A 72,089-nucleotide genomic window follows, 5' to 3' on the forward strand; every position below is an offset into this window, starting at 1 on the left:
GTTAAGATAATACCAAATCATATGCACGTAAACATTGAAAACTGGCTTAACACAATCAATATCTCTCATTGACGACAGTTTTCAATATGGACAATATAAAGGCAAGTTTATAGCTACACAAATAATTTGGTGAATTTGTTTATTTCTAGTGGAAATATTAAAAACACGAACGAGACCCACCTTGTAAATGGACCACTCCTTTTAGTTATTTGTCCTATTATTTTCTCGACACACCGCTCGTCGCCCTTACGCGCTGCGTCTAATAAATCCTGGCCTTTTCCCATGGCCCATTTAGTCATAATAACCACTCACCAATATAACACAAAGTTCAATCATTTCAATTTTTTACACTAGACTTCACTACTCACTACAACTTCATTGATCGCGCCGCCATATTTAGATTAGACGTGAGTGCGCTCTAGCGGCCGGCGAAGGAATCGATATCAAAACTCAACCTCATGCCTAGTGCCTACTCGACCTACTCTGAAACTTTTTGCAATTTTGTCCGTTTTACTTATGAGCGTTCAGTTATTAATATTCAACCAATCAAATGTTTAATTATAATTATTAGGGCTATATTGTTGACCAAATAAATATTTAAAAAAATAATAACAGCGGATAAAAATTAATAGAGTTCTTGTTGAGAAGTATGTTAAGCGTGCTATCTTTTTTCTCGCTCACGCTCGCTGGTCCATTATATTTGCTCTTTCATCTACTCTGTGGTTCGTTCTTTGCCATACTTATGTTCATTCAATCAGTATCCAGTCAATTCAGTCAATCTTGTTCAGATTGTTATTAATGTGAATCCTAGTTTATTATTTTATTTTTCTCATTTTTATCACAATTTGTAAGTTCATTGTGCTTCGTTTTGCGTGTTATCGTTACAATATAATTATTCTTTCACGGTAATGGCGCAAACTTGATCTATGGGCGCAAATAAAAAATAAATTCCAAAACTGTAACGGTGTTCATTGATTTTTCTACTGTCAAAATGAACAGCTGATAATAGGTAGCGGTATTGTAACAAACTGACAATCAAATAAAATATTCTTTACCGAAAATAGGCGTAAATCATTCAATAAATTATCATAATATTATTGTACTAATTAATAAAATAGTTGTTTTCTAACATGTTTAAATTAAATATATTGCATGTGCTTATGTTATTAATCGTGGCCAGAGAAATCAGCTCCCAAAGTAAGTACACAATATAAACCTCATTTCAATATGTTTTTACAATAAAGTAGACAGATAGATAATTTACTACAATCATATAAGAAATATGATAGGTTATTATCAAAAATAAATTTTCTGTGAGTAAAGAACAAAATAAAATCTATGCTTATAATTTCATTACTTGTCATTATTTTACCTAATTAGACAACAATTTACATTTAACCTTAAAAGTAATTAATACTTTAAAAGTTGAAAAGCATGTAATATTATTAGACTACTGATTATACTGGCTAGGAACTGTAGACACACATTGTTTTATTATTATTTTTTTATGAGGTAATACTAATCATTTTGTTCCAGATATAAGTGTTACATTACCTCTAAACAAAACAATATCATGGGGTAACAAGCAACTTTATGGCGACTTTGCCAATCTCAATGCATCTTCAACGTTACAAGTTGACTTTATGAATATCAACAAAAATGTATCGTACATAATATTTCAAGTACATAGCCACATACATAATGTGACTTTATATAATAACACTTATGTAAAAGGTTCATATGTATCTGGCACTAATGTTGGATTGTACAGCAATGTCAAACCAAAGCCGGAAACATTTTTCATTTACAATCCGAATAAGATAGACTTGAAATTGTACTTGACTGTGCATGGATATGATAATAAAGGTACAAATATTTTCTATCTATAAAATAATGATATTGGTATGACTCGTGTTTCTCTACTTATCAGTAATTATTTTTTTGTTTCACTAATCAAACAACAAATGTACTGCCATATTTTTCTATATTTATGAACATGTCTTTTTTATCATTTCATTTGTACAAACTTTGTCCTGACAATAAGATACACACAAAAAAAGTATTATCTAATTTGGTGCAGTTATTCAGAAATTATGCGCATATGTACATTTCATAATTTAATAATTTTTCATTTCCTACATGGGAAACGATGCCTTTGCCCAGCAGTGGGATATTACAGGCTGAAGCGATACATTTCAGTGACTCATTTTTGTTTGTATACAAGTAATAGACATACTTTATTCAATACTAACCGACCCGTACCCACTTTGTGGGGTGCTAATTATTATTTTTGTGATCCAAATATACTTATATCTATTAAAGTTTTCATCTCACTCGCATTTCTCCGACTGGATTTACATATTCTATTATTTTTCACTAAATTTTTTGTTAATAATAATAAAATATAGCTTATATCCCTCTTGAATAGTGTAGCTTTCTGTTAGTGAAAGAATTTTTATGATCGGATCAGTATTTGCGAAGATTACCCCCTACAAACAAACAAAGCTAGAAACTTTACCTCTTTATAATATTGGTATATATTTAATATCTCAAAACAAAATGTATGTGCAATTTTAATTATCTATGAAAGTTTTATATCAATTACTCATATTTATCTTTTAGTCTGATGGTAATAATAAATAGGGATCTGTGCCAAGTTCAAACAGGTGATAATTTTAAAATATATTTTATTGCAATAGATATTCATACTTGGTAAAAAATATTAACTAGGAATGATAATAATATTATTCTATATTCCACATTACAATAAGAAACTTATCATATACATAAAGAGAAATTAAAAATTTCCTACAATATTAGAAGTGATGAGATCTCTTCCAGACAATCTTATTTTCAGGCTTAGAAACAAAGTCAATGTATAATATGGTATAGTGATGGATAAGACACAATGGACATTAATATAAAGTGTCATCATCAGTTTAGCCTATCGCAGTCCATTGCTGGACATAGGCCTTTACAAGTTCGCGCAAAAAATGGCGTGAACTCAATACTTACATTAAAAAATTATGCTAATAGAAATTATTATTTACAGACCCAATACCAGGTGGTTGCAATATGGAATTTTCCACACCAATATCACCGTATATCAAAACATCTTATAATAAAGATTATGTGTTAGTCGATGCAGCAGCGGCTAGAGATCCATCAGACAAGGATTGTAATTTCTTAGAAAAAGCTGTTGTTTTTTTCTATCAAATGTACTTACCTGAGAGAAACTTTGATGCCGATACTTATTTTGATGGTATAAAAAATATGATGACAATGGATGGTATTGATGATTTTGGAGAATATGTAAGTATAATTAATTTACAAGTATAATTATATTTTAAATAGGAGATTTTTTTTACAACGAGCTCGGCAAACCTGATGTGAAGCCTGCATCACTACAAGCATTGCAAGCGTTTTGCCGACCCTACCCCCAATCCCGCCTTGAGCTCTGGTCACCTTGCTCACCACAGGAACACAATACTGCTTGAAAATAGTATTATTTAGCTGTGATGTTCTGTAGATCTGGGTATTTCCTGTTGTGTCCTACCTCAGTCATGATGCTCTTAAGACTGATAAATGATTTAAAATTTATGATGGGATATTATGTACAATCGAGGAGTGTATGGATAGGTTAGGGTTATTTTTTTTTTTTTTTTTTTATTGTTAAACGAAACTGTCGTTAAACGTTGTACTTCTTAAGTTAGATAGGTTAGGGTTAAATTACACTCCTCGATTGTACATAATTACCTTATGATGTTTTGATTTCTTTGTAAAGGTATCAAACATATTTTGTCGTTTTTTAAAGAAAATCATAAATCCTGATCATGTTTTTGTACCTTTTCTATATATTCTATTTTAGTTACATAATATTATTGGCAATTAACATGACATAGCCTTATGTGATATACCTGTATGGCTTTCAGGTATTTATCCCGCATGGGAGATATATAGATAAAGGATTAAGTTTTACAATTATAAGGTCTTATCTTCTTTGAAGCTGTAAATATTTAAATAGCTTAAGGAATAGATTTGAAGTCAGGGATGTCATTTATATGGAATTCCAACCTATATTGTCAATTTATATTGCTTATGAATATACAATAATAATAATTTTTAATTTAAATATTTGGTTTTAATTAAACTAAATTTCAATGTATTTTTGCCCCCATTATATATTGACGAATTAAATTCTTTATTTTTTACATATACAAAAAAGACATACTGAAAAATACTTTTAGTACCATACTCAATTTCACAATTTAAGTTTGGGGTAAAAGCTCTATTTATATCGATAGTCGTGAATTCAATACATAATAGAAAAGATATAGCTGTTTATGAAAATATTTGCTTTCTAGATATTTGCTCTCTCCACAGCGTCGAAGAGCTCGTAAAGCTAAAGCTCGTAGGCTGTGACGATAATTATTGTTAATTGTTATTAGCTAAAATATTAACTCCATTTTCCACTCCATCCGACGCAGGAGAAAATCCTAGTGAGGGGGCGTTGATAATAAGGCGTTTATTATTACTATTGGAATGTAAAAAAAAAAACATTAAATGAAGTTTACCAACTTTTACGTTGCGTCAGGATAGATCTAGATAATACATAAAACAAATATTTTTAGCTCCCTCAAAACGGTGATCGCATGCGTCGTATGATGAGTGCGTATCCCGGCACCGGCGTAGTATACGTCGCTGTAGCTATTAGTACTGAGAATACTAGCGCCTATTCGGTATACGTACCGACGTACTCTTACGCTTGCTCACCTCTAGTTGAAGGCGGTTGTGAGTTATTAGGTAAGCATAAGTTTTTTACTTTTCATTATTACAACTGTATGTGGAATTTACTCCTTACGCGAGACGCTCGTTGTATGGACGACGCGTTGGTGTAACGGTTACAGCACTGGTTTGTGGCTGTTACGCTGGCGGTTGTGGGTTCGATCCCCGCACATGACAAACATTTGTATTGGACATGCACATGTTTGCCATGATCTGGGTGTTTGTGCACTCCTTGTGGGTCTCCCCCACAAGCCGTGCCTCAGAGAGCACGTAACGTACGCATTTGAACGGTATTAAATCCGCCTGTTTTATTTCTCTAGTCAGTCAAGTGTAGATACAATAGATAATTAGTTGTGTATTGTGTATGTTACCTTTTTTAACAAGAACAATTATTTTCAGATGATGTCCTGTCACAAGTTCTGTGTGCCTCGTTGTTCTTTCTCGGCCTATTTATGTGTTTCTTCGGACATAGATTCTTCAAGACTGAAATGTTTCTAGTTGGTCTAGCGAGCGGAGTGATTATTACGTACATTTTTATTTCACTCGCCGCTGATCTTGATCGACCGGGTAAGTTTATAAATTTGTAACGGCAATTGAAATAAAATTGTACTACAGAATCATCTTAAAAATTAAAAATGAATCGAACTACGTAGTATTTTCATCTGAGACCCAATATTCGGTTTGATTTTGTAATGTTTTCTGTATTAACAAAATAAATATTTTGGCAACTTGATATAAAAAAAGTATGTATATATTTGGAAAAACTTAAAATTTATCGTCAAATCGGAATATAAAAATTCATTACTACGTTTGTTTTAGCATTGTTAGGCGCTTCTGTCTTATCCGGTGTATGTTTCGGAGCTATTTGGTTGCTGTTCTGGTGGTTTTATGGCATACCAGTAATAGCTGTTATGTTGCCTACATTGAACGTCGGCTTCTTATTCTCCGCCATCATTTACTATGGATTGCCAGGTAACGTATATTATAATGTTATACATCTGAGAAGTTGGTTTGTCTGGAAGAAATGACTAAATAACCGTCCATTGTACTTCACAGTCCGTAACTGTCTTAAAATATGTTTAATTTTTTTTTTCCGTTTAAATTAAATGTGTAAAATGTAGTTGTGGTGTACGATAAAAAATAAATAATTATTTTTGAAGTTCTCATAATACCTCATAATATATACTACATTGTTTGTAAGAATGTTGTAAATATGCGTTATCCTTCTGTTATCTGTGTATCTGTTATAATATGAAGTTCTTAGACTATTGATTTTTTTATATAATATTATGATACGGCGTATGTACAAATTATGTAAAATATAAATTAGCAGTTCGAAAATATAATCATATTATTAAAATCCAAAACATTACTTAAAATAATGGAAAGTTATATTTAATAATGTTCATACATCAAAATAGTAATGGTGTTCATTCAACATGTCACTAAACACAGTACATTTTATTTTATCTAGGAATAGATCATTCATTATATTTTCTTTTTCAGGTGGTCTAACAGCCCTACAGTTAGACCTTAACTTTTGGACCCTATTTGTTCTCGTTATGTTAATGACGTCACTGATGCTAGCTTCTATGACGTTTCTCTCGAACATATTGTGCTGTTCAATACTTGGCGCGTACGCAACTATATACCCAATAGATTATTATTTAGGGTCAAGTTTGAAATACATAGTCATAAACACGGTACGAAGGGCCGTTGTACCGCAGTTCAATAAAGCAATACTGTCACCGCCTTACCAATGGAGGGGTGAGATGTTTTTACTGTTTTTATTAAGTTGTAATTGTTTTAAAATGTTTCGAAAGTAACTGATTGGCATGTCAGTTGAAAATAATTGTGTTTGCAGGCAAACGAAGAAAAACCGACTTCAATTATATCAAGTAATACAACGTAGGTAGACGAAAAAATAGTCAAGTAAATACGCATTATCAGAGATTATTCCAAAAGTTGTAATCAAATCGCGATGAAATTTAAATGTGACCACATGATAAACATCGGCTTTCGATTAAATTAAAAATCATCAAAATCGTCACATGATTTTGATGTTTGCGGATTTTCGAGAGTTTCCCCTCAATTTCTCTGAGATCCCATCATCAGATCCTGGTTTCCTTATCATGGTACCAAACTAGGGATATCTCCTTTCTAACAAAAAAAGAATTATCAAAATCGGTTCATAAACGACGGAGTTATCCCCGAACATACATTTAAAAAATATATATACGGTCGAATTGAGTAACCTCCTACTTTTTTTGAAGTCGGTTAAAAAACGAGTGTGCTTTAGAACACACGACTGAACTAAAACTTACGAAACGCAACTCTCTCTATTTCTATCTTCTCTAACTTAAATCTGCCTTTCAACTTCCGTACGCCGATTCCGTGCCCGATCACACTTTTCGTAACGCTCTCATCACGCATTCACCAGCATACTACCCAATTCAAGCGTGCGTAAAGAAGTCTTACTTAAAAAATTGAGGCTTGGATATATTTAAAAAAAATAGAATTATACTTTGTGTCAAATGCAAGCTAATAGGTATATACCTACAAATTAATTTAAAACTGTTCTTAATTAAATAATTTCATTGTTGTTAATTGTATTAAACACATTGCTTAATATGTCATATTAAAAAAAAAAACATTTATCTAAAGCATATTTTTTTTTTACAGATGCACTGATAACGTTACTATGGGTTGCTCTAGCAACTTCCGGTTTCCTATTCCAAAATATCCACAACAGAGGCAGACCGCCTTTCCCCCCACCGCCTAGGAATGTTAGACCCTTACCATCACATTTGTATTATGGTACAGCGGAACCTAGCACACGACGGTATGTATTTTTTTCTTGTGTATTTAATATTAGCAATTGTATAATAGCAGTCAATTTAGTATTAAAAAAAAATTGTTCTGGTACTTTTCTTCAATATTTATTTATTTATTCACAATTTTTGCGCAAAAATACCAAAAATAAATCAATACATTTGAAAGAATAGTAATTATTACTGAGATTAAAGTGAATGTCGCGCTTAAAAACGATTTTCGAAGGTGCGCTTAAAAAACGTGGTGTGTACAAGCCCTTAATCTCACTATAACCTTGAAATAATTACTTTTTAACTGACCTCAAAAAGGAGAAGTCAATAATTCATTTGATCTACTTAATGTATATTCGTTATTTGTTCATCGATTTTAATAATAAATATCATAAAATTCCATATAAAAATAAACCACGCAGGATACATAATTGTGATATTAATAAGCTGATTTTTACTTTAAATATTTGCACTTGGATGTTTTCAAAGCATGAAAATTTCACCATTATTCTTTTTAGACCATTATATAAACACTCATGTCATGTATCACTAAACAATACAAACAAAAGTTTATCTGTAAAATAATAAGACAATAATAAGACTTTTATAATCTTACTAGCGACCCGCCCCGCCTTCGCACGGTTGCCAAAAACTACCAGTATTCCTCTACTATATTATGCGTGTATTATAGATATGAACCTTCCTCTGGAATCACTATTTTACTAAAGAATACCGCATCAAAATCCGTTGCGTAGTTTTAAAGATCTAAGCATACAGATAAGCGACTTCGTTTTATACTATGTAATCTTATATATAAAATTCTCGAGGCACAATGCTAGTTACAATACTCCTCCGAAACGGCTGGACCAATTTTTATGAAATTTTGTGTCCAAATCGGGTAGGTCTGAGAATCGGCCATCATCTATTTTTCATACCCCTAAGTTACAGGCCGAAGACGGGCAGCAGCATTTTCGGTGCGACAAAGCCAGCCCTGCGGTCACAAACCCGCCTGCCCAGCGTGGTTACTATGGGCAACACACATGAGTTCACGCATTTTTGGCACGAACTTGTGGAGGCCTATGTCCAGCAGTGGACTGCAATAGGCTGGAATGATGATGATGATGATGATGATGATGGTGAATTTACAAGGGGGGGGGGGGTACAAGAATCAGCTACAAGGGATTAAGGGGGTTAATAATATATATGGCAAAACAACGTTTGCTGGATCAGCTAGTAAATGTAAATTATGTTAGTGGATAGCTACAATGATAGTTCTGTCTGTGTATATATTTTAGCACGTTTTATAAACATCACAATGGAATAGAACGTGAAAACAAAGTAGCTTAAAAAATTGATGTCCCACTATATGTCCTTTATTTGACTATTTGTCATATAAGTGTTTGCTCGCAAACGAAAAAGAACCAACTTCAATTACATAGACAAGTAAGAAGACGAAAGAATAGTCAAGTCAATGCGCATTATTATATATAACTTGAAAAGTACTTGTAGATCACAATTAAATTTAAATGGGACCACATGACACGCACTAACTTTCGATTAAAAAAAATCAGGTCCACCGAGTCAAAAGTTCTGAGGTAATATACATAAAAAAATACAATCAAATTCAGGACCGCCTCCTTTTTTGGGGGTCGGTTAAAAAGAAACTGTACCACAAATAATGTTGCTACCGAATGTATGTCGTGGTAAAGTTACTTTCCTTTTCACTATTGCGATAGCAACAGAATTTGTATTATACGAGGATAATTCATTTTGCGGTTGTGGGTTTTTTTGTACATACGTACGTCAGAATAATGTGTGAAATCGTTCATAGAACTACCAACTGTACCTTATTTACTGCGCGTACTGAGGCACCATACATAAAAAAATACAATCGAATTGAAACCTTCTTTTTTGGAAGTCGATTAAAAAGTTACGAATATTATATTCTAATGAAATTTATATGGAACTAGCCTGTTGGTGCAGTGCCCATTTTTTCCTGACCCGAGGGTAGTGGATTCGATTCCCGCCCCGAGTCGATGTAATATATGTATTTATATATATTCATCGAAAGAAAAAAACGTGTGCTTTAGACCATACGGCTGAAGTAAGACTTACGAAACGTAACCCTCTCTCTCTTTCTATCTTCACTAACTTATATCTTCTTTTCGTAACACTCATTCACCAGCTTACTTCCCAAATCAAGTGTATGTAAATAAGTTTTACTTAAAAAAATGTAGCTTTACCAGTTAGCTGCTACTCAATACACAAGCATTAAGTAACTTAACATAGAAAAGGAAAGTTAAATATATAAGTATTTATTATTTATCACTCGCAGGTATATCCTTATTATTTATTACGTAACGCACCGACAGTGCTCCTGGGTTTGTAGGCGTCTAGACTACGGTATCCGCTTACTATAACTCGGACCAAACGTTCGTTTACCATCTTTGTACGTTGTAGTGTAAAAAGGGCATTTAGTAAATGTTATTTTTAATATTTTCAGGCTCGCACCATCAGCTGTTGCTGCACCAGCTATTGGAACTGAACGGACACCCCTTTTAGCTTAAGATAAAATAAAAATAATTATGTTTATGGTCTACACTTTTTTTTTATTACTTTTATAAACTACCATACTTTCAAGTAAAGCCCCGTTTGTATATAAGTAAAACCATTAGTCCTGTTCACGATCCCTTAAATTCGATTGTACGAACGTCCGTAAGCAAAAACGAATCGTTTATTCAATATAGAAACCGGTCAAAAGACTATTTGATTTAAAACCTGATTATTATATACCTAAATTTTACATATCTATTTTATATATTTATACATGTATTAAGATAAATATCCACCTTCTTCTCGAACATGGAAGAAGAGGCATATGCCTATCACTTGGATGTTACATGCTCAATCAATAAATCACAAAAATTGATATATTTATGTATAGAAGTACTTGGGGTAAAAATTTGTAACGATGTAATTATATTTCATAGTTATTTCTTAGTACACAAGTCGCGGTGTTTCTGTGACCGCACGTTATAAGATTTTTCTGTTTGAAAATTTTCTAGCGCGACTAAACAATATTATCAGAAACTTATCCTTTTACGTCAACGATCGTAAATAATGAATTTAAAACTGTTTTAAATTTTTACTTTTTGTACGTCTATGCAGAGTTAAGTGTCGTACACACAAATATATAGAGATTATTTTATGACATTCGAATAAAAAAATAGTTAATGAAGAAAATAAATCACACATCAAAAGAAAAATTTCTGTCTGTGCGAAGTCTAAAACGAGCAGCAGAACTGAGCATAGAAACTTCTGTCCGCATTAGAATTTTATTTAACGGAACATTCTGATAATGTGCGAGGAATCTAAAAATATTGTAATATGTTCATGGTAATTGTAAATGTGATTCAAAATAGCCAATTGCAATTTTAAATACAACTTAACTGCTTGAACTATATACCCTAATCTATGTGTTTATTTAACTTATATTAAGCCTTATATAAGTTAAAGCTACCATTAGATTATGCTATATTAAGTAGTTAATGTTTTAATGGTATGTTTGAAAATGACAAGTACGAGATTTAAAGACTGCCTAATGTTAGGCATCTTTAGTCATTACTGATGGATAACAATTTAGATTTTTTTTTAATTATCATACCGGCCCTCTGCCGGAGCCCTAGAGGCCCTCTCGGGCTATCTAATGACATTAAGGCATACGGATTTTTGTATCAATTTCCATTTTAGAGACTTTAAAGGCAGCCAAAAAAATTATATTATGTGTGAGGCCCTCGCTGACAGACGGCCTCATGCCCTTGCCTCATGCATTACAAATATGTATAGAAAATACATATCGCTTTAAGGTATGTGTATGTCAAACTTTAATTACTTAAATAAGTCAATCTACGTATAAATTGTATACCTGAATGTGTGTGATATTGTTTTGCACTTTTTATGTCCGCGGGCGTAGCAAAGGCACGTCACATGTTATATTAAATATATAATGATCAAAATGTTTTGTGTATTGTAAATTTAAAACTGTTTTATATACCAGCCTAGTATTCCTTCATAAGACATAAAGTGGTATCTCAAAAAAATCGATTTAAAAAACAATGTTATGCTATTTTAAAAAAAAGTTTATAATAAGAGTGACTTTTTTAGAAATTTTAATGTTATTTTTTACTAATACGTTCATTGTCTGGAATAATTTTGTTATATAACTTCATATAAAAAAATAGAGAAACTACTTTTTGTATTGTGAAGGTATTATATAAGTATATATTTAATATAAGGATTTAAATGTGTTAAATGTGTATAAAAGCGAATTTACGTGTAGTTTGATATTTAATCATACTTAGTTATGTTACACAAGACTGCTTGATTGTGATTATTTTGTTACTAGTGTTATCTATCAATCTTAAATAAAGTTGTTTGTATCGAACAAAGTTTTAATAATTTATAGCTCTGATGAAATTTATTAGTCATTCGCTAAATACTCTATAGTAATATATTGATTATTTTGACAATTTGTTATGAACACATATATTTAAAAAATTTAAATAAAACAATAACTTGAAAATAACTAATAAAAATATTTGAATATAATATAATAATTGAATATAAGGTGGCCATAGATTAACCAAAAAAGAAAGTAATACAATAAGTACTCTTTAGTGGAAACGAGGATTTATTTGAATTATCTTATTAGAAGAAGCATTATTTAACCGAATACTAAAGAAAAATGGTGTTGGCATTTATCACATACAAAACCCATACAAAACCACACATGTTAAAGTTGAATCGAAAGATTAAAACCATTGAAATCAAACACAGTTGTGCCATCCCGTATAATCAACTGGCGAGGGGACAAACAGACATCTAAACCAATTATAAGCGTTGATAATCTTTACGATTGTTTACTGATTGAAAGGGGCGACTTGTAAGTCTATTTGCGTATTTACTGATGGACTTTGTTGGTATTTTATTATTTTTTATAGTTTAGTTTATTTGGTTAGTATTTTTTAAAATTATGTTGACTACTATAGTAACAAGTATAAGTAGGAGTTATGGTAGGATATTATCTGTTCCGGAATTTATATTTTGACATTTCATTTAAAAATGTTTGGTGTTTGATTTCTCAAAAAAAAAATGTACTTAAAATAGTTTTAGAAACGGCAATGTTATTTTTAATTAAGCCCCACTTTACTTGTCATATAGAGCTGTGACTGAAAGACCATTATTTTATCCTATATTATTTTTGTATTGAATAAGACTTTCCAATGTATTTAAATGTACTTCAACAAAGCGCAGATCAGTATAATGCCTACAACACATTTAATCCCATCTCATTGTCCGACCCCTGCAGTGGGGTACAATTTCCTACCCCTCATAAAGTGCCAACACGCAAAATTAATACGCACCGCCCAAATATAGTTAACTGCATAATTTTCGCTAGTAAACCGTGAATGCCACTTGTCCTGCAGAAAAATTATCCCACGTCGCGTTACGAACATCTGTTTTTTTTTTCTAACATTTATATGTACGAGTTAATTTGATAGGAATAAGTAAAACAAAATATCATTGGTTATGCGATATTTATTAATAAATTTCACTGTAACCTCCTCAATCTATATGCACTTTATAATCGAATAATAATTTATTTTACACTTATGTTCAAACTAGATACATTACACGCCTACACCTTCTGTATTGCATTTAAGGAAAATATATTAGTAGATATTTATACACATATTCAAATATAACATGAGTAATTGTGCTGCATCACTAGTGAATGTATACGTTTTAATTTTTTTGAATTTCGTTTATCGTACAATGCCAAAATATTCCAAACGGTGATAAAAATAAGTCTAACTACCTACATTTTAATCACAGCAACATCTCCTTAATTTTATCGTATAATAAATAAATTAATTCGTTTCGAGGTGTACTAGTGTAGATTGCGACTCAACACATTACAACATCTATTAATGTTACTATTTTACAAATATACAACAAACATACTCGGTTTGTCTGACGATTTCCTCTGCCGAAGGGGTGAAAAACAAATCGCCGTAACGAAGCTTATTGCCACGTTTTTCTCTATAGTATTAATATTTTGCACCCCCATTGCATACATCAAAGAAATAAAGGGTTGTACTCGCAAAGGGTGCGTAACACTCAATTATTACAAACGTTGGCACAAACAATTTACATTTAATTCCTCGTCGAGACGTTGACTCTCAAAAAGAAAACTTTTTCCACTCGACAATAGATGGCGCTCGACTATATTTACAATAAGCTTTCTATTGCCTCAATAACTTAACATATGATCATACACAGTGAAACATGCTGCAAGTTTAAAATTTACACTATATTTATTATGGTAAGCAAAATTATATGTAATGAACGTATACAATTATATCGTACGATAGCAATGCAACATAGCTCAGAGTGTACGACCGTAACTTACCACTACTTTTGAACATCATCAGTTGCTTAGCCGTAAATCATAAATTTATACATAAATAATTAGTTGCACCATTAAAACACTGATAAATCACCGAATATTGCATTAAATGAACACGTAACACATGTCTCGCTTATGACACTGAATTGTTTTCTTGAATATCTCCCGCCAAAACGGCACTGTCATGGCCGGCTGTCATGTTGAGAGCGTTTATAGACAAGTGGGAGTCGGCATAGTTGTGCGCTATTTCACCGCTAGATGGCGACTCCGGTACGTTGGTCGGGTTCTCGGGCATCGAGAGAAGTCGATGCGGGAACCCGAAGAGTTGAGATCACTGAATCCGTCCCCAATAATTCGATGCGAGGTCTGGCCCTTGCGAAGGTATTTGCACTGGAACGCTCACGCCCGCTGATATAACACCTACGAAAGAGGGAGAATGCTATTAGAAACTTATTTAAATTCGTTTTTAATTCGTTCTTTATTGTTATTTATTGTTCATTTAATGCTATCCATATTAACATTATTTTTAATAAATAGTAACTGTTCTTTAAATTGTTATAAGTATTATATTTATTATAAACCTACATGTAGGCATACTCAATATAACATCGATACTAATCATAATTCTGTAATCCAATTTGTATAATTATTTAAATGCATAATTGAATTAAAAAGGTATAGTTTTACAATGACATTCATCATTACATGGTTTATTTCCCTACACATTTGAACATAAGCACATCTCGAGCTTCTAAACTGCCTAGACGTGTATACCTAGCGTTGTATTCATCCACATCATGTGGAATAGCTTTATGACTAGCGGTATATTGCAAGCATACTGTGTCCAGATAACGCGATTGTGTGTAATAAACTGAATGCAATTGGAATCCTATTAGACATATGGCTGGGCCGATACCGATACATGACGTTAATAGGTTTCGTATTAGATTATGTGGCGTATGTATGATGAAATTTGATTGAAGCTTATAATACACATAATGTATGATTATGTTGAGATTATAACGTATTTGGAATTGTATTGCTATAATTAAAATATTTAATGCATTTTGTGTACTTATGCAATATTTTCTTAGGCATTTCCAACAAATTATTTTCATAATATGCTACGATTATGTTTTATATCAATGTTTTCTAAGTATTTATAACAAAAAAAAATGTGGTGTCATGGGACACCAGGTAGGAACGAAGTTCCTTCGGACCGTATAGAAGCAACACAATTTGAAAAAATAAATTGTTGAATTTTATATATATTTTCTAGTTCTTGTTTTTTTTTTATTGATTCGTTTTTATTAAGTACATTAAAGTATTTAGAAAATATAGTATTTTAGAAAATAACAAATACCGTAAAATAAAATAAATCAAACAAAATAATAATAATAATAATTTAAACTATTAAGTGAAATAAAAAACATATAGCTTTATTTATTTTTGTCGACAGTATAAAATTACATAAATAATTAAAAAAAATTTACTAGTAATATTTTAGTTTACAAACGTCATATTATACAGTCGTGTGACTGATATTGCGTCACTTCCGTTATATATTTTTCTTACGGTTTTAGTATCACATTTTTTTTTCAGTTCGGTCGCCCAGCCAAATGCCATGCCTGCCGTAAGGAACTTCGTTCCAATAATGTTATATAATTAATAATAATGGCTCAACGTTAAGAAAATATCATGTCATCAAGTAGCGATGCAAGCGTCTCCGCTTTTCGTGTTATATTATAAACTAAACAAAACCTTTCAAAGCCTTGCTCGGAACATGAACTGATCTATCGCACATTATTTACAATCGTCTGGCTTCGAGCTACATAATTCTATATCGTGCCCCTACCGCGTGCGAGCTCGCGATAACATTTTCCATTCCGTCGCGAAGGGTACCGTTTACATTCATTACACGATATTATCGCCTTTAAACAGCTCCGCCGAGACTCGTTTAGTCAATGGTTTGTGTCTATGACCACCCCCTTGTTTATGACAAACGTTAGATTTCAAATGTTGATTTTATTGCACATATACGATACTCACTTACACAATGTTGTGTATTCAAAAATTATTTACATTGCAATTTTCTCTCCGATATTTCATTATTTCTAAATCTTCCTTTCCAAAATGAAGGAATAAAAATACTCATTAAAATCGCAAAAGGCCAAGACCGAAAAGCTGTAAGTATAATAAATCTGTATTATTTAATACCGCACGAAGCTGGAAATGCACCCGTCGAGAGAGCGTAAAAGAGTAAATGAAACGAAAGCGTGCATTTTGAATTGTGAAAAACTCTTTTGTTCGCGGCTACTGCTGAAAACTCTGCAGTGGAACAATGCGAAACGCCCCAAACAACAATAATTCATACCGCTTTCCGCCACCTACGGCTAAAAATGTCCGCCGCATGATATATAATATCAAGTGGAAAAGTTATAGCTTTTTAAAACAATGGAAACGCCAGCGCCTCGCAGTTTGTTCTTTTGCTGAATACTAATAAATCAACAACGTTTGTTACTTTTGGGTATTTACGCGGCTGGGATTGAAGAAATATAAGACCTTTACGTTTCATTTCGAATGGCAGTATGGCGGATGGCGGAGTTTATGTAAGTGCTTTCGTTCAGTTTTACTATTTGTTAACAAAGGAATTCGATATTCAAAATCAATTTAAAATCCATTTGTAAAGAACAGACAACAGCAAATCCAATCGAGGCTTGAGCTTCTATTTTTTCCACTTTCTCTTTTTATTTTTTGTTTCCCCGTCATGTCGCGGTCTTGTGAGCCAGACGCCCCTTGCTCTTGAGTCAGCGTTTTTTACATTTTATTACGAAGTTGGTAAATATTTTCCGAGGCTTGATTTCGACGATTTTGTAACGTTTTCAGTAAGACTATAGACATTTTATTTCTAATATTAATATTGAATCCGTTTTTACTATACAAAGGTTTGTACTATGATGGCCTTCTTTGATATTTTTACTAGCTGGTGCCAGTAATTTCTGTTGCTTAGGTTATTGTACTAACTACATATTTTATGTGCTGAGGAAAACACTACAAATTAAAAATCTGCTTTGCTTATGTAAGCTTCTTGCCTAAAAAGGTTATTTTAATATACGTCATTATTGATACACATTGCTTATTATTTGCTGTGTTAAAATAACGGTTTCCAATAACTTCAATGCTTTATTTTAAAAGAATATATCGCAATATATAGATAAGGATCAAGTTTCTAAGAATGAAAACTTCCAAGAGTTAATTGAAATTTATTCATTAGTGTTTCCATTATGTTGGCACAATAGTATAATTCTAATATTTTATCTCTGTAAATTTTACACAAGTATGTGTAACAAACAGACGATTTTTTTATATAGAAAACTCTGTCTGAATGTAACAAAATGTATGTACTTATCATTACTAAAATCCTTTTAAAAATACTAACAAACAGAAAATTATGACAATAAATTAAAATGGTGATATACATAAAGTTGACATCTGCAGATGTTTGTTTTTCGTATACGTATACACATTTAAATTTGTTGCAGTACGAGAGAGAATTTTTTTCTGTTCAATAACAACTTTTTTGCTGTCATCAAAGTCATATTATTTAAAAAAGCGACAAATATATTCTTATCTTTAAAATAAATGAAAATATAAATATCGGAATCTTAATACAGTAGAGTGCTATATAAACATTCAATTCATCAAGCATTTCTATACCAAACAGAAGAAAAAACAAAAAGCTTACCAGTACTGGCCGCTCCTTGCGGCTGTGAGTAAGCCGCGTGTTGTTGATGTGCTGCGGGTGCTCTAGAGTAGCCCCCACTACCGAGCACGTCTCCGAACATGTAAGGATAACCACCGTCTCGTTGTTGCAGACACGATGAGGAGAGCCCACCCGACATTGAGCTGTCGGAAATTTCACTGTCAATATTTGGCGGTAAAAATTTAGTGTTGTCTTGGATAGCAGAGATTAAATGTAACCTTAACCTTGTTTTGTGGCACGTGTCTTAAAATACTGTAACTATGCATAAATGGTTAAATTAAAAAAATATATATAAAAAGTGAAACCTTTTTTGTGTAAAATTTTTCATATCATTATATAAGTTACATGGATAACATATTTATTATTATTTCTTAATCATCATCACAGAATCAGAAAAAGTCAATGTGTTCTAGTTAATCAATTCTTAGCAGTGGAACAGTGATTTATAATCATAAGCTTCTCAAGAGCTATTAATATTACTCTAAAAACTCAAATTTATGAAAAAATTTAATATCGTAATGTAAAAGTAAGCCGTATACATCAATGTTTACATCGATGTTTGAATACAAATATTCATTTTTAACATTTAATTTTTCAAGAGAAACTATAAAATCAAGTTACGAAAAGCAATAAAGAGGATGTGATAAATTTATACCGTAGACCGAGCTAAAGAGGAAACTTTTCGTCTCACTAAGTTAATTTGCTTCGACAAAAGCTAAAGCCCGTAGATTCACTATTAAAAATCAATCCAAGTGGAAAGTCGACCTTCGGCGCTCAACTTCGGAGCGTCTCGGTGCAGTGGCGGGAAACGCAAGGAGGCGCGACCTTTGCCGCCCGATTTCTCGCGCTATTTAATTAGTGTCACTTCTAGATAATAGATGGCGTTAGGCCACCTCTATCTAGAGTTCTAGACTATTACGTGTAGTAATTTTTTAAAGCAAAAGAGTTTTCTTGTTTTAAGGTTTGCTAATTTAATGTAAGTCTTTGTTTTTAATGCCCATTCATTACGTAAAATAAACGGAGCAATAGGTGCTTAGAGTTTTAGTTGTCATATTTAATGTTCAATGAATTTGCTTGTCTTTTAAACTTAAAACTTTTTTATTTTATATGAAAACATTAAATTATATTGTTAAGGTTTTTATTAAGGCCAATCAAATTGCCAATTTAAAGATATTACAGCCAACAATTTGCAGATTGAATATTATTACCTACCTATTTTTTTCTAGACTATGACATATACCTACGTCTTAAAAACCCTGCTAAAAACAGTAGGTAAATATAGCATTCTTAATTAAAGGTTTTAAGAAAACGCAATATGAAACAAATTAGTATGCAAACTATTGCTTATAAGAAAGAGCGAAACAATCATATCGGTTATCTTGTGTCTCTCTATCTGAGACTTAAATGATACGATGATTAAATGATTCTTACCTATAAGTGTCACTCATAGTGGCTATGGGTTGCGGTATGGGGCTGTACATGGAGTTGAAGCCTCCATTGAGCGGCAGGCGGGCAGGCGGCGCAGGGGGGGAGGCCGGTGCGTCTCTCCTTTGACTACGTAATTTCTCCTCGCGTCGCCATTTCGCGCGACGGTTCGAAAACCATACCTGATTATGTCACAAATATATTTAGTTTTGTGCTAGTATTACAATTTTATGTTAATATTGTAATATGTATATGAATTTAGTATTGATTAGTTTCTTAAAATATAATAATTATTATTACAAGCCGCACTATTTATGATGTGTGCAGTTGTTAGTAAATAATTTCTCATGAAATCAAAGTTGTCTCTGCAATTAATTGAACCGTAGACAATATTATGACATCGAACTGCGTGAAACGGAACGCTATCCGGAAATAGGGTTCACGTGCGCGTTACTTCCGCCAACATGGCGACGGCAATATGGCGTCCTTTCCCGCTCTTTGCGAAGACGGGAGTCAGGAAAATGTTTATAAGATATATTTTTTATTGTTGCAACAGCATTTTAGCATTTAAAACAAATTATTTCTTTAAAAATATAGTTTTCTGAACGTTATCGGCTCTAGCTAGCTTAATAGTTGTACCTACTACACTAACGTTCAGAAATGAACCTCATATATTCCCAACTAAAAAAACCAAACAACACTTTTTACGTAGGTACAAATAGAATAAGAAAATAAGAAAAAGGCACTGAAAGAGGTCGTGTAGGGTAATATGTCATAATATTATTGCTCTGGCCTCCAAAAGAATCGCCTGAATATTGCCGACTATATTTTATACGAACCCTCGGAAAACGCAAAGGGTCCGGTAAAGCTGAATACACACAATTGAGGAAACTTTCGAGTGCTCACTGGTAATTTTACTTATAACTAAATATATGGTTAGTTTCAGAAATATTAAAATAGTTTTTAAATCTTTGATATATTAAAATAGTTTTTGTTAGTGTAAAACTTGCTGTTTTAAGCTATTTAGGTACTTATGATTAAGTGAGTTCAGTTTGAAAACGAATATCTTTTTATTCATCACTATTAATTAAATACAATAATCTCAGAGTACTAATATATCTATTTACGACGAATGGGCATAAAATTCTATATACTCATTCAATGTCACTACTTCAACGAATCTCTCAAAAATATTCTTATTAATCTTCGTTTCTAAATAATAATTATCATAATAAGCAATACTTAAATAATTCACAGTTAGTGAACGCGCCCGATGTAATAAAATATTATGACATTTCTAGTTTTTTCCCATTCCATAGATATTTTCTCTTGACAGTGGTGACAGCCGTTTCCCGCCTCTCTGTCACTCCCCGTTGGCCTTTTATAAATTGTTAGCCCTCAGTTGGGTCAAAATAATGTTACAGGGGTTCCTCACTAAATGGGATTTACCGTAATTCTGTTATTTTGCCAACAAGTTACCTCGATGAGTTTCTATAACCGCTTTCGTACATTTTTTATACATCATTTATCCAATGACGTTGTTATGAAGGTAATAAGATAAAATATTTTTTAATAAAACAGATGAAAGAATAATAATTATTTGGACTTAACGGATTTTTTTTGCAATTACCTTTTTAATTAATCTCTGTCGTAATAGTTTAGATACAATTATTGTTCGCTTAACGAACGATAATATAGCGAATAAAATTTTTATGTTTTGTCAATTAATATTTATAATGATATTATTAATGTATAAATATCATATTAGCTATTTATATCAGGAATATAATGTTATTTAATTTTTACTTTTATCTTCTTCTTATATAAAAAGTTCTCGTGTCACAATGTTAGTTACTATACTCCTCCGAAAACGGCTAGACCGGTGCTATTTTTATGAAAATTTGTATGCATATCGGGTAGGTATGATAATAGGCCAACATCTATTTATCATAACCCTTAAGTTATAAGGGGGGGATTATGGGGAGTAATGATATATATGACAAAAAAATGTTTGCTGGGTCAGCTAGTAAGTAATATATAAAACAATAGGTAGGCTAGCGAGATATTTTGTAAATGTGAAATACTAGCATAATAGATTCGATCTAGTATCATTTTAGTCAGCATTAATTTTTATAAACAACCTAAACTGCTCTTAAATAAAGTTTATACGAACTTCATACCTACAGATACAAACATAAGAAATATTTTCAGTTTTATACAGAAAGAAAAAAATATATCGCACTTGAACAGGGCTAAATATAAAAATGTTTTGTTTGTTACATATTCTGATATATTCTTTATAGTGATAGGTATAAGGTTAAATATTGCATGTTCGCTTGTAAAAAGGTTTTGTTCGTTGGGTGCCAATTTTTCAAAACATCCCCTCCTACAGGAGTCCCCTCCTTGCTATAGGCCGCGAGATCGATACCCGACCCCTGCTATGATGACTACGGTTTTATGAAAATTATTACGGATTCAAATACATTTTAAAATTATTTTCATGTTCAACTGATATCTGTACTGAAATATGTAAAAATTAGAGAACTTTAAAGTATTCAGCATTGCTTTTATAAATATAACAAAATCATTTATAGGATTGTATTTATTTGAAGGTCATAATTTACAGCACTGTCTTCAATTAGGCCTTTTTAAATTGAAATCTTAATTTAAAATTACAGTTGAATAACGAACTTTTTAAAATTTTACCGTTCTGAACCAGTTGCATTGCATTCTCAATTCAAATGTTATTAAAAAAGAAAAACGTTTAAAAGTAAAACGTTAAACGTTAAAAAACATCGATTAACTAAATTGTTTGATTTAAGGACATAAATTATGTTCCTTGCTTTTTGTGACTAATTTGTGTACTATTTTAAGTACACGAATTATTAATTAAACTGCTCCTGGAGTAGGTATGTGCCTCCCCTATTGTTACATTTATTCAAATCGTAACAGTTTTAGAGTTAAGAAATTACAAATAAAATAGTTCTTATCTTTATGAAAAATATAAAATGCACAAATTTTTAAATTAAAAACAATCGCATTAGTCTAAAACATTCTTTATTTAATGAAGTCTCTGAAACTTTTGATATTTGGTGCCTCTATCGTTCACATTTTCAACACAGCCTTGAACCCGAGGCAACACGTGGTGACGGCCGAATACAAAACGTTTCTTGAAAACTTCACTCATTGATATTAGAAAATTGAACCCTCAGCCACATACTTAGAGTCTAATTTAAAATGAAGCGTAAATCTACCGAATTTCCATTCAGGGTTGGTGCCTTTTAAATTGGATTTTTCGTGTAATCTTGTTTGAACTGTTAGGTAGTTGAGCGAAACGTCTATACGAAATGGTAGGTACTTATACAATTATATTTTATCATTTATAAAGCTTCTATTATTTACTGAGTAATTACACTTTATGTATTACTTTCATTAATTTATAATAGGTACTATGTAATCGTTTAAATGCGAATATCACGTTTATTTTTCATTTTGATAAGTATGTTCCTAAACAATATACAATCTTTTAGATCATTATTAGATTTCACGTATATAAGCATGTATATTTTGCATTAAATATGCTTTTACAATTATTGACATTAAGAACGAAACTACGTACCTATGTCCTAAAAAACGTAACCAAATCTCTCTGAGTATCCCTTCTCGCCCAATAAGTAAGTCTTATTATCCACAAAAATAATCACATTTGAACATTTATCAATAAAATTAAATATTGAACTATAACTCTTCCCTCTCCTAAAAGTAGACCCCCTTTTTAAGAGGGGGGAGAATATAGTACTGGCAACCCTAAAACGTACTTGTTGACCGTACGAGCGCTGCAGTGCTCTCGCGAATGTAAACTAACAGCCGACGATAGGTTAATGTAGAAGCTTAGCCCCGCTGGAAACAATGTCGTCGACATTTCCTTTTACATTTTTTATTTACAAGAAAACCGTTGTCGAAAATACGAAAGAATATTTCCTGTTACAAACATTATACATAATATAATTGTATGATGTATCAAGTAAATGCTTATTATCGTGAAAGATAGTACAAAGAGCTAAATTGTAGGCACGCCTCGATTCTTAAACATTTTCAGCCTTCCTGTGATAATTACATTTATATGTACTTTATTCTTATACTTTTGTTTTCTTTTTTATTAATGTTGTAGAAGATTTGTTTTACATATGATTTCATAATAAGTTTGAGTAAAGAAAGTTCCCAAATTAAAAGTTATTAATCATTGAAAATATTCACTGTTGTCGCTGCGACGTCTCTTAAACTAATTCAATTTAGCGCAGCTAAGTGCTCTTAAAAATTGTTAAAAGGTTGCAGTCAAAATTGCATTAAAACGTTATAAAAGTTGCCAAGTTTCCTGCCCGTGATAAATGGTATTTTAAGCTGTTGGCAACACCGAGTGTGGCGACTCGCTAAGTAAAACGAAATGTCTGCGGCTTAATTGATTCTATTTCTTTTATCACATCGATTTTTATCCATAGTTTAATAAAATAACGCATCAACATTGTGGCTTTATTCCCTAATGTATTTGTATTTTCAATTATACTTTAATACCACCCTCTCTTAATTACATACATGAATGTAAATGTTAAATACATATGGGAAGATAAACACGAAAGATGAAAAATTCAAACAATAAAAACATGTTTAACATATTGCTGCGGTAATATTTGTCGATGCTGTATATTGCCTACCTATATTTGATCGTGGCTTGGTGAGCTTATATAATAACCCTTGTTTTTTTAGTCTGTTTGCTAAAGACGCATCTACATGCGGCCCGCGCCTATGTAAACATTCAGTGTAAACAGGCCCTTATGGACGCATCCATGGTCCGCTTTTAATAAAGCACCCTTGTCATGTTTTTTCATTTTATTTTATTTTAGCTGTGAATTAACAAGCTACCATTTTATTACTTTTAAAAGATTTCTTACGTAACGTACGTTGTGAAAACATTTCAGTATTTCAGTCGGTTCAAAGTAATAAAAATGTTGTTAAAAGTGCCGTTAGTAAAGCACAGATAAATAATTAGGAGCGTGAAAAGCGCGCGTAAACGCACCGTTATACGCATCTTTTTTTCAGTTAGTAAACGAGGCATGGACAATACAGCCACCTTACCGGTGTAAACTGGAGTTTATTTTACCTGGATACGTGCCTCAGGCAATCCAATCTTTTCAGCGAGTCGTTCGCGCGCGAACACGTCCGGGTAGTGCGTGCGCTCGAACTCTGTGGACATCCGTTTTCAAATTAAATTGCGAACTGTGACATTCGAAATTTGAATTCCTGTCTGAAATTTTTTGTTGCTTATATTACTATAGTTTAGGAAATATTTTTTATTATACAAAAATGTAGACTTCTTTTTTAAATAATATAAACGTATGTATAACAGTTTTTAAAACTACATACATGCGGTTAAATTTTACTAACATAGATATATTTTTATTTAGGAGTAAAAGTAAAGCAGTAAAAAATATATTAAGTAGTAAGTATGTTAGGCAAACAAATAGAAAGACACTGAATCCTAATCAAATAACGTAACCAAGTAACAAAAAATATGAATCAACTAATAGCAATAACGAAAGCAATAATACTATAAGAATGGCAATACAAACAAACAAACAAGAAAAACTGAGATTAACACGACACAATAATTGTTAGTGCCACTGGTCGAGAGTTCGGTAAATAGGAGGGACAATATTTATTTATTTACTAATAACTTGTTATTGCAAACAATAAATAAGATGAAAGGGACGCCAAATTGGTTTATGAAGGCTCTGGGGAGCGCTTACGTGTAGCACTCTTACCAGTCAGATTTGAGCTGTATGAATGAAATCTTGAAGCACTTGTAAAAAATTTTTGGATTGCTAGCCGCTAATTAGTTTAACATTTGATAAATAACATTTAAGATGTACTTCTCTTAAATTGTTTTTTTTTTTTTTTTTTTTTTTTTAATAATTCGTGTCTTATTTGACAATTACCAAACGAATTTAAACAGTATAAAGATTTAAGTAATCAATATTTAAAAAAAGGAAAATCTTCAACCTTGTCGTATGTAAATGAAATTTATTACAAATATAAAGATTTCATTCTATTATTTGTTGTAGTTATATAAAGATAATAATATACGTGTAGTTAACTTTTCGCGTCAATATTATCAATGCTGGCTATGTTGTAAATAGCTTATGATTAAAAATACCGCCTATTTTTATACCATTATAACTATTATAAGACAAATAATAAATTGTAGGCAACATTCGCAAAGCAATAATTATTCTAATTACGTTGGAGAATTTTTATGACGACAAAATACTATTACTTAACTATATTGTCATCATTATTATTATTATTTTTTTGTTTATCAAATTCGTATCGTTTATCGCATTTCTGTATAGGTTTCTAAACTACAGCAAAACCATGTACCCTTTAAAGTGACGTTATAAGGTCTCATAAAAAGGTATATTAAAATTTATAAAGTTTAATAACGCAGGTAAGTGGATACCTTTTTCAAGACTATCAATTTGGTCATTTGTGAACGAGGTCCGGTTCCGCTGCAGCTTCCTCTTCAGTCGTAGTCTCATTTGCGAATCTTCATCACCAGACGACGCGTGTTCGCTGTTACCATCTGATCCAGCTTCAGAGTTTAACGTATCTACTGGGACAATAGAATTATATTGTTAAATGGATAGGCATTTATGAAAAGGAGATAAACTGGGAATAATATGAAGTAAAAGATTCATTTGCTTATTATTTCATGAGATAATTTCCATGAGTACCTTAAACAATATTCAAATAATAAGGTAACTATAATAAGCCTTGTAGAAAGCATTTGTCCTGAAATATACAGGTCATATAATAGTAATATATAGGTCTACTACTCCGATAACTAGCTTAACAGAATAAAGAAAAAGATGATTTATGCACATGTATGTTTTTAAATAAAATTTTCTTCTATTGAATATTTTTTAAGATTCAGTAAATAATTTGTTTATTAGTTTTCATAAAACGCAATGTAATAAAAACCGGGGCTTGATATTTTCCTTTCGACAAAAATAGAAAAAAAAAAATTATAAATTTATAGTTCTGCATCACCTCACTTAATAATGGAATTGAGATGATCCAATCTATACAAATAAATAAAACTGGAGTGTCCGTTTGTAATATTAAAATAACTACTTTTTACTAAATGCATATGGATGTATACACGGTACATATACCAAAATAACATTTTTTACCATTTTTGTCTGTCTGTTTGTTTCGGCTAACCTCTGAAACGGCTGGACCGATTTTGACGAGACTTTCACTGGCAGATAGTTGATTTAATAAGGAGTTACTTAGGCTACTTTTATTTGAGATATTTTTGATTATAACTGCAAACTGAACAATAACTTTTTTGTTAAATTCCATCGGGCGAAGTCGCAGACACAGCTAGTATTTAATAAAAATGTCCAATAAAATTTTAGAAAACTCCAATACAAGTTTACTATAGAATATAAATATCAAACAAATTTAAGAACCCACCAAAGTTTGACAGATATAGGTACCTACCTACCTACCTACCTATATTTAGGTATCAAAATTCAGCATCCCTACGACTTTGTATATTATTCTGAATGAATGAATGACTGTATGTTTTGTAGCAAATTCTTTTAAACAACATCGTATCTGTATCGACATAATACACGCATCATTAGGTGCAACATGAAGCCATTTATAAAGCAAGTTTAAAGCGATACTCGACAAATGTTATCAGGGGGCTGCGTGCTCTTCATCATGAACTATCAACACAACACTCGAGCGAAACGATGTCGACGACTATCAAGCGAATGCATCAGCATAATTGCACAATTGAACCCCAGAATTACAGACAAAAACTTCAAAAAACCAGTCACCGTGATCTCCGCTCTCCTACCCTGCATTTAACGATAAAGCTCAGCGTAAACTAAACACGTTCCCTGAGGGCGATGTCAAAATTAAACGTTAGTCGTAATGTTGTCGACATGCCCTCAGCTAATTGATTAATTTGCTTTATGGTCGGACCACTTGAGCCCGGTTCGATTCCCGGGTCGGTAATGGCCGCACGGGTTGATGACTCCACTGAATGGACGGTCTGTTACACAATCTGTCACATTTTTCTGATACGCTGAGATGTGGGCGGGAGCTAATTTTCGTAATGGATTATATTGAAGAATTGCTCGTAAGATGTATCTAATTCAACGAAACGTTTAACATTGTAATCATTGGTTGTATTGTATTAGATTATCGTTATTTATACAAGTACTATTTACTATTTATTACCAACGTTCATCGCTTATAAATAATACACAGCATTATATTAGTTTTATACTAAGTGTATTTTATATTAAAGATAAGGATTTCAAAAATGCTTTGAAGCCAACTTGAATAAAAAAAATGATTTGCAGTTTAGTTTGAAATACCAGAATAACCAAAGACAAGTAAAACGTAATTACGTATAAAGAACACGGCAGATTTGAAATCGTTATCTGAACATTTTAAACGCGTGTTCGCCGTACTTTTGCGTCTCGTGTAGTTAGGATCGCGACATGATTGATGCGAGCCATCTCCCGCGAAACACTTTCCGTTCGGTTGACAATTTTGATTGATCGCGCGGTGTGCGAGCGCCCTTATCGCGTCTAATGAGAGCCGTGTCGAATGTTAACTTATATGTGGATTTTTTGTTTTCCAAAATGTACCAAACATATCGCAAAATTATACACATACATTTAGATATACTTTTATTCGATTCACAATTTTTAAATCAAATTTCTGAGAGTGTTATTATAACAATTTGTGTAGTCTGCATAACACGGGTCGTAATCAACGCGCTTACCGTATAGGTACATACACTTAATTTGAAAGTTGTCAAAGTATAATTAAGGCACAGCTACTTAGGTGAAAATAACTACACTAAAGTACTACTTCACATTGCGTTATAAATTAAGCGGAGCTGTAAATAAGACTTAAAACTTGGGGCATATGTTTCACCGAAGTTTCCAACTAAAATCTCAGGAAAACTGAGCTTGATTAACGGAGACACTGACTTATTTATGACTTAGTGTTTACTGAAAACAGCCCTTTGTGAGGTACAAAGGGTCGTGTTAAAAAATATTTCCGTTTCTCGATCTGAGTTTTTATTTGTCGTTACAGAACGAAACATAAAGGAGGTATTCATTAAAAAAAGCGCTCACAGAGACGGGAGCACTTAACCACAATCTCACCAATAACGACCTACAAATGATCGAAGGAATAACTTCGATACGGACGGGCCGGGAGGCGGAGAGAAATACCTAAGAGAAAATAATAGTAAGGAAATAAGAAAAGAAATAAAAGTAGGGGCGGTGAAAAAAAATTGGAAAAAATAAGTACAAAGGAAAGCGAAGAAAGTCGGGACTCGGGACGCGGAGAGATAAAGCGAATTGAAGTTATCGGGGCGAACGCGAACGTGGCGTAGCGCGTAGGTGGGGGCGATCGCCGCGATACTAGATCGATACTGTCACTCAAGCGGCCGTGGGTGAGGCGCGAGTTAGCGGCGACGAGCGAAGCTCTCCTTTTTCTCCTTTTTCTCATGAAGCAAAAAGATAGCTTCGTGGTTAACGAATTACGGTTTAAAGACATCTCCATTAAGAATAGAAGATCAAGATAGGAGACATATTTGTAATATTATACTTAAATTATGTAATAATTCGATATTTTCTTTGGAATATAATGTAAAATGAACAATACCTTGAGTCTTTGTCGCACAAATCGTCGAGGGACTTGTGTGTAAGACGCTCTTCCTCTAACCCATAAGCTCGAATCGATCTTGATATAGACAACAATTGACAACTATTATTCAGAGCAAAGACCGCAAACTCAATGAAGAGAACATGCTTTCAAATTCACATGTCAAAAATACAATTTCAAATACATCGATAATAAAAGGTAAATTTTCTTGATCTGTATAACATCTTAAAGAAACACAAAGCAGCGTTTTAGCTATATTCCGTTAACCGCCATTCCCCTAAATTAAAAAACAGACCATAAACCACCAACGACAAATAATAACTGTATTATCCAAGTTATCTAGTGGAATTTTATAACATAATACATTCGAATTTTAAGCCGCTAGCGCTTGTGCCTTACACTATGGCTCCAGTCACTGTCGGATTGCTGGACAAGACGCAATCTACCTAATTTGACAATCGCGTTATTAAAATTATTGAACTAGGACATAACAGGTAGGTAGATTACCGAAACCTATTATTATAACATTAGATTTTTTTGTATAAATGAAAATGAATGAATAGCTGCACTAATTCGGATTTAAAAAAAAATATACAAGATTGTTATAAAGAACGATTATTTAAAATTCACATGACAACATCTGTCATTTCAGCAAGTCTTATTCTTAACAAATAGCATTTGAATTTTAAATATCTATACGTCATGTCCAATTTTAATAGTAGGGCCGCCATAACTTATAGCGTGACTTTTATAATCACCGTCAAGAAAACCCAAAGCCAACCAAAAAGAAATAGCACCAAACGATATTTAAATCTAACTATTATATTTTTAGATTATAATTAAATAAATAAACTGTTTAGAAGATAAAATAATATAATTATTAAGTTAATTGCTGGGGCTAATTAAGTTAAATCTTTTAAATACAGTATAATAATAGTGGTTACGATAAAAGCTAAAATAATTTCTTTTTATGTTGGTTTACACGCCTCGACGCCTTCACCCGTTATCGTGATTTTTATCTCAACGAAACTATTAATACGAAAAGGCAAGTAGAGTCACGAGAGTAAATTAGTTTAAAATATTTAATAAACTAAACCATACATAATAATATTATAGAGAGAAAAGACTTGGTGAGTTTCGATTGTTTGTTATATATAAAGAAAAAAACTACGGGACCTATTTTAAAAATTCTTTCATCAACGATCGTTCCGTTACTGTAAAAAAGGGATAGCCAAAAATCGTGTTTCATTCGAACGATACCGCGGGCGGATGGCTAGTAAAGTATATTACATACTATTAAAAAGGAATTTTTTGTTTTTTAATAATAAATTCTGAATCTAATGAAATAAATTTGAAACTAACTTCGTATTATGTTTTAATAGCCTATGTTATCTAGAAATGGCATAGACTATGACATGACATGACATGAGGATGATAAGTGACATAAATTTGTAAAGTATTATAAATATCAGCAACAATGAAACTGTAAAATGAGTATCTCAAATATATCGTTTAACAAATGAAACGTAATTACACCACAGACGTACACCCGGCTCTCCCCACTCGTTACAAGACATCAATTGACACACTCGAGCTCACAATAATAAAAACTAAACCTTATCTACCCCACTACTAAGTAATTTAGATGACCCTGCGGGGGATAGATGTTGATTACAAACAACCAATTATCCAGACCCATCACTTTTCCACCATCACATACAAATGTACCGCGATTGAGATGAGTCTTCGCTCCCGAGGGCTCTAGATAGACCGGTCCATGTTTGGTAATAATGGTTTATTAGGACGGGCGGAAAAGTGGTGGTTCAAACCATTAATTTGCAATAAATTGTAAGTAAAATAGGTTGTCGAATTCGTACACGCGTTTAGTTTTCTCATTTATATATTGTATTCGAATAATTATATTTAGATTGGAAACAATCGGAATTCTAAATTTTAAACAAGGTTTATTATTTGTCAGATCTAAAAAACATGAACGTAAAAGTTTGGGTCTTTAGAAACTACTTATTTGCGTTTTAAAGATAAAATGTTTCATTTTAATTAAAATAAATGCATACATACATACTTTGTAAAATTCATTACTTTTAGTATAAAAATTGTTAAATATAAGAATTATTAGAATGAAATCACGTGGGAGAAGAGTATTCAAAGTTGATAAATAATATCAACGTTCTGAAACTGAATATGATATATAATAATTTATTAAAAATCAAGTAATAATATTAATGAAAGTTTAGTATTTTAAAACCACATAAACTTTAGAAAAATCAAACACACACACTAAGAAAAAAGCTCTGCAAGGCCGTGGACAATGTTCGGAATAGTTTCAGATACAAGCTTGATTCACCGCGCTGTTTCCCAGAGACTTATAAAGGAAAACATAAACAAACAATTCAACAAACCAAAAATAAATATTAGGTAATTAGTGAGTTAAAATTATAGTCTTAGAATATTAAAAGCAGTAGCAAAATTACATTTTTTTAGATTTTAACAGTTTTGACAATTGAGACTGTTATCTCTTCCACTGATCTATTTTTTTACGATTGTTTAATTTCAGATTTTTGAGACAAGTAACTTCTTTACGATGACTTTCTATTGACTAGTACCTACTATAAGAACATTTTTTAGATATACCTACGTTAGTATAGTTGAGATATGTACGTCTGCATTGTATAATACTCGTATATTGGACTAGAGACTAGGCACCTAAAACAAAAACAAACACATACATACTTTAAGAATTTATCAACACGCGTCTGTTTGCTAATTTACCGAAATGGTAATCGAAACCCTGGTCTCGATTTCAAATCGGAACAACCGAAGCGGGAAACCTAAGCTATTAACTTTTTAACGTGTCACTTTGATCATCGAGTGCCTTTGAATTTAACTCAATTGCACTGGAATGGTTCGATTAAAAAGCTATTGTTTCATAGCGGTGCTACAATCGAGAACTCGCGACGTGTAATCGATAGTTATGTTGTAATAGTGTTCAACCACCTGGCGAGGGGTGCCTGAAGTATTCGAATGATTTGTGTTGAAAACAGTTTCATATTGCAATGTGACTATTTGACGTTTTGACTCTTCAATATTGATACTTTTATCTTCATATATACTGATATATAGCTATACTTATATATATACCTATATATATTTTCTTTTTAGCTATAATCATTTCTGAATTTAGTTGTATAAATAAAATTCAATCTTGTTTATGTATTTGTATTAGATTTAATTCTTTAGAACTGGCACTACCGAAATTTTATTCCAGTGACTATAAAGCACGCAAGTTAGTAAGTCACTTAAAAATGTATATTTAAAGATAGCGATGGTAATTATACAAGTCTTCACGCTGAAATAATTACAGAGGTATAGAGACGTGTATCTTTACTTCTGTAATTATTTCCTACTTTACCTAGGAAAGAAGTATTTATATTTATAAGATAATTAAATTTAAAAAGTGTATTTGTGTGGTGTAAGTTTGTCTACGGTTTCGATCTATTTGTTTCTCAATATCACGGTTAATTTGTCTCGTGCAATTGTCCAACCGCTTGTTGGTCCGACCGTCCACGGACTGTTTATATTCTAAACCTGTATGTACAAGCAATTTGTGCAATTATTTGAACTACCCGCAAACAGAGCAAATAAAGGTTTTATATCAATATTATTATGAAAATATATTTGTATTTGACATAAATACCATGTTTTAATAGTTTAATATGATTAAGGTTTTAATGAATAAAATATAGTCAGCTAAAAAGGAATGAAAATTTACATTGTGCGTCAATCACTCGCGCGTTTTTTTTTTGGCGGGAGAGAAAAACATCGGCCATTTTGTTTCGTTTTATTCGCGTATGCTTTGGAACATCGGACGCGCCCGTCGATCCGTGAATCAAACATTGCGTTGAATATTAAAAATTTGTAGGCCATTGCCTATTGAACAAAATGTTTCATTGATCAATCCCGTTTGTTTTTCGACGCCAATGTTACAAATATTTTCATATTTATTAAAAAAACGGCGAAAATGTGTGCGGATAATTTTTCTGTAATTTTTTTAACATCGAATAATAAATAATATTTTTCTAATAACTATTCAAATAAATTGCTTTGGATTTTTTATTTTATTTAAATGAACTGATGATTGTTATTAAATGATTTATTTTTTAAATTTCAGTCCTAAGGAAGTGAACAGGAGTGTTTCTATCAGTAGTGAAGATTGCTTAAGAGCCGAAAATTTGTGTATTTTTTTTTAATTAAATTAGAATTTATTTGCTTAAAAATTAAAAAATATTAGTTCACTTGACAACCATTCATACATTTCGAAATCCAATTACACGATAAAAGTTTAATAACATACATCCATCAAAAACTTTTGTATTTTAATTACAATATTCCATTTTTAAAATACGAGCGCTCGTTCATAATGATATTGCTGAGAAATTTTTTTTCATGTAAATAAACTTGAATTCGTCAGTTTTCTTTGCAAGAGCAATAAGTGTTTCAAGTCACGCCCGGCGGGGAGTGTAGCGTCAAAGTGCAGGCCCGACGTGCCCCGAGTAGCCGGAACTGGTGAACCCTCTGCTCTAAATACTAATCTTGAACACAGATACAATGCGAACTAGACAAAAACCCTTGATTTCGCCCGCGTTAATGTTGGTATGTATCGTAATTTAACGTCAGCCGACAAATAGGCTTTCTAACGGAAGAAGAATATTCACAAATGACCTTGTAACTTCTTAGATGAGTGCAATCAAATAAACAAACAAGCAAACTCTCTCACTCCGTAATATATGAAAACTGAATAAATAATTGTGTTTGCTCGCAAACGAAAAAAATCCGACTTCAATTACATCGACGAGTAATACAACGTAGATCGACGAAAAAATAGTCAAGTAACAACGCATTATCAGAGATTACTCAAAAAGTAGTTATCAGATCTCGATGAAATTTAAATGTGACCACATGATAAACATCGGCTTTCGATTAAATTAAAAATCATTAAAAAATCGGTACACCCAGTAAAAAGTTATTGCGGATTTTCGAGAGTTTCCCTCGATTTCTCTAGGATTCCATCATCAGATCCTGGTTTCCTTATCATGGTATCAAACTAGGGATATCCCCTTTATGACAAAAAAAGAATTATCAAAATCGGTACATCCAGTAGAAAGTTATGCGGTATAATACAACGTAGGTCGACGAAAAAGGCGTTAAGTAAAAACGCATTATTAGATATAGCTCGAAAAGTAGTTGTTAGATCTCAAATAAATTTAAATGGGACCAATTGGCACACACCACCTTTCGATTAAAAGAAAATTTGTCGAAATCGGTCCACACGGTCAAAAGTTCTGATGTAACATACATAAAAAAAAAAAAAAAAAAATACAGTCGAATTGAGAACCTCCTCCTTTTTTGGAAGTCGGTTAAAAAATATGTTTCTATATAAGCCGGCTGATACCTAAATCACAGGCATTAAGTACTTGCCTTAGGAATAGACAACCGTGTGTGTATGGCAAACACCTTTAAATTTATTTATTTAATAATTTCTTTGTAACACTTACTTGCGAATTAGTAAAAATTTTCAAAATACCTTATTGTTCTAATATAATATATACTTATATTGTTTAGTACTAAATTTTGTTACAGCTGTTAACTCTTTGCGTTAAGGGATCTTTCTTTACATTTGTCGCAATGTTTTAAGTCACGTACAGACGGAAGGCGTCAAAGTGCACATAGCGAAACGTGCTCTAATTTGTTACCAAGAATTTATTGTCATGTTACACGGAATTAAAAGAAAAGTTTATATTAAATCTTGTTTAATTTTTTATTAAAATTAATATAAGTAGAACAGATAGCCAACAAACCTGTGATGTACGAGGTCAAAGGACAATGTGTTCAAAATTGGACTTGTAACGCTGAATATTTTAGTTTCTTTAGTTCAAATCAAATCCAATTCCAATCAAATTCGAATAAAAAAACAGCATATAAAAAGAAAAAAGATTTGAGTCGCTTGGCTGATTTAGCTCTAACTATTCTCCTTCATAAAAGCAAGAATAGTCCAGCAGTGGGATATTTAACATTTCATCCATCATTTTGTTTAAATTATTAAGGTTGCCGGGGAGAAAGGAGAGGTTGTCTAAATACTTACAAGTCCGCCCATTGTACTAAAAAATCCGTAGCTATCTTTAAGCTTTACCTATTTAAAATCTATTCATGGTACGTATATATACTAAAGTATTAATTAATAAATTTAACAATATTCTAAACAAAATAATCTGAAACAATTCCTTTGACAACGTAATTATCAGTTAAAACATTGTATTTACGCGAAGGAACATCGATATTGCAGTAAACGATCGGCTTCACGAGGAATTGCACTCCTTGCTGCGAATAGGATTGATTGAGAGAGATTCAATTTACAAATTTACTTTAAACATTCAACCGTTTAATGTTACGAACTGAATGACAGTTTAAAAGTATTCTTATATGTACAACTTTAGTCTACACTTTAAATTTTCTGCAGTTCACGCGATTATGGAACCTACTAAAAGTTTTTTTTTTTACGTTATGTACGTTATGCGTCGCATTCAATAAGGCATTTAGTAGTTTGTAAGAACATATTTGTAATATAGTTTTATGATGTTATGTATCCCTTGTGATTATGACTAAACAAATTATATGAACTGTTTTGTCTCATATTGAGTTAACGTGTAGAATAATTAGTTCTACAATTCTAGTGTCATTTCTAATTGTTCTTAGTTCATCTATTAGAACTTTTTGGTGAGATTTTACTGTTGTACTCCTCACTCTCTTCCTTCAGTTGTGCCATTTTATAATAATAAAAAAAAAAATGATAACGTACTAAAATTGACAGCTTTGAAGAAACATTGCTTGTAGTCATTACCATCAATTTTCTCGAGTATTTAGTTCTCAAATCCGCATGTAATAAAGTAAAACCGAACATCACGCAAGAAACAAAGAGACATCATCTTGCAAGCCACAAAGACGGGCGAAGAAACGTACCACCCACTTTTACCCTCACAAGCCTCACGGTTTAAGGCCTAGGGTTGAGCACTCTTTAAGTGTATATTAAGGCTATATTATTCATAATACATAAAGAGTAAAGATTTATTTCTTTACGTAAACGCCTCGGTTCAGTGGTCACAGCGACTGGTTGAGTCGTAGATTCAATTTCCGCACATGACAAGTGTGTTTATTATCCCTGTAGTAGTATTGCTAATACTTGCGTATGTGTTTCTCGACTTCCAACGTAGGATTTACATTCTACCCTGGGTCATTGAGTGTGAGGCATTTGATTGTTTGTTATCGATAATCGCTAAATGTAGGTACTTAACCGTTTTCAAAAATTCATTTAACAATAAAAATCTACATTACTCAGAGCTAATACAATATATAGCATCAAGCTGTGGCTGGCGGTATAGAAGAATTAAAACATGTGTGTAAATCAATTAATAGATTTAGATCAATATAATTAGAATAGTATACAAATGAATCGAACAAGGGTTATCCTTCATTTTATATAGTAAATCTTAATAAATACGAAAGATTTTATGAAAGGAAAGTAGCAACCCTAACCTAGGTCTCAGACATTCAGACGAGTTGCAAGTCAAAGCGGGAAAAAGGACATCGCAGTGTCGTGACCTCTATTGGGTGCCTGACAATATTACACGCTTTGAGCGCGTGCCCGGGAATCTGTGTGACTCTTTGACGTATCGTAAAATGTAATAAAGTATGTACACTTTATTGGATTTGTATGTAAGTTAATATACGTTGTGTGTGCTTGAGTGACATACAAACAAAAATATCTACTAGATTTATAATATATCATTTAGAACATTAAACATCAAAAGCTTTAGCTTACATCTTTATATGTATCCAAGAATATCCTTTGAAACATTAATATTGTTAAACATTGTAATAAAACTAAAATGTTAAATTATGTATTATAAGTATGAATAAAAACTAAAAGTAAAAGTGAAATGGAAAACTTATTTAACTTACATGTAGTAAAACCAAATCATAGGTAAATTACACTCGTAAATTATAATAAAATTAACAAATCCATTTGTGCCATTAAAAATTAGTCTGAAGATTTCTGTCCCCAATTTTGAACCAGCTTATTGAAGAAGATATTACATAATAAAAAATAAATTACATTATGACTAATAATAAACGAACAAATATCTATAAATATCGACACAGCTACAACCGCGAGGTACGTCTCCCTATAATTCCACCTACCTCTCTTATGCTCCTCAGTCCCTGGTCTGTTCAACTGAGGTGGTAAGGGTGCTGGTATCGTGGGCGCCGCGGGGGCTGTAGGGAGTCCAGGGTACCACCAGCCCGTGGCTGCCTGACCGTTGAACATTCGGAGCTTCTCGTAAACGCTGTCGTTCTGCGCTGATGCGGCTTGCTCCTTCTGCGACGCCAGATTTCTTAGCACACGGTTGATCGATGACACCTAGATGTAGTAAATAGCATTATATTACATTTGTGTTTGCTCGCAAACGAAAAAAAAACTGACTTCAATTACATCGACAAGTAAAACGCCGAAGGCAGTCGGTAAAACCGTCAATTAAATACGTATTGTTAGGAATAGCTCATATATCTCAAAAAAATTGAAATTAACATTACAAGCACCCGAAGAATCATCAAAATCGGTATCATCAAACACAGCAAAAAGTTATAAGGAACAGATATACAAAAAAAAATACAGTCGAATTGAGAAGTCCTACTTATTTGAAATAGGATTTTTTTCAAGTATGTTCTAACATATTTTTTTATGAATGCATTATTATTATTAACATACCTACACATGCGGTCGTCTGTTCTTCAAATAGGCAACTTAATGGTATTATTTTAAGTAAAAGTTGCCAATTGCATGCTAATTGTCAATGTTATAATTCATTATTATTGAAAAATATTTTAAATAACACTTTAAGCTGCTTTTAATCTACTTCGATAAAGGAATTTTAGATTTTTATTTTTGATTAGTAAAGTATTCAATGTCATATTCGAAATAAAGTTCTAAGTAACTGTAGTAAATAAACAGTACTACTTAGAATAAAACTTCTTAGTGTTATAAACCATAACCTGTTGATAATTTTAATTTTGAAGCAACTTTGTATATAAACACATTACACACCTATGTATAAGCATGTATAAGAAATGGGTCACCTATAAATAAATATACATAATTTAAAACTTCCAGTTCATTATGCACCTACTATAGACACCTATACTTACATATGTATTGCTGATATAGTTTTAATATACTACAAAACTTAAATATTCAATAAAGATATAAATATAAACTTTCCAACAACTGAAATGAACAAAAGGAATATCGTACACAAAGTCACACACACATGTTTACTACCTACACACATACACGCGTCCCAATCTCGGGCAAACTAAATAACTATCTAATGGGAAACAAATTGCAAAACGTTCCCGCCCTTTTAACTTCCAAGCACGTGTAATTTAAAATTTAATATGATTACTAAATTCCAATCGGGAGCCTCAAAGGGACACAGATTAGGGCCCTCCCCACTCACCCCTTCAGGGCCTAAAAACCCCAATATCCATCTACTTTCGCCAAAAAAGCACGCATGCGTAAAAACCTAACTCACACAAATATACTCTATGTATGCCCATTTTAACACGTACAATCTTCGCTGTATGTATATAGGCAGCGCCGCGGGGCGTCCCTAGATAATAATATCTATCTGTTTTCTTGTTGCTATTGGCAACGGGGAAAATATATTTTTCTCCGTAACGGCCGGGGATCGGAGGGCGGCTGCAAATTCGCAAATGTGTTCACAGTTTTCGGATATTACGTTCATAATCGATTTTCCTTGGACGTTTTCAGTTACAAGTATCTCTTGAAAGATTTGCTTTTGTGTTCTTCGCTTGAGTATTCTATATAGTATATGTTATATATTCATTGTAGTAACTTAGTAAGAGTATATATAAAACCTTCGTGTATATGAAAGAGTATATTAAGAAAAAACTTTTAAAAAAACTATTTCTTACCATTATGATTTTAAATTTCGAAACGTCAATTTAATCAAAATAGAACATCGTAGCGAAATTATTTTTCTTAAAGGATAATATAAAGCGTTTCGTTATTCCAATTTTATTTTCTTCACCAAAAAAAAGCTTTCATATGTAAAATTTCGCATATATTTTGAATACGAAGCGAACTCAAACTATCGGTGTAACGTGTTGGTTTAATCCCGTGTAGCGCTAATGGAAGGTAATGTACAGGTGCCGTTAAACCTCTATACATTTATGTGCTAAAAGCTTTTATATACAAAAAATAATACGCAACATTTTGTTCGAAATTCGTTTTTTTGTGTTTTTTTTAATGGGTTTAGTTTAACACTAGATGTCTAACGCGGTTACTGTTGTTGTTACGTCACATTTATATCGTAATTAACGAAATTCATTGCAAATATATATTTAAAAAAAAAATTCTAAAACCAACTTTTTTTATATGATTTTTAACTTCTTTGAACACGTTCGTATTAGAATTATTAAAAGTATTATATTTTTTATTGTTTGATTAAAATTAAAGAGTTAATTTATTTAATTGATCAATAAATATTGTTATTATGTTTTTAGATTTTTAACCGACTTCAAAAAAGTGGGAGGTACTTAATTCACTGTATTTTAATATGATTACTAAAATATATGTGTTACGGTGTTATCTCATATCTTTTTAGGTACTGGGATTTTGGTGGTTCTTCTTTATTCGAAAGCTGGTGTTTGCCATGTGCTCCCATTTAATTTTGAGCGAAATCAGACTATCAGGTTTTGAGATATCCCCAACAACGCGTGTTCTTTGCGTGACGCGTGACTAATAGTGCGTTTATGGTTTTCTCATTTTGATACTTATCGATGTGAATTTAAATCGGTTTTTACATTTGAGAACAAACCACATTATTGTGTTATTGACTTTATTTTTATTTTATTTCTCACAAAACTTAGTAATTACGAGTTTTATAAGTCAAAATGTTCTCATTCCAAATGACGCACCTATTTGAAAAAAGAACATTTCTAACTAGAATATTTATCAGACCATAGGACATAATTGTTTTATATAATGACTTATACCGTTTCGGTACTGGGGACGTCGAATTAGTGATCATCGATGTGTGTAAAGGGCCCGCGTGTTTCAGACGTGAAGGGCGGGGGGTGGCTTTAAACAAGATTTCAAAAAATGCCCCGTGTAAGGGGTGCATTATGAATAGGCTTAAAACAAATATGTTACAAATACATTGAGTTTCATTTATAAAAAAGTTATTAAGTCTAGTTGAAACTAAATCTTCATTATGATTTTTTTGCTGTATACTTTTTTATACTTATTTTAAAAAAAGTTGTTGGTTCTTAAATTAATAAAGCTCTTATTTACAATGGTCACATATCTACGTATGTGGATAAAGATAGTCGTACTAAATTAAATTAGACAGATTATGTGATTTGTGGACAATCATAGAATAAAATCATCGTAAAAAATTTCATATTCTAGAAGAAATTATGACAAATTCTGATATATAATAATAAATAAATAAATAGGAAGAAAGAAGAGGAGAAGGGTATAATTGCGAAGTTTCCGAAGGTTTAAACTGTCAATTTCTGTTTTTTTTTTTCCTTTAGAATCCAAGATAACAGACATTGGATGTATCTAGATAGGTTGTCATATTATGGGAGAGTAATAATACCATTGTTTGTCTGCGTAACAGAAAAATACTATCAACGGTTAATATTATTAGACTTTAAATATATGCCTGCGTTAATTTGTCAAAATATTTTAACACTCGAAATGTTGACGCCGCGTTCGCGCAACGGTCACAGCCACCATTTCACAGTTGTACCTGTTGCGCTGGCGGTTGCAGGTCCGATCCCCGTATATGACAAACATTTGTATTGGCCATACAGGTGTTTGGTCTGGGTGCTTGTGCAGTCCTTGTGGGTCTCCCCACCGTGCCTCGGAGAGCACGTTAAGCCGTCGGTCCCGGTTGTTATCATGTACAACTGATAGCGATCGTTACTCATAGTAAGGAATATATCCGCCAACCCGCATTGGAGCAGCTTGGTAGATTAAGCTGTGATCCCTCTCCTACACGGGTAAGAGGCCTATGCCCACTAGTGGGATATTACAGGCTGAAGCGTAGCGTAAATGTTACGTACCTACTAAGGTGGAAATTTGGATACTAAGGTTGTAACTATTATTCAGGATCAAGAACACATTCCATAAAAAATAAGTTCTACAAATCTAGACTATACAACGTGTGATTTGATTCAATAAAAAAATCTAGGTATTCCAAATAAAAGTGAGATCAATGCCCTATTAGACGCTTAAAATCATATGACGTTAGGTATCTTACCAGTGGCATTTCTTAAGCTTTATTTAAAATACTTAAAAAATCATGACGCCATAATCTTACCATATAAGGTCCGGAATATGTTATAACAGGAAAAGAGGTACGATAACTTCCTAGAAATACATAGCTACGTATAGTGTATACCTATATAAATATAGACTAAAAATTTATCGATATAATCTACAATTTTTTATATATATAATTGTGTTTGCTCGCAAACGAAAAAAAACCGACTTCAATTACATCGACAAGTAATACAACGTAGGTAGACAAACAAATAATCAAGTAAATACGCGCTATCAAAGATTACTAAAAAAGTAGTCATCAGATCTAGATCAAATTTAAATGATACTACATGACAATCATTAGCTATCCATTAAAGTAAGAATCATCGAAATCGATAAACCCAGAGAAAAGTTTTGCGGTTTATTACAACGTAAGTCGACGAAAAAATAGTCAACACGCATTATTGAATATAACACTAAAAGTATTTGTCAGATCCCAATTAAATTTAAAAGGGACCAAATGACACGTAACACCTTCCAATTAAAATAAAATTCATCGAAATCGGTCGACCTAGTCAAAAGTTCTGATGTAACATACATAAAAAAATACAATCGAATTGAGAACCTTCTTTTTTGGAAGTCGGTTAAAAAGGACAGAGACTGTGGGTGTGTGTTTATTAATAGTATCGAAAAAGGATCACAACTAAATCGAAAAGGTATCATCGTCATAACACAGATATATATAATTATTTTGTTCTAAGTCAGCGCATCATACTAGGCCGCTTGGTTAGGTGTTGCGCACATTACTCTCGGACCAATTTATTAATTAGTATTCATATATGTTTTTCACAAACGATTATTTGTATCAGCCTTCACAGTTTTACGAAACCTATTTTGATGTTAGGTAATGCTTCTGATTCGATTACTTTTTTTATTTGGCCTATTCAGTCACTTTAATTGTTTTATAATTATGTATTTAATTATAAATGTTGTGTCAACCCTACTCAGACATGTTGAATAAAATACACTGAAAAACAAACAATCAGGAAGTTTCACTGCTTTCATACCATAATGATAATATTAATAAAATATAATGCAGAATAATGAAATAAGAGTCGAGATAAAATCTCAGTGCGAGGGAACGGATCGAGTTTCGCGATGCAACATGACATGCGCGCGCGCAGCGATAGAGCTCACACTGCACGCGACGTATTATAACATAAAACTGTTTCATTATACTTATGAAATACATCGAAGATCCCGCATAAGGTACTAATATCATAGATCCGTTACAGCGTTCAACGAACACTGTAATTACTTAAGTGTCGGAAATATATGGAGTCGTAGATCATCTTAACGCGGCGCGCGGGCGTTCTCGCGTCACTTTGACATTGACAGGTGTCACTAGGGATGCGCGTACGCACGTCGTTGCGTCGGGACACGGTGATAGATCATGCGATAGTACGACTCGTGTAGGTGGTCTCGTGTGACGCGTTAGAACAAAAGCTCGACTATCTAACATAACAGGTTATTATCGATAGCCCTGTTAATTAAATCGATTGTAAAACGAACCACCTAACGGAATATAGGCCTTTTTAATGTATTTTTTTCACACAGATATTAGTATGTTAAGTGATGTGGAAGTTTTATGATATGATTTAATGTTACGTTAAACTTTTTGTTTATTCTTTTTAAAATCCAGATAAATATTAATTTTTTGTTGTATTACATATGGGTATGTGAAGAAATGCGTGTTAGAATGCGGTTAATACGCCTATCAATAGGTAAGGAATGTATCGCAACGACGATCAAAGGAAAGCCCCTTTTACAAAGTTGCACAACGCTTACTCCTGCCGCAGCATCAAGCGATACGTCCGGACAAAAGCCATTACATTCCATCGGAAGGGTCGTCAACCCTCCGGATTAGAATTACTATTACCTATAAGCATTATCTATAAACATTTTAACGTACACGCTTAACCCGCGGAGACCCGGGTTCGATTCCCCGGTGGAAAGCGGTTGGGGTGCGGTCTTTGGGGTTTTTTGCAATTCTCTGAGGACGTCTGAGATTGGTTGAGTCGATATTTAGTTGATTATGGCTTTAGAGTTTCGAATATTTTTGTAATGTTATGTATGTGTACAAATAACTAACGTGTCTATTAAGGGCCTAACTCTTGCACTTCATACTTATTAGAGTAGATAAAGAATGAGTTATATAAAAAAATTCATTATATGGCAAAGTAAATGCTGACTTGGCAGTGATCCCTAACACAAACGCCATGGTAACATAAGTACCTGGGTAGGTACGAACAAAACTCAAAATGAACAACGACAAACATGCATATCATCTCGTTTAAACTTAAACGTTATTTACATTGTATTTAAATACACATTGCATATGTCATTGCGAGCACAATAGCTTATTTATTAGCTATTTTGTCAAACTAATTTAACATTGACGTCGAAATCAATAAGTTTGTTTGTTTCGGTAGAACGCAAATAGGTCATTATTATGTGGTAAACAATAAACATTTGTTATAAATGTACGTTAACGTTTTGTCGGTCGTTCGTGACGTCGTTTGATAGATTTTATTCATTTCATTTCCTAGTTAAATTTAATTTATGAGCGAAAGAATATAGGTCTATAAACCTGCATTTAGTATTGGTACACTTAAGCCTATCGCTGTCCACTGCTGGACATAGGTAGACCTCGTGGCGTGAACTCATGTGTGTTGCCCAAGGTCACCACGCTGTGCAGGCGGGTTGGTGACCGCAGGGCTGACTTTGTCGCAGCGAAGATGCTGCTGCCCGTCTTCGACCCTTGTATTTCAAAGCCAGCATTCGGGTGGTTATCCCGCCATCGGTCGGTTTTTTAAGTTCCAAGGTGGTAGTGGAACTGTGTTATCCCTTAGTCGTCTCTTACGACAGCCACGGGAAGCAGGGGTTGGCTATATTTTTCACTGCCGTTGTCACACAGCTTTTTGCAGCAGAATTGGTAACAACATTGTAAAGTCAAAAACTCAAAACTTGAACTCCGAGTTATCATACCTTTATATAAATCAAATTATAATATAATCCTAATTATATAGTATTATATATTATCATACTTGTACTTATTTTTTTAAATATATATAACATATAAGATCTAATAAGTTAGCATCACTTTTAAAAAATTAGTATTTATCAGTCGGTAGCTAAAAAAAAATCGAAAACACTTCAAAATATCGTGCGTTATTTTAGCTGGCACATAATAAATATGTAAATTAATATATGCGAGATGTCCTCATACCGAAGATCTTAATTAGGATGTAAACGTGGAGATCGAGTAACGAGTGCGTGTCCACGTAATATTGACAGGAAGCCTCTAAAATGCGAACCGGTAGCGTTTGGGCGGTGTCGCCTTACTAGGACCACTCAAACGTGCAGCAGATTAAAATTACTAAATTATATTACTGTTTATCGATCGACTCTTTTATTAGTGTCTTTAACACGTATATGAGTATTTCATATTAATAACTTATGTCTGGAGGTAATTATTCCAAGTACATACACTTCTACTTTTATATCACGACAACTAAGACGTTTGAATGTCAAATTGCACGTAAAGGTTTTGTTTTTTTTTTTTTTTTAATGGGGACGAGGCTAAGGTAAAATTACATTGAAATTGTTTTAGATACTTAATAACATTGTAGTCGAATCGGTTTGAAATGTTTTTTTTTTTTTGCTTTTTATTTTATTAGATATCACTATCTACAATTTCAAAACGTAGATAAGTATAAAGCAAAAGCCGAATCGGATAACTAGTGGACGTGCAAGAAAAAGTGTTAAAATCTACACTAGATAAGAAACATACAATTAAAATAAAATAAGATATCAATAAAAAGGGTATATCTGTATCTAACTCGTTAATTATAAATAGGTAGGTACGACAAAGGTTGATACTTATCATTGTAAAATCACACATAGGAATTATAAAACTGTTACAATTAACATGGATTATATCGTTAACTTCGTCAATTACATATTTCGTTATTTTCTTTACATCAATTTAAAATTCGATTCAAGTTAAAAAATTGTCGTTAACGAAACGGACACGGTTTAATGCGATGCGGTCATCTTTGCGGAAAAGGAGTGTGAAAAATTGTCGAATTTCGAATGCAGCTTCAAGTGAAAAATAAAATGAGTGTATACTTGTGTACGCACGTAAGAAATTATACTTCATTGGCTAGCTAACTTCACGTTGCAAACTTCTTCTTCATTGACTAGCTAACTTCAGGGCGTCAGTGGTTTTGTGTGACGGTGTGCGCGCCTCGTAAAATTTTACTCTAATCATTTTCTCTAACGCGCCAAATGAAGTATAACTTCAAAAAAGTTTCATAACTTTAAATATCCTTCTTAGCATTACAATAAAAAAAAAACATAAAGTTTATTCATAATAATAGTAGTAAGTTGTTACCGCTCGTCAACTGAAATCTCCTACATTATCATACATATCTAAACTTAACTATCCATTCCTATGCAGCATAAGCAGTTGGTAAACCATAGAAGAGGGTAGATGAACTACAGATATGGTGCTCCCATATGAGTGAGGGAGACGACGAACGTCCGCGCACCCATGCGTGAAACGCAGCATTAAAGTGTCGATTCCGAAAAGAAAAGTGCCGTAAGTACGAGAAACATAAAACCGCTTACGTAGTTTTGTATTTCTGTTTCGTGACTTAAAATTTCTTGAATATGTTTGACGATGTATTATAACTTAGGTAGATCCAGATTAAATGTCAGTTTATATTTAGATTGTTTTTTATTAAATTATTAAGGAAGCGTTTAGGTATCATATTGTGTTCGAGATTCATAGACGGGATCATAAAAAAAAAGGTAGTAGACGGCCCTATTAAGCCGTCAGCTTATATTAAGTATGAAGATCTTATGAAGCCATTATTTATTAATACGCAGCGACAGTATCGAGAAATATTTTAAATATTATAGATATAACAACGAACAGAGCGGGCACTTACGCCCCTCTTCCGCGAAGTCGCAATCGATTGTTCCAAGTATTTTTGTCTACTCGCAGCCGGTAAGAAACATCACGCCCATTCGACCGTTATGACTAGACTACGCAACTCGCAATAAACACCCATCCCTCTCTGGCACACGTGTCACCATATCTCCCATCGGCAATGCCCAGTGGGCCGTGTGCGTGCGACAGTCATAAAAATAGCCCCTTCACGAATCTTCTAGGTAAGAGGGATGATGTACGAGCACTGTTCCCTCTCGTTATTGATATATAGGCGGTATGTCGACGAGCTCGTGTTGATTTCTTTATTAATTAGATACCTATTCTATATATAGACGCGTGAAAAAATATTGAAGTAGGCTCGTACAAATAAATGGTGTATGTTTCTTGTATTCTAATAATTAATGACTGCAAAAATAACGATAAAAGCATTGAAATTTTAATTGAAACAAATTGTGTAATTCAAAATTGAGATCGAACCGCGACTCTACTTCAAAGTTTTGAAATAACCGCAGATAAAAAAATCAGCCGTAGCTTTGTCACGGCATGTTTACACTCGTTCACAAAGGGCCGAGTTTTGACATGATTAACAGAAAAATTGGCCCGATCGATGAAAAAAAATAACAATATTCGCTTTTAAGTATGTTTTTTTTTTGCGGCAGATGTCGCTCGCTTACGTCCGCTTCGATTACAGATCGTGTCACTAAAATGACTTTATTCAACTTATGATATTTCACCTTTGGACCGTTAATATTTTTTTAACGTTTTTATTTCAACTCTTTTGTTTATTCTTTGTTATTATTTTTTGGTTGTAAATAATTTTGTAGAATAGTCTATTGTGTGGTCAGCTGTATAATTAATATTAACTGTGCCTGCCTATTCATCATTACCACTATTAACCATCAATCCAATTATTTACCAACCAATTATTTTTATTATAAGACCGAATTGAATTGTCTAGTTACATTAAAAAAAAAAACTTTTGGAGACAATTCCTAGTCTCAAGAAGTAAGAAAGAAAACATAAAATCCATTTTTAAAAATTCGATTAACTCGTGAACATAAACATACGTTAATAAAATACAAAGATTTTACGATCCAGTCAATAACATTCGACGATTTGTATTGATGAAATAGCACAAAGCGGACGAAACGAAAAATTTTTATAAACTGTCGCCCATAGTTCACAGAGAAGTTTATTACTACGACAGTGCTCGAAAAGGACCTCGGACAATAGCAGAGCTGGGTTTGTGAACATATGCTTGAAAACTTGGTAAATTTCGGAATTGGATTAGGTAGCCTTTGTGTCTGACCAGCTTATTTTACGACAATAAGTATGATTTTAATGAAATGTCTGTTTGAATGTGTTTTGACGTGATTCGATTTTGATTTAATGTTTGAATAGATGACGATCGCTTGTGACAATCACATATTTGGATTTTTAACAGTATTTCGAATTGAAGTTAAATGTATTCTTTGTGATACGATTTTTAGCTCTGTTGAAACCTTATTAAAAATGACCTTAGAGGATAATTGATTTCTTTTTGGAACGAAGTTCCTTACAGGCTTGACATATGGCTGGGCGAACGAACTGAAAAAAATGTGATACTAAAACCGTAAGAAAAATATATAACGGAAGTAACGTAATATCAGTCACATGACTGTATAATATGACGTTTGTAAAAGTAAAATATTACTAGTAAACCTTTTTTTTTTTAATTATTTCTGTAATTTTATACTGTCGACAAAATAAATAAAGCCATGTTTTTTTTAATTTCACTTAATAGTTTGAATTATTATTATTATTATGTTTGATTTATTTTATTTTACGGTATTTGTTATTTTCTAAAATACTAAATTTTTTTAATACTTTTATGTACTTAATTAAAAACCAATCAACAAAAAAAAAATTAAGAACTAGAAATACATATAAAATTCAACATTTTTTTTTTCAAATTGTGTTGCTTCTATACTATCCGAAGGAACTTTGTTCCTACCTGGTTATTATTATTATTTTTTAGAACTAGACAGACATCGAAATGTTAACTGTATTAAAATAGTAATATTTTTGTAACAAAGTTCCTTATGGGTTGTACCCTAGGCTTTAAAAAACGTCCGTAACGTTAAAAAAAGCGTAAGAGTTTTATTCATTGTCATGTATAATGGCTATACACTATACAGTGTCTAATATACATACGAGTATACCTAGCCTACGTGATCACTGTTATTATTATTGCAGATTGCTATTATTATTATGTCATTCGATAATTATTAAATATTTTTAACATTAATAATAATAATAATAATTTATTAATAACACGATATTACGGTCTTAAGGAAACTTTAATTCTTAAAATCGAAGTCGTTATTATAGCGTGTTAAATTGCGGTTTGCTCAATTACAAGGTCAGTTAATTTAATTAATAATACATAAGTAGCTACCTATTGGGTTGTCAGTTTAAAAATACGAGTTGGTACAGACAAGTCGATATTAACGTAAGAAATTAAAGAGATTATCATAAATAAAGCAATCAGACTACTTTACCACTTTAGCGATTATACGATAATTTAGCTATTAACTATTAAATTTCTTGTACCTATTACAAAATTGCATCTCACTGGGCTCTTGTCAAAATTCTTGATCATGCGCCGTCCGCATGCGGTAGTCTATCTTTTTTTGTCTTTGGTATCGCAGGGGAACCCATTACAAAGCAATACTGATAGTTAATATATGTGTAATACATATAAATATAATATACATAAATAAATGATATTTGCTAGGTAGCCTGAACCACGATTTTTCAATAAATCATATCATAAAACCTTTAGTAAGATTTTACAATATAAAATTACTTCCAATCTCAGCACTTTTATCGTGAGATAAAATTGCATTCAATTATTATAATTAATCGAATACATTTAAGAATAGCTAAATTTAAAACATTATACAGGTTGGCACAGTGTTGGATGGTGTCGTGGTCTGGGCACCTTTTGGCACCAATTTGTTTCAATATGTGATTCCAACTTACTGGAGGCCGTTGAGTTTGGCTCGCTTACTTATGTTTTCTTATAGTAAAAATATTGTCAATATATTTTTATACAAATCAATCTTGTAGAGTATGGTATTATGGGAAAATAGAAGAAGTATCAAATCATATTTTTATGGTGCTATAAGATAAATGGGGATGCACAGTATCCATGCAACCTTTATCAAGTACCTACCTAACGGTTTTAGTATTGGCGTTAGACTTTTTTAACTTGTAAGACTTTTTTTTATGTCACTAGGTCGGCAAATAAGCGTACGGCTCACCTGATGGTAAGCGATTACCCTAGCTTATAGACACCTGCAACACCAGAAGCATCGCAAGCGCGTTGCCGACCCAATCCCCAATCCCCCCAGGAGCTCTGGTCACCTTACTCACCAACAGGAACACAATACTGCTTGAAAACAGTATTGTTTTGCTGTGATCTTCTGTAAGGTCGAGGTACTACCCCCGTCGGGCTGCTCCATATTTTGAGCAGGAAATTCCTGCTGTGCCCTACCTCAGTTAAGACTGGGTTCTAGTTTATGAAAATGTAGGTAATAGGTAAAAGCCAAAGCCAGCCCTGCGGTCACCAACCCGCCTGCCCAGCGTGGTGACTATAGGCAACACACATGAGTTCACTCCATTTTTGGTGCGAATTTGTGCAGGCCTATGTCCAGCTGTGGAATGTATTGGGCTGAACTGATGATGATGAGGATGATGATGAGGTAATAGGTATACCTAAATCATGAAAGTCGTTTTTGTATTTTAAAAAATGCGAACTCTTTGTTGGTAGAAAATTTATTGTGCGAATAGGCTATAATATAAGATATTAATTTAAAATATGCGAGCCACCTTTTAGATTTTATTTTCCTTGTTATTACTTCGAATGTAATTAATTTAATTTTAAACGTGTGTAAAATAATTTATTTAGATATTTCTTAGTACTTTATACATTTATATTTTAAGTATAATTTTACTTACGCTCGGTATGTTGTCGTTATTGCATACGTTTTCACTCAGCAGACGATCTCTGATTTCCCATGCGAAGATCGAAGGGCACTCTCTCTTGTAGTCCGCGATCTTCTGGACCACGGGCGTCGTCGCGACCCGCGGCTTCGAACCCCCTATCGCACGGGGCTTGATTGACCCCGTCTCGTAATACCTGTGGACAAATATTAAGAGTGATGATGTCGGCTAAACGTCCGAGTATGCCTACCTACTACAGATATACATAACTTGGTTTTTATTTAACTAAACGTTTTTAATTTTTTTTTAGTTTTTTTAACTTCGCTAGAATTAATTTTGTATGTTTAAATTTTGAATATCTTAAATGTGATCGTTGTGTAAATAAATGCAGTTTTACTTATAATTAGAGAGATTAATTATAAAATATTTTTAAAATATTCTAAAATTGTTGATTCTACGTTGTGTTACCTCTTCTTATGAAATAATAAACTATGGACATAGTAGTATAGATAGTAGTATTTAAAAAAATCTTATAGACGCCGTACAAATATTTTTGTATCCGAACACAATAGTACTCGAATACATCTCGATTCTAAAATTTAATAAGTAGTACGTATGTTACGTTTACCATTGAAAACATTAAGCATCCGACCCACTAGAACGGCATTAGCTCACAATTACGAATATAATCTCAAACTATCCCCTTATTTCGAGTACCTATACAAACATGCTTGCCAAACTCTGCCATATAACTAAGTAAGATACACGCGAAAACAAACTTTAATTCCTTGAAATAGGGTATAATGGTTTTTTCACGAAATGCATTCTTATTCTGGTTCAGATATAGGATGTACAGAGAGCATTGTTGCAATCGACATGTGTCGATATTTGCAGTGAAATGTCGATGGGGACGATACGATTGTCGAATTGCCGGATACAACTGATATTTAAGAAATTTCGGCGTTTTATTGAGGGGTAAATATTTATTAATGTCAAGGGTGAAGTGGAAGAAAAACGCAATGTTTTTATTGTTTAATTTCTTGTAACAGCTTCGGTTTCTCTAATTCACCTTCTTTTAAACGTGAATAGATTTTTATTTACTGTTATTATGTTTATTAAAAAAACTTCTTAAAATTACTTGTAATTTTAGGGTTATTGTTCTAAAGGCAAGAAAGACTAAAAACAATAACAAATACTCAAACAATAGTCGGATTAAGCTCGTTGTAGACAATTACTGTGCAAAAAAGAGACAATGTCCAAGAGAAAGAATAAGGAAATACAATGTCATAAGAGACAAAACATAGGTACATCAGTTTTCTAAACAAAATGACCAAAAGTAATAATTAGATTCGGTCACCTAATAATTGTGTAGGGTCGCAGATGAAAAAATATATGTATATAATATCGTAGGTGGGCGAACAAATAATAAATTAAATACACATTATTACGGATAGCAGAAATAGTACTCGTCAGACTTCGATCAAATTTAAATGGATTAGTTCCATATCAAAACCAGCTTTTAACTGAAAAAGAATCATCAAAATCGGTACATCCATTATAAATTATGAAGTAACATACATAAAAAGATACAGTCGATTTGGTAACCTACTTTGGTAAAAAAAAAAAGTTTTTAAATTCGGTTATAATTGAATGTCACCTAAAAACCGTTACATGACTTTGCTTTGTTAAAAAGGAATCAAACCCCGAATAAATAGATGTCATCTGCCGATACATGTTTATTTTGTGGAGGGCCATTCGAATGTTATTATCGCTGAGGGCCGGGAGCAAATCGTAATCGTTTTCGCCTCGGGCGTCTGAATAAACGCGGTGCGTAACGCACTACTCGAAATCTTGGGGTGAGCTAAGTTTTGGTTTTTAAAATGCTTGATAACGCGTTTAGAAATTGGAAATAAGCATACAGGTTAAATCATCTATCGATAAATGTGTTGCAAGTTGTGCGGGCAGTAGCGTCTTCGGTGCGACAAAGCCAGTCCTGCGGTCACCAACTCGCCTGCCCAGCGTGGTGACTATCAACACACATGAGTTCACGCCATTTTCGGCGTGAACTTGTGGAGGCCTATGTCCAGCAGTGGACTGTGACAGGCTGAAATGATGAAATGTGTTGCAAAGCGTAAACCTCGAGAAGGACTGGACCAATTAGGCTAATTTTTTTTTTTAGTTTTCTAATACTTTGTAAAAGGTTCTTTTGGAATAAAAGATAAAGAAAAATTGTAAATTTCGTAACGTATTTACAATTTTTATTATTAGTATTAACTTATTAACTTTACGTTTTTGACAGTTCGCAAGACAGATAGCTTTTGTGGAATCAGCTTTTTTTCTATTACTAAGTAATTCTAATTTATATGCTTAAGTTAGTAAACATTAGTAGGGACAAAAAGCCTAGGCAACGGTTGTATGTTGCGGTTTGAATGTTTTTTTTTAAGAAACTTGTTATTATTTTAATTGACAAATTAAAACTATTGCAGTACTTATATTATTATCATTAATTTTTTTTCTGGAAATTGTTTTTAAAAGCGTTCTTCGTTCTTTTTTTAAATATTTTTTATAATCTATAATTGTATAATAATGTCTACTTACTGCATATTCCGTGATAATCTGAGACAAAAGAGAATATAATCAGTCATGTTACTTAACCGACTTCAAATATGGGAACGAAAGTATTTCTCAAAGCAACAATTTAGCACAATGCCTTGTAACTAATGCTTACTTTAGAGAATTGATTTTTTAAAAAAAAAAAGCATTAGTGTTCAGATTTTTATATCGAAATATGCGATAGAATTGATATTATAAAAGTATAGAAAAATGGTAGTTTTACAATCAAGATATGAACAACATAAGCGTGGCGGGAGGGCTCTTTAATTAGGAGTCCCGCCGCTTGCCCTTTATAAAGCCCTAAGGAACTGAACCCTTTACGTAATTGGCACGATAAGAATTTTAGGGGCATGTGGGAAAAATGCACTTGCAGCCGTACGTCGCATTATTAGAACTGTGTAGACTTTTTTTAAGATTTTTCCATGTCTGTACTTAGTCACCAAGATATTGTTTTATATTATCAAAATCATAGTTTTCGTGTTAAATATGTTTATGGTGCTACTAGTTACTAGTACTTAGCAGTTAAATAAATTTATTCAAAATAAATATTTAAAATTTCATATTTTTGAATACAAAAAACTAGATATTTATTCAAATTATTTCTGAGCCTACAAATTATGTCCGTCAGTGTTAAAATATTATTTGTTATTTGATTTTCATTACATACACATATTTGTTTTTATTTTAAATTTAATTTCAATGTATTTTAGCTTAATATTATTATTCAAATGTATACTTATTCATATGTTTTATTTATTGATTGCACCTACGTTAGAATTCGTGTTGATTTTTTTAATAATAATTTAAATTGTTCGAATGTATTTGTTATTAAATTTTTATAAATAAAAACACACACAACGAACAAACAGAAAATAATAACACGCACCCAGCGGCCAAATAACTTTCGTACAAGATCTCTCGAAGTGCTTATCGCAATGCGAGAGCCAGCAGGGGTGCCAATTACTGACAAATATTATTATTTTCCTTTTTATCGCGTTTATTTAGGGGCGGTCGTGGGACAGCCCTGAAAGGCACACCCTGCATTAAAACTCCTAGTTTCTTTGATTGACGTCTTTTAAACTTCTTTATTGTCCCAAATTGACTTTTGAATTGTTCACGTCGAACTTATAATAGAAACGTAAATGTGATTTGCGTGTGAGTATTTATTAATGAATGTAAATTTAATACTATTTTATACAATATTTAAATAAAAACTTGCGAGAAGTAAGATCGAGCGTGGAATACAATTTCGTAAAAATAATCGAAGCAGTAATCGAATATGAAGTCGCCACATACGGAGCCGGAGGGAACGGGCACTTCGCTCTGGAGTGGCATTTAAAATAAACTCGCATATAGATTTAGTTTTAACGGCAATAGGATTGAGCGTTTCAATAAGCACTCGAGTGGAGGGCCGAAATCCTCCGCGATAACCGATAAAATCGCAATCAAACGATAAGCTCCCTGACGGAATTAGTCGGCGCCCGGCACCCGATGTCGATTCCCACCTCACCCGCGGCGCACTTCATTCAGACAAAAACAATACTCTATGGGAATGCAAACTTTTTGTATTGATTAAGTCGTTCAAATATTTCCTTGATTCCATGGACGCGTATTGTTCGCGCTATTGTCGCGTTCCTTAGGCGGTATTATGGGAACTCCGTCAATTTGCTCGCGTGGCTCGAGGATTCGACCTCATCGTGGACAACCGTCACAATCGATTCTTATGCTATTGTTGTACGACAATGGGTTTTGTGCTAAATAATTCATTTATTCGTGTAATAGTGCTCGATTTAATTGTTGTGAGCGCCCTTTGCTTCAATCAATACAGTTAGACTTATTTCGTAAATTGTTTAGAATTGGATTAAAGCATTAACATATTACGCTTAAAGCGAATTTAATACATTTCTTTATATGTATTGTTGGCGATTATTCATATTGAAATTCTTAGCCTGTTCTTGCTTTACGATTACCTAATACCAATAAAGAAATAATATTTGTACTGAATACTTAAAAATCTGAATATATATTATTCAAATTGATCAAAACGTACCAAATTGTAACAAATTTTCTGCTTAAAAAGATCCCCTAATGCATATATTGAATGTTATAACATATAGTATATTAAGTCTGGAAGTAAGCAGGACTATCTGCTATCATGCTATTGATTCAAAAATACTAACCTGCCGAGTATCTTAGACACGCAGCCGTTGGAGACCTGCAGGATGCGGCTGATGTCGCAGGGCCTCGCGCCCGAGTGGGCAAGCTCCACAATCTTCTGCCTCGTGGAGTCGGGCAACGGCCTGCCATTGACGTAAACACCTCCCAACTGGTTGATCCCACTGTGGCCGGCGGAGGAGCACCCGAATAGGGCCCCACCGCCCATCGCCGCGCTGTGCATCAGCTCATCTAAGACATAGGGGACTTCTGTGATATTTATAAATATGAAGGCCAATTTGTTCATAGTTATCTAATAAAACTTAGATTAGGCAAGTACTTATAATATCAGTATATTTTATGCTGATTATACAAGATTATCTATAAAACAAGGAATATTGGTACATACTGCTAAAGTTTGGGTTTAATAACTGAGTAGTCTAAAATAAAAAAAAATTTAACATAACATAACAATACACTTTATTATACACCAATACAGAAATAATACATATCAGATTGATTTTAACAGAGTAAGGTACAAAGGGCGGCCTTATTGCTGAAAAGCGATCTCTTCCAGGAAACCTAGGGGCAGAGGAGATGGTCTTGTGTCGATGTAGGTGTACAAATTGAGACATAAACGTTTGAATATATTTACTGAAACACATATACATATAGGTATATACATAATTACATACATACACACATACATACGTACATACATACATACATACATACATACATACATACATACATACATACATACATATATACATGCATACATGCATACATACATACATACATACATACATACATACATACATACATACATAAATACATGGACACAAACATACATACATACATATGTATATATAATTTTATTCACGTTGAATATCAAGAAAATGCTTCCTGATAGCCATTTTTAATTAAAGCAATTTTTTTACAAAAAAAAAAAGATTTAAAACCAAATCTGCTCAAGTGGAATTTAGATCGGAAACGACCTCTTTTCAAATAGCCATACATATAATGAAAAATATCATCACTTTTTTAACTGCCTATATTATAAAAGCGTAGACACAATATTCATACAAAAACCTTACAGTGTTAAAAAACTAACCCTTTAGAAAAAAGGAATAATCCGCTTTGCAAAAATAAAATTGAATCTATTCTGAAAGTGAAGTAAAAAAAGGGTTTGCGGTACAAGAATGAAGACCACAAATCATTATCTAATCCTAAGAGATAAGCATGCTCCAGAATCCTTTATTGTAAAACCGAAATTGAACGCTTTGGAGTACTTTTTTTTTTAAATTATAGAAAAAGATGAATTAGCAAAAAAATTTTATATAGTTAAATTTAATTTTGCAATAAAATGAATGAAGCAGATAAAGATGGTATCAAAAATCTTTAAATAAATACTTTTGTCTACATTTTAGTCTTATGGATGTTTTGTGCTTGCAGACATGTCTGTTGATTTCACTCGTGTTAACATGCAGTTAAGAATAATAAATGTTAATGTTATAATACCTAGGTAGGTACGTACTATAAAATGTTATGCAGTACTTTAAATTGATTCTTTAGAAGTATTTCGGAATACTTTCTTATACAACTGGGTCGGCAAACATGCGAGTAAACAGAGTAATCTTTGCCAAATTTATTTTCTTTATAATTTTAGCACAGAAACATAAATTATCTACTTGTATTTCATTCTAAAGTACTGACTAAGGTTGTTAGATTAAAATATTATTAAATTTGAATGTTTACCTGTTTCTCTTTAGTTTTACCGTATATTTTGTGATTTTTTTCAAAGACAAACTTTGTTGATGATTCTCTAACCAAATTGGTATTTCTATTAATTACTTAACCTATTGTTGTACGTTAGTACTTCTACGCAAATGAAGTCGCGTGTCGCAACTAGTTCAATTCAAAATCCCGGTGGTGCTCAAAAAAGTTTCAAAAATACAATTCGCTTTCTACGAACGATTCATGATCACATTTCAAAACTATTCCTCCTAAAGAACTGACTCGTAATAATACGAGTAGCTCGCTAACATATGCGAAAACTATGTACCTAACGGAAAACGCAAAAAGTTGGTCGTTGCAAGATTCATTCCAACAAATAATGTTTACGTTATAACGTAACTATTCAAATACGAACTTACATAATTATGTTCGCTTTATCATTAGTATCCCACTGCTGGGCTTAGGGATGTTATTATATAGAAATTTATTGTTTTTACTGGGTGTTTATTTAAGTATACATTTCTACGTTTTAATCTCATATTTAAAAAGTAAAAGCAGTCTGGGTGTAATATTTGTATTTATATATAATTATATGTATTATTTCCATGTATATTTACAAAAAAGATTTAGCTATATCAGCCGGCTGTTACCTATATAACACAAGCATTAAGCTTACCTTAGAACAGACGACCGTGTGTAAATGTTTTTATTTTTTTATTAATGAATTATATCCTATTCAGCGGTCACGTTAACGATATTATTAATCACAGGCTAATCTAAATTCAAACCATTTTCATACAATTTTTGGGTCAAAGCAAATTAATTTCTCAAGAAAATATATGAGCTAAGTTTAGCTAATCTCTGTTTCTGTACTAAATTGTTTGGTGCAAGATTACATCTGTAAATGATAAAAATGTGTGGATCTAGTGACACTGTATGTCACGCAAGATATTACAATTTTTTTATAAAAATACAGTTTATATATCAATTTTATAAGTGTAACTACGGAGATGTTTGCCGATTCTTCTCTGCAGAATCTGTATTCCGAACCGGTGCTAGAGTCACTTTCAAAAATAATTAAAGTTTTAATTTGTAAGAAGACGATTCGAAGGTGCTTCTGAAGCCGATTTTAATGAAGTTATTTTTGATTTCGAGTTTGATTTTGACTCAGCACCTATCTAATATACTTACAAATAAAATTCATAATAATTGTTTTTATTATATATTGTTATGTTATGCCCACTGCTGAAAATAGGCCTCTTTCTCCATATTTTTAGAAGAAACGGAGCTTAATCCACCACGCTGCACCATTGTGTGTTGGCTGATATATTTCCTACTATGAGTAATTATTCATATCAGGTGTATATGAAAATAACCGAGGCCGTAAGTTTAATGTATTCTCCGACAAGGACAGACACCCAGTCCGGAAAGAAATATTTATACAAATGCAAATATATTCTCCGAGTGCGATTAGAGCCTGCAACCACCACTAAGCAGAGCGATGTCGATCGATATATCAGTCGACAATTACAGATGGTGGGACGGCAGTTGTTTCTCAATTATAACCGCGCTTACCACGCCAGTAGTTCTCAATGGACGCATTAGATCAACCGTTCAGCCCGTCAGATAATTCCTTCCCCCACCCCCTACAAACACGCCTCGCGGTAAAAAATGAACAATTGGATGCAATTTGTGGGTGAATTTAGGGCAAGCCCTTGATTAAGGCCTAAAGGGGATGACGAAAGTTCATTGTTTTGTCCCTTTTTTCTGCGGTTGCTCAAATTTTTAGGCGCGTGATTGGAATGTAGTTGCTTACCAAGTTCTTTCATTTATATGTAGCAAACATATTTTTTATTTTTGGAAAAATGCAATTTTTGTTGCAAGTTCTTCACCCACTTGGGGACGCTTGACTTGGGGAGTAAGTGGGTAAATGCGTGACGAAAGCGTTACGAAAGGTGTGATCGGTTAATCGAACGGAAGTTGAGAGGGTTACGTTTCATAAGTTTTATTTCAGTCGTGTGGTTTAGCACAGTTTTTTTTCTTTAAATATTAGTGGGTTGGCGAATATATTCCCTACTATGAGTAACAATCGCTATCAGGTGAACCTACATGATCTACGATATACTAAGTGAACAACCGGGACCGACGGCTTAACGTGTTCTCCGAGGCACGGTGGGGAGACCCACATATACTGCACAAGCACCCAGACCACGGTGAACATCTGTATGGCCAATACAAATGTTTGTCATGTGCGGGGATTGAACCCGCAACTGCTAGCGCAACAGCCACAAACCAGTGCTGTCACCGTTGCGCCAAACGCGTCAAAAATACTAATCCTCTGCGAAATTTAGATTAACGTTTTCTACTATTCACGTAAATACTACTGATCCGATTGCAATGGAATGTGGTACGTAAACAGCTGGAGATTCAGATTTATTCCAAGGCCCTTTCCTTTTAATATCGACATATTTACATAAGCTACGTGGGTAAAAACGCGAGACGTAGCCAATTTATTATAACCATTCATAGCAATTAGACATCTTGTAGCTTAAATGCCCATAGTGTGAAAACTATAATTTAACAATGGATTCATTCTGACATAATTAATAAAACTTAATCAAGTTTTTGTACTATAAATATAGAAATAATTAACGATGCGTGATATTTTTTTCTGGGCACGCAATCAAAATTAATTATAGTCAAGTTTCGCCAATTAAATGACGTATTTTCGCGCCGAAACTCGTTATTAATAAACACCTCTTAGCTCTCGTCAGGCGTCACCAACCGTTGGCCGTGCACTAACAAGCAAGCGGCTGTTAAAAGAACAATGGACAATCGCGACGGTACGCCTCACGCCCAGTGTGTGGGTGGTGTTCGAAAGAGGAGGCAGCGTTTGTGGTGGTAAGAAATTTAAAAAAATATACTTTACGTTATACTCATTTTTAAATTCATATTTCGCCTAAATTTGTTTTCAAACTCCGTCTTATATTTACTATAAATATCCAAATATCTAAACTGTGACTAAAATTAATAATGTTATTGTAGATAACGGAATACGATTATAAATTTAAATTGAACAAAATTAGTTATTGGTTAATAAACTTTTAATGATAAAAGAAAACACCTTCTAGGAGCCTTCAAGTCTCAATTAAACATTACTTGGTATAAAATCTTTTGTAATTAAAACTCAGGTTCAATATTTTGTCACATTAACGTAATACATTGAGCAATGCATCAAAAGACAAGACTATCTAACATCAAAATAATAATAAATGACTTGCTGAAACTGTGTTTGTAAGTCTCACATTATTAGGTCTACAATCTACAGTTTGATAATTGAAATAAATTTCCAAAAGCTTTTGACCTATTGCTCTCTTCAACACAGGTCGTATATATCGCTTCTATGATAAGTTAAAGAAATTACTAGCCTTAGATATTTTGATTATCTTCAACAGAGGCTTTCCCTTATCACATAGAGGCAAATCTCGCTTCCGCTCGTCGCTTGCACTAACGCCCTGCTGTCGGCGCAAGTGCGCGTGTCGTGAGGGAGCGTTTTAATTTCAGAGGTGCAATTTATTCGAGCGATTTATTTTTAATCCCCGTTTTTATGGCCGCCACTCTATAAATTTATGTGTAGTTGTAGTTATTTTTATAAATTAAGCCCACAATGCTTGATGCGTTTAACGTTATATAAAATTTTATTGTTCTCCCTATTTGTCAGCGAAAATTTTTTAAGCGAACTTTTCGCTTTATTTATCGTATTCGTTGTCGAGGAAGTAACGTTTGACTTGTATCGATGAATTTTAATTATACGCTCTTTTAATTTATTGTTTGTCATTTTTAAATAAATTTTTATTAAATACATTTTATGTACCCATAATATAGTGATATCTTTATTAAACGAAATTACTTTTTTAAATATAAATACTTGTAGAAAGATTTACTTAATCTATTACAACAAATATACTATGCAGGTCCTATATACATAAATTGATCTTTCTCTTTTTTATTTTCAAATATGGATAACTTCTAAATCAATATAATGATATATTTTATATTAGTTTTCTATCAATATATTTTAGGTATTTATTGCCCTTGCAATTTTCTCCTAATAATATCATAACAGAGCATTAAGGCTTCCTTAATCAGTATCAGTATCAGTTCAGCCTATTGCAGTCCACTGCTGGACATAGGCCTCCCCAAGTTCGCGCCAGACTTCCTTAAACTTTATAAACAATACTTTAAGTACTAAAAAATATCTACGAATATAGCATGTATTACTAGATATATTATAGCCGCACAGAAAGTGCAAGAAATACTAAAAGAAAGTTAAAAGTTATTCTACAAATGTAAAAAACAATATAATAAAATATTCGTCTGAGCCATTTCTCTCAATATATTATCCCCTTTCACAACTAATAAGGGTGTCATGTACGTTTAAATACGAAAAGAAACTATTAAAAGGAATTAACATTAATCAAACACTTCATTATGTAATAAATAAGTACATAAGGGACGTCCCTGCACATGACAGGGCACACCTGGTGTCACAGACAGGCAACCCCCACTTAATGCCCTTCTTATTATTATTTTGTATCTGTTTTTGAATTGGCTTAATCTGTGGGGGAAGTTTAATTGTGTGACCGCCATTTTGGATGCGCTAAATCCCGTTTTCGAATTTACAATAATCGGAGTTTAGCTGAGAATGACCGTTACAAAATCAATTTAAGAAAAATTATCTATTTAAAAATTTATTACATCAATTAACTATAAACAAATTTGCAAGTGACTCAAAATATGTAGCAACCCGACTGACGTAATTTTTTAGCTTTATTAAATTATATAAAATACTAGCTGACCCCGCAAATGTTGTTTTGCCGTATATGTTATTATCCCCCTTAATCAGCCCCACCTTATACTTAACTTATGGGGTATGAAAAATAGATGTTGGCCGATTCCCAGACCTACCCGATAAGCACAACATTGTGACACGAGAATTTTTATATAAGAATACGAATTATTTTATTCTATTATTAGAATAGGTCTTAAAATATATTTCGCATCACTAGGTGATTAGGCTGTCCCTATTCAGATTTGATTATTTCTATTTAAACTTCACAATGACATTGACACACATTGACATTTGGCATTTCGCGAGACAGAACAAAGTCTGTTGACTTAGCTCGGTAAGGTAGAAAGCCAAATCAATATATGAATATACGTGTAGCAATAAATTTGGTCCCCTTTTTACGAAAATTTCGCGGACGGAGGAGTATGAAATTTTGCATTCTTATAGTTTAAATAAGGAGTGCAGAATGCTAATTTTTTTTAGCTATGCATAAAAAATACAATATATCAATAAAAAAACATCACACGCACCACTATTTGACACACGCACGCATATATAGGTACTCTTTTATTTAATATTAAAGTCTGTGGTCAAATTGAGAATAAATTATAGTTTATAGATTAATATTGTTTGTCTTTACTGAATGTCAAACATAACCATAATAAATTCATTAAAACCTCAAGAATGTCTTCATAATTTAAATTAATTACCACTAGGCGACCACTTGTTTCGTAAGATTGCCGATATAGGCTGGATGAGGATTGTGGAACTTGGTGAGACCTATGTCCAGCAGTGGACTGCATCAGGCTGAACTGACTGACTGACTGACATATTTCTGTTATTATTAAAAATATTAGTTGTATAGCCCAATAAGTAAACTATCGAACACAAATGAATTTTTAAATTTGGACCAATAGTGTCTAAGACTAGCGTGTTCAAATAAACTATTTAACTTTATAATATCAGAATATTTTAATAAAATAAAAATAAAAAAATCAATTTTTATAAAAAAGACGAGTAACTAAAATATTAACGAAAAGTTCGAATAAAAAAAATTGTCCATTAAAAATTTCATCAAAAAATCCATTCAAAATTTCATGTCATCTGTTAAGCTGTGACATAAAATATGAGGATTCAGCGACCACGCCCCTTCGCAAAAACTAATACAAAAAGTACAAAAACTTTCTATGGACAAGCTACCATATCAATAATGCGCTACTTTAATATTTCTTTAGCATATGATATTTCTTTTGAGTTTGTTTGTTCAGCATTGTCCTTTTAACAACTTAAAAAAAGTATTATGAGTTTTAAGTTCACGTGTATATGTCGATCGATGACTTTAATGACTTGTTATGCTGAACATTGGATTTTTTTTAATTATAATTTTTTTTATATGAGGGTTTTCTATAATCTATACTTTAATTTGTATAATCCATGTATATATTTTTAATTTTCGTCTTGTCTTTATTATTATTAAACAACTTAGTGACACTGTATTTCATGCAAGATATTACCAAATTTGTATAAAAACAAAATGCGGAGTTTTTTGCCAGTTCTTCTCTGCAGAATCTACATTTCAAACCGTTGGTAGATTCATTTTTTAAAATAATTCAATTTCTAATTTTTAAAATAATAATTCGAAGGCTCTTTTGAATTCTATTTGAATAAATATATTTTTGTTTGGATTTTGACTAGTTGACGAAGTGGTCGCAGGAACTGTCTGCTGTGTTAGCGATATCGAGTTCGCTCTCCGCAAAGGACAAATTTGTATTGGCCGTAAAGATGCTTGATGACTTAGTATAGGTGTTGCAGGTTATCTGAATTGCTAAGAATGTGGTGCAATTATAAAATTCAAAGTATAAGAACGTAGTATTGGAATCCATCCATTTTATTATGAAAATATGACTCTATCCACTGGGCTATCTCGATTCCCAGTAATTCAAGTAACATAAGTAGTAGAAATATAAGCTGTATATGCATTGACTGGAATGCCTAGTTTAGTTAGTTTACACGACTATAACCAGATTTCCATAAATTGTTTTTTTTTATTTGAAGGTACTTTACACCTCTTTTTTTATGTAACTAGATCGGCAAACAAGCGTACGGCTCACATGGTTGTAAGCGATTACCGTAGCTTATAGACGTCTACAAAGCAAGAAGCATTGCAAGCGCGTTGCCGAGAACATCCCCAGTTCCCCTCAGGAGCTCTGGCCACCTTACTCACCAACAGGAACACAAATTTAAAAAAAATAAGAAAGGTATTGCTGCTACCTACTGCTTTTTTATATAACTAGGTCAGCAAGCAGGCATACGGCTCACCTGACGGTAAGCGATTACCGTAACTTATAGACGCCTGCAACACCAGAAGCATCGCAAGTGCGTTGTCGACCTTATCCCCAATCTCCCCAGGAGCTCTGGTCACCTTACTCACCAACAAGAACACAACACTGCTTGAAAACAGTGTTATTTAGCTGTGATCTTCTGTAAGGTCGAGGTACTAACCCAGTCGGGCTGCTCCATACTTTAAGCAGGAAATTTCCTGCTGTGCTCTACCTCAGATAAATATGTATATGTTTGGGTGATGACTGTACCAATGCATCTGTAACGTGTTTTCTACTATGCTATAATTATATACAGTTTAATCTAATTCTTACCCGGTACAGTATGGCTTATACCCAAATTAGGATTCATTTGACTATTATCGATTGTACGGAGATAATTTTGTTTGCATCATTCAACGGTTCTTCAAATGTATTTAGCAAAATCTTTATAGATTAAAAAAGTATTCACTGACATTTATGTAATTCACTAATTTTAAAGAGAGATATATTTTAAAAAGAGATATTTACACAAGGTGAATGACGTGACCCTATTTTACGATTAAAAATATTGTTAAAATCTATATTAATTTATTTAAATATTGAAATAATAACGATCTTGCTGTAGACATCTCTGTTAGGTTCTTCAATCGCTGGAAATACAAAAACACTTCTAGTGAACTTAGACAGATATCGAGAGCTTAATCATTAAAATTGCTCAAGGGACGTGACAAAGAAACAACTATTTATCTCCCTCTTACCGACGATTTTCCGCTCTATTTGTCTCTATCTAACACTTAATGTGACAAGAATGTCGCATGCTCCGTTTGGTAGTACGGCGAGCATAATTATATTTTGTTGGCAACATACAAAACGTTTATAGAATAATCTCGGTGAATATATCATTAAATGCTATCTTAAAATAAAATTTATAATAATGTCACGACCTTATATTTTTATGTCCCGTTAAAGTAAGGAATTAATATTGTTTAATTTTACGACAAACTCTACCGCTGTAGACTTTACAAAACATTGTGATTTTTGGGATTATTATTGTAGTATAAGTTAAAAATTTGAGTATTTTGTTTCTTACGTATAGCGCAGTAATGTTTAACATTACTTATTACTTTTTAAAAAAATATTTAATTGTTGTCCAACTTTTATTATATTATTTTTATTCAAATAACTAAATTATCAAATTGAATACTGTCCGGAAGTTGAGACAACATTAACAAACTCTGCAAGTTGTTCAAGACGCCGGCGTAAATAAACTTTAAGGAAAATTTACGTTTTCACAAATCAAAACACTTGGTATTTCCGAACTTTCATCGCGAGAAATGATTTCTACGTTCTAATATCAAATAGAACGTAAGATATCGCTATAACTTGTGTTATATTTTAAGTAAATTTTACGAAAAAACTATTTATTATAATATTATTTATTTATTATTATACAAACCATTATATTGTTGTGTGGTCACGGCAGTAAAGAATATAGCCACCCCTCTCTTCCCGGGGGTGTCGTAAGGGGCGACTAAGAGATAATACAGTTCTTCTACTACCTTGGAACCTGCCTGCCCAGCCTGGTGACTATGAGCAACATACATGAGTTCACGCCAAGTTGTGGAGTCCTATGTCCAGCAGTGGACTGCGATACGCTGAAGTGATGATGATGATGATGACAAAATATTGATATTTATTACTACACTACTAAACACTCATAAAATCTTAACCAAGTTTATCTTTAGACTTGGCAAACAACGACTATGTAAGCATAGGCTGCTTCAAATCAAATTTAATATATTATGTTCCAACTTACATATTTTAAATCTCTAATTTATAATTATTATAAACTACTGTTAGATTCATTGGTTTATAGATAATTTATTAATATTACTATTAATATTATAAATAATTTATTACTTAACTCTTACATGGTCTTAAATATATGTATTCTATTGGTATATTATTTTTATTTGTATGTTTGTATAAATGTATTTTGTATGTATTTACATATGTATGTATATGTTTAATAGGTATTATAGATTGATTTAATTATGTGTTATAAACTTGCGTTGTAGATTGCGCACTATTACCGACATATTTTTCCTATACTACTTTTATTAAAAGTTGCCTAGAGGAGATCGCTATAAGCGATAAGGCCGTCTTTGCATCCACTATTTTTTTGTATCTAATTGTCCTAAAATGTATATTCTTTTTTATGTACCATAAAGTTTTTTAAAATAAATAAAAAATAAATATTAACTGTTACCGTCATTTCTTCTGTGTTGTCTACAAGTATTTGAGTTGCAACGCATTTAAAAGATAGAGATGTGCTATTTACAAGTTTGTATCAATATGATTGTCCTTATATCGAATTTGACCAAAATCAAATTCGGAAATATTTAGTAGTCCAGAAAACATTTCTTATAAATATTTTTCTTCTATTTTACACAAACAATTGATTTGGTAATGGAAGAAGTCGCTATTTAGCGATAAGATCGCCTCTGTACGTCTTGTATTGTATCTCTCTTTATATGTGTCTGTATTTTGATGTACATTAAGAATAAATAAATAAATGAAATAAAATTATTTTTTAAAATATATATATTTTTTAATCTCGTAACCTAATCTAACGATAAAAATATATGTATACATACAGTACAGCGTCTTTAATTGTATCAATATTTTTTTATCTCAAATCAAAGGAATGTTTATAATTAAAAAAGTATTTTACATACTTTTTAAATTTATTTTAAAACAACTAAGACAAGCGTACAAGAAACTCTTTATTGAAGATAATATTCAATACATCTATATTTTAAAAGCGCACATAACTTTTTGTACGAACGTACTGACGTTCAATTAAATATATTTAACAAACGTATTGTCAAACCGATGTTTAATTAGAAGTTTGTCTGTAGGTAATCTGCGAGTGGCCACAATACCAGATGCCAGAGCGCCAAGACTGGCAACAACCGGGAACTTTCCGAGTGACGCGACTTGCCGTCTTGTTAGCGTCTTGTTCACTTGAAAAATTAATTGTATAAAACGAGGATGTTTCTACAGTTCGAATAACAAGTTTATAAAGAAACGTTTGTTGGTGTTTGTGATGTTGACCGATCTTTATTATTAACGCTTTCAACGCGATGTAAGTTTGTGGAATATAAGTGCTATTTAAATTTATTCGAATGAAATTAAGTGAAATATTATGGATATTTTATCTTATCTGAGGTTTATGATCTACTAACTGACTTGGCGAAATTCGTACAACCATTTTTTTTTTTCGTCTATATATCGATTTTCACAACACACACATCAGCCTATCGCAGTCCACTGCTGGACATAGGCCTCCACAAGTTCGCGCCAAAAATACGTACGTCTCAAGACATGCATTTGGAGTCCAAAATGGAAAAATCTCAAACACCTAGACTTCGACAAATATTTACCATGGCCTATAACAGTAGCTCATTCGGTAATCGAACTCTCTCTATCATGTGAGTACTAACATTGGAATTTTATTGTTTTTCTGTAAACAATAAATTCCGAAACTAATTAACAGACTTTAAGAATTCTGATCTATACTCGTATTTAAATATTTGCAACTTATAACAAAATAACAATTATTTCAAACATCTATGGCGTATCGAAAACATTTTCAATTGGAAATCGAGCCCACGTCCATTATACTATACTACGGCTACATTAATGGCAAGTCTAAAAGTATCAGTTATGACGACCTTACAACGTTACAATGCCATCAGATATGGCGCTCCTTTTTTTTATTTTTAGGACCTAAATTCTAGTGTGACCATTACTTTTTATGTCATTTTTATTTTCTTTTCTTTCGTTTATACCTTAACTGTTGGTTTGATCATCATACTGCGTAGCTTTAGTGTAGCCATAGTGCAATAAAACTCTATTATGGTGGTTCTATAGTGTAAAAAGTTTATTGTATGCTATTTACCTTTATGGGGCATCTTCCAGAAAGCCTCGGCCGCCGTGGTGGGTTCCCGCGGCGGCGCCACCAGTCCGCCCACCAGCGTGGTGGCGGCGTGCGCGGGCGCCGGCGCCGCCCGCCCCCAGCCCCCGTGCAGCGCCACCCTGCCTTGCCTACCCCCTCCTCACCCCCTATGTCTAACTACCCTCTATACCTTCACCTAACACACTTCTAATTAACAACTATTAGAACAAGAAGTCTGACTAGCAATGTTTTAATTAAGTTACTTTATTTCGTAATAAGCTAATATATAATTAAGATAGAGTTGTTATTTTATGTGAGTGTTAAGAGGTATCAAGTGTTTCCCCAGTAAGTAATTATGCATTGAAGGAGAACTTCGCGGCGTTGACCTGCAAAGAAAGCATAGTTGTAGATATTTATTGACCTCAAAGCGGCATTAGACAATCGCATCATCAATTACAATCAAGGCTAGCTTACGCTTCTTTGAAATTATAGAAATTTTCTATCCCTTTCGTTCCGAATGTACATTCGGACGCGAGTGATAGAGACGGCCGCTAATTGGTGGATGATGTTGCTGAATCGTGTTAGGAGAGCGCCATCTATTGTTGCATAGTACAAATAGTTGGTGCGTTCGTGAGACGATAATGATCGATGGGCTGTAATGAAGTGAGATCGAGGCAGATAGCCGGCGAGTTGTACCACCCATCATGTTAGCATCCGAACGGTAGTCGGTGCCGTGTCCGTCTGTCAGGAGGCTCGGTGTTTTTTGTTACATACAGGTCATGAGAGCAAGGTGAAGCATGTATTTTTTGTTTGTGTACCGCTATTTGTAACAACTTATACACTTCCACAGCTGCTGTGGTAGCGGATTTTGAGTACGAAATGAAATTCTTTAATCAATGGATCATTCAAATATACACTTCTTTATAACAACAACATAATAAATATATTAGACATAGTTAATGAAAGCTGCTATCAATTTAGAATCAAAGTTCTATTGAAAAGAACAGGAAAAATCCTCATGAGCTATTACTTTAACTAAGTCCTTTTCATATTTCTTTGGATTAAAATGATCCATCTACTGAAGACTTAACATTAACATACAAGCTATGATTGTGTTTCTGTACTTAACTACTTGAAAGTGTTACTATAGTTGTAATTTTTTCAAGAATCCTATTCTTTGCCAATGACCAAGACAATAGACAACAAGATATCTCGAAGTTTATACGTAAAATTTGGTAATTATAACGCAGTAGATGACGAGATGGAGACGCTTAGATTGGTTTTAATTCAAATAAAAATATAAACGTTACTTGGGTTTATAAAAATATATCTAAAGCGAAATATTATTTAAAATATCTGATAAAGAATGACTAAAGCGTCGTGATAGATCAAGTTCCCAACCTTTCACTATGCTTAAGATTTACACATTTCTTTTTTCATTTCAGTTCTTATTTTATTATCAACAAAGTCGTATCGATGTCACGTGCCTGTAGTAAAAAAATACCAAAATACCTTCGAGAAAATACCCTCCCAGCGACATTATAAATCCGATAACATTATAAAAGTCACAGGTACTCAAATATACACGTATTTGATCTTTTCAAGTCCCAATCGAAGTGCTTTGATATATCCCCTCTGGAAGTGGGGTACAATGGGCCAGCTCTAAGGGTCGCCTAAATTGAAGACTCACTTTGAATCTAGTCAAAGCGAATGCGTAGTGGATGCCGGCTAACATGAAAAATCGGTAAAGTATCGGTGATGCTAAACCCATGTCATCATTGCAATGAAAGCAACAGCTTTGCGATGCATGTGCGATGAGCGATGACAGAGCGATTCTGATAACATCGGTTTGCGAAATTAAGATAGTGTTACAAGTCAAATGTCGAGGACTCACAATGGTCAGCCTATTATTTATTTGGTTATCATAAATATCAAAAGCAACGCAAAGCCTTGAGAAACATCTCAGCACTTACCCAATCCTTTTTTTTTTAACTTCGATCATTTCTCTCTGAATTTGCATAGTCCTAGCATACCATAGCATAGCAACCTGATATGATACTGATTTAGCTCAAAACGTAGTATTCATACTGCATTCAATATTACAAAACAGTACAAAAACAGCCTAACCATAGTGATGTTCTATGGCTATTCTAATAACTTGTCAGTTCAAGCGATATTGATATTTGTTTACTAGTAAATTGAGTCCATTTTGCAATAAATACAGCCAATTGATTTCGTATTAAAGATTTGAATAATTGAGACTGGGAAGATGGAAATTGTATAAACCTATTCAACGCTTGCGCGGTTAGTAGCCGTACGATTCATCAGATTTTAATTTTTTATTTGTACAAAAGCTGTTATAATGAACCTAAGTGATGTAAGTACAAAAACTTTTGCAGTTTTTTTAATTCACACAAGTATTTTCATTATCTGTGTTACAATTAAGTAGTACTGAGTAAAATAATTTTATATTTGAGGTTAGAAATAATTACTGTCCTGCTAATATTTCTTTAACAGTAGGTACGTTGACCTTTGTTGAAGACATTTGCAACGCCTGGCTCCTTAGCAATAAGACAGATGAAAGTACTTGTACAGTAGATCACAGAAAACGTTACATTTTTACTGCAGTAATTATTAACTCTGAGTCATATATACCATTTTACAATAATACTGCTTTCAAGCAGTGTTATGTTCCTGTTGGTGAGTAAGGTGACCAGAGCTCCTGGGGGAATTGGGCATAGGGTCGGCAACGCGCTTGCGATGCTTCTGGTGTTGCAGGCGTCTATAAGCTACGGTAATCGCTTACCATCAGATGTTTACCGTTATATAAAAAATGTAAGTCATACTATAACGCATTTCATATCATGAATCATTAAAAACAATATATTATAATTAATCTTTAAAATATTATAACTAACGACTGATAGAGAAGACATAGCCTTCAACTACGGTACAAAAAGACTTGTAATAAACTAAATATCAGTGCTTTATATTGTTTGCTAAACGCAACAATTCTTTTTATACATATTTATACATTAAAAATCAATAAGAAGATCCTGCGGTAAAGAAGAACATCTAGAGGAAAAATATTGTGACAACTTTTTCTCGATCTTAGTTTTTTATGATTAGTAGTGTCCAATAGTGCATTGTACTGTGTGGCTACGGTACTCAAGAATATAGCCACCTCCTCTCTTTCCGTGGGTGTCGTAAAAGGCGACTAAGGGATAACACAGTTCTGTTACCACCTTGGAACTTAAAAAGCCGACCGGTGGCGGGATAACCATCCAACTGCTGGCATTGAAATACACAGGCCGAAGACGGGCAGCTTCGGTGCGACAAAGCCAGTACTGCGGTCACCAACCCGTCTGCCCAGCGTGGTGACTATGGGCAAAACACATGAGTTCACGTTATTTTTGGCGTAAAGTTGTGGAGGCCTATGTCCAGCAGTGGACTGTATAGGCTGTAATGATGATGATAATGATGAATAGTGTATTATGTATATACATATATTGTTTGGTTAGTATTATATAATCCAGGAAGAGCTTTTTCATTGAGATCGGGCACAACAGGATATATCCCGCTAAAAGCCTGTCTGGGGAAGCACCTCAACCCTACAGAAGATCACAGCTAAGCAATACTGCTTTCAAGCAGTGTTGTGTTCCTGCGGTGAGTAAGGTAAGGTGCATGAGTAAGGGCCAGAGCTCCTGAGGAGGGTCGCGGGGTAGGGTCGGCAACGCGCTGCGGTGTTTCTGGTGTTCCAAGCGCCTATAGGCTACAGTAACCACTTACCATCAGGCGGGCCGTAAGCTTGTGTAACGATCTAGTCGTACAAAAAAAAATGTAAGTCGTACTTTATAATTAATCTTTAAAGGATTTTAAAATTTCTACGACTTTGGTTAATTATACCTACTGTAAATCGATCCATTGCGGATAGTATATCACGACACAATTTGTATTTAATTAAATATATAATAAAGTACCGATAGAGTATTAAAATCCCCGC

General features: G+C 32.8%; 2 protein-coding genes across 2 annotated transcripts; one reads left to right on the top strand and one right to left on the bottom strand.

Moving 5' to 3' along the window:
* Positions 1 to 1,130: 1,130 nt before the first annotated feature.
* LOC123662725 (transmembrane 7 superfamily member 3-like) lies at positions 1,131 to 10,206 on the top strand. The gene is made up of 9 exons (XM_045597528.1): positions 1,131 to 1,197; positions 1,537 to 1,866; positions 3,053 to 3,312; positions 4,632 to 4,803; positions 5,185 to 5,352; positions 5,605 to 5,757; positions 6,292 to 6,552; positions 7,468 to 7,627; positions 10,111 to 10,206. Exons 1-9 carry the CDS (start codon positions 1,131 to 1,133, stop codon positions 10,172 to 10,174), a joined length of 1,635 nt encoding a protein of 544 aa, XP_045453484.1. The 3' UTR covers positions 10,175 to 10,206.
* Positions 10,207 to 14,407: 4,201 nt separating this feature from the next.
* LOC123662726 (paired box protein Pax-6) lies at positions 14,408 to 55,462 on the bottom strand. The gene is made up of 10 exons (XM_045597529.1): positions 55,245 to 55,462; positions 50,467 to 50,647; positions 37,295 to 37,514; positions 36,017 to 36,021; positions 31,883 to 31,913; positions 25,779 to 25,931; positions 24,423 to 24,505; positions 19,271 to 19,446; positions 17,822 to 17,997; positions 14,408 to 14,496 (listed from the first exon to the last, which is right to left on the bottom strand). Exons 1-10 carry the CDS (start codon positions 55,460 to 55,462, stop codon positions 14,408 to 14,410), a joined length of 1,332 nt encoding a protein of 443 aa, XP_045453485.1.
* Positions 55,463 to 72,089: the final 16,627 nt, after the last annotated feature.

The sequence above is a fragment of the Melitaea cinxia genome, chromosome 19 (genome assembly GCF_905220565.1).
Source record: "Melitaea cinxia chromosome 19, ilMelCinx1.1, whole genome shotgun sequence".
In the NCBI taxonomy this organism is placed as follows: domain Eukaryota; kingdom Metazoa; phylum Arthropoda; class Insecta; order Lepidoptera; family Nymphalidae; genus Melitaea; species Melitaea cinxia.

Excerpts from the sequence above, each read along its gene's own strand:
- LOC123662725 (XM_045597528.1), top strand. The coding sequence starts at position 1,131 with ATGTTTAAATTAAATATATTGCATGTGCTTATGTTATTAATCGTGGCC. Across the intron at positions 4,804-5,184 it reads AGGCGGTTGTGAGTTATTAG|ATGATGTCCTGTCACAAGTT; the intron begins GTAAGCATAAGT and ends AATTATTTTCAG. Across the intron at positions 5,353-5,604 it reads CGCTGATCTTGATCGACCGG|CATTGTTAGGCGCTTCTGTC; the intron begins GTAAGTTTATAA and ends CGTTTGTTTTAG.
- LOC123662726 (XM_045597529.1), bottom strand. The coding sequence starts at position 55,462 with ATGCACAGCGCGGCGATGGGCGGTGGGGCCCTATTCGGGTGCTCCTCC. Across the intron at positions 50,648-55,244 it reads GTGTCTAAGATACTCGGCAG|GTATTACGAGACGGGGTCAA; the intron begins GTTAGTATTTTT and ends ATTTGTCCACAG. Across the intron at positions 19,447-24,422 it reads TGCCTGAGGCACGTATCCAG|GTATGGTTTTCGAACCGTCG; the intron begins GTAAAATAAACT and ends TGACATAATCAG.